This window comes from Apium graveolens, chromosome 5 (genome assembly GCF_009905375.1).
Source record: "Apium graveolens cultivar Ventura chromosome 5, ASM990537v1, whole genome shotgun sequence".
Classification (NCBI taxonomy): domain Eukaryota; kingdom Viridiplantae; phylum Streptophyta; class Magnoliopsida; order Apiales; family Apiaceae; genus Apium; species Apium graveolens.
The window spans coordinates 7562081-7634169 of NC_133651.1; the positions used below are offsets into that span (position 1 = coordinate 7562081).

The 72089-nt window shown below is 32.8% G+C and overlaps 2 protein-coding genes across 8 annotated transcripts; one reads left to right on the top strand and one right to left on the bottom strand.

Annotated features, from left to right (window-relative positions):
• Positions 1-4606: 4606 nt before the first annotated feature.
• On the bottom strand, positions 4607-5269 carry LOC141659730 (secreted RxLR effector protein 161-like). The gene has a single exon (XM_074466658.1). It carries the CDS (start codon positions 5267-5269, stop codon positions 4607-4609), a length of 663 nt encoding a protein of 220 aa, XP_074322759.1.
• A 19343-nt stretch (positions 5270-24612) lies between these two features.
• On the top strand, positions 24613-27710 carry LOC141723852 (glycerophosphodiester phosphodiesterase GDPDL3-like). Of its 7 annotated transcripts, none has more exons than XM_074525782.1 (9): positions 24613-24993; positions 25240-25316; positions 25407-25565; positions 25644-25934; positions 26075-26208; positions 26346-26405; positions 26583-26635; positions 26745-26810; positions 27452-27710. In XM_074525782.1, the coding sequence occupies exons 3-9, from the start codon at positions 25514-25516 to the stop codon at positions 27510-27512; spliced, it is 717 nt and encodes a 238-aa protein (XP_074381883.1). In that variant the 5' UTR covers positions 24613-24993; positions 25240-25316; positions 25407-25513; the 3' UTR covers positions 27513-27710. The 7 variants fall into 7 exon arrangements, with proteins under 7 accessions (XP_074381883.1, XP_074381884.1, XP_074381882.1 ...); XM_074525783.1 differs by having other exon boundaries at positions 25656-25934; XM_074525781.1 differs by having other exon boundaries at positions 24614-24993; positions 25084-25316; positions 25641-25934.
• Positions 27711-72089: the final 44379 nt, after the last annotated feature.

Consider the following 72089-nt stretch of genomic DNA (forward strand, 5'->3'; position numbering starts at 1 on the left):
TTATTATGAAATTAGAACAATTCATTATGCAAAACTAAAATTCATATTTAACTTACGTGAGGGCAGGTGTTGCCAAGCGTATTTTCCGTTCTTGTTTTAATGGATGAAACACATATATAGCACTTTCCTTGAGAGAAAACAGGAGCAACATCCAATGGTTGCTACAATGATACAAACATATGTAATAAATATTTTGGATTACACTAGTAATAAAATTAGTGATAGAGACTTATTGTGTTCGTACTCTTGGATGTATTAGTGATAGAGACTTGTTTTCTACCAAAACATTTGTCATGTAATCAGCTGCTTCCCGTTGACGTTGATAGTCATGATTATGTGTTATGGCTAATCTAGATGGCATCATGAATCCAAATGTATCCTTGCACAAAGTGCTAATGTACCTACAAAAATTACTTATCACAATAAGCATGTTTGTTGATAGATTTTAAAGTAATTAAGGAAGAAAAAACTTGGTCTTACTTTAGAAATATTTCCAAAATGGATATGTTTAACCAACTCATTTTCAAAAATTGATCAACATCTTCAGGCGTGATGTATATTGGATCCTCTCCATTTTCTTTATACTTAAAGACCTCACTTTTTTTAGTGAGAGGCCTCTTATTAAGCAAGAAACGTAGAGATCGACAATGCTCACTTGAGTGTATGTCATCATCAAACAATGGTGGGGTTTTTTTTATAGGAGTCACTGAACCTTTAATTTCAACTTTTTTGGGCACCTGAACATTTTTCTTCAGGCTAGTCTCACTCTACTTCTTCTCCAAGAATATCGGCTCCTATAGTCAAAGACAATTACAAACATGAAAAACTGCAAATAATTGAGAGAAAAAAAAACTTGAATAAACTTTCACCTCACAAAAAATATACCTCCCCTAATGTCACAAGATCCTTTGACCATTGAACAAAGCTACACACTTCATTTCCTACCGTCTCATGTTCATCACATGGCACAGGAAGTGGGGTTAGTTGATATTCAGCTACAAGATCATCAACTGATACTTTGACATTGTGAGGCACAATCGGGCTATTATGAATCATATTAACCCCCACTATTTAATGAAAAAATAGTCCCCCTTGCTGCAATAACTCTCCCTTTCTCCAGATATATCACCCAAAGACAGCAAAGTGTTGGAGCCTAGAATGCATAAATTAGCACAGATACCAAATAAAAATTATCAAACATCTAGAATCCTCTTTGTAAATTAAGAATTAACATTTAAGCTTGGAGTTTAGATATTACAAATAGAAAGGTTTATTTATTACCTTGAGATTTGTGAAATGATCTTCTCTATGTACCGACTCATGTACCGACTGACAACTGCTTCAAGCAATTTCATTTTTTGGTGTACCAAAATTATTCATAAACTGATCACCTGAAATTGACACACCCATCTGCTTTAATTGATTAAATATACCTTCAAGCTTTGAATTCATCATTTCATTCATCTTCTCCTCAAACTCCTTGTGAACTTTCTTAGTAATTTCATGTGTAATTGTGGCCAACTCATCCACCGAGACAAGACCACTATGTTTAGTTTTCCCTGATCCAAATACATCTTTAATTTTGGTTCCTCCACCAATCCCTCTAACACGTCATCCATGCTCCTTATGACCAAGTGCACGTGATAAAATGTCATCGTGGCCTTCTGGAGTCCATGACCCATCTGAAACCTGCCTTTGCAACTCTCCCTGTTCACAATATTCATTAGAAAGTGAAGCAACATTATCCTTCAGTACTATAAGTTATTTAACACAAAAATAGTTTAGTAATTTATCATTTTGTCAAACACTTCCTTCGTCTTATCATTTGGAAAGTAATAACCTCCGCCCTCCTGAGGTTTTGTACGTGCTCTAATCCAATCATAGCTACGTTCGGTAAGCTCACTCGATAAAGTTGAGAAATTAGTGGATTCATAACCAGTCAAAGAAGCTATGGGGTCATCAACACACCACTTTGTCCTCTTTGCCGCGTATCCACTAGGTCCAAGATAATGTACATGTTCATTATGTCATTGACTTAATTTTGCTTTTTCATTTATTTCCTGTTTAACACAAAAAAAGAGGCGCGAGTTAACTAGCAAATGTACTCTACATATGTGTAATCTTTGAGGATGCCTGCTGCTAGATATTACCAGTTTCGTTAAATGATTATTTAGTAATCAATCATGCTATAGTCACTACCATTTACTATAACATAGTTCAATCTGTGCATGATTAGTTTTAATTATCAATGTTGGATGATACGTAAAGGCAGAAAATAAGATAGGGGATAAACTTTCAAAAATAAACAAGACACGTGAGAATTTTGGGGGCATTATTTTACCTTAAACTCCTCTGTTTCGCGTCTTTTTTTTAAATATTTCCCACATCTCCAAACTCATGAAATTGTATTTTTCACATGGATCATTCCCTTTGCGCAAGTAATTTTTGGTCAACTTACTCTTGAAATCTCTCCACTGCTTCCCTCCTCTTTCTAACACGTTCTTTTTACGCGAATCATCCAGTTTCCAACGACTGTGAACATTAAGATAAAATTACAAATTTAATCTAATATGCAGACATGAAATGTGTGTGTGAACAAGTACATATCTTACAAAGAAAAAAAATCGAGTGATAGCAAATAGTAACTATGCATAAAATATTACGTACAAAGTATATAAATATTAAACATAGTCTATATCTAAACTATGATCAGAGCTTCTTCATAATTCTTTATTATTTTTATTATAAATTTATAATTATTATATATTTATATAAATATTAGATTAATATATGATGAGATAAAAAAATACAAATTAGATACTTCTTTAGAAGGATACACAAACAAACTCACTTTTCTAACCGTAAATGTATGAAAAAATAGAATGTTTGTTATTTATTTTCAGAAATGATCCACTGCAAATTATATACTTACGAGCTAAAATATAGTAAGACTTAAACTCGGTGACTCTTATTACAAAGAGAACAAGGATACCCTACAGGGTAAAACCAATCGACACACTATTTTTGTGCAGAAAAGCTTCATCTGCGATCCCAGAAACCATATTATGTAGGAGTGTTTTTGAGAAACTAAAAGCTACATCATATTTTATTTTGTTACCTTGGTACGCCTAATGAAGAACACAATCAGTTTCAAAATTTAAAATTAAGCTATTTACAAATAGAATCGAGCTAACCAAGTTTACTATCTATGATTCAGCTAGTGCGCAATTAAATACTCATAAGTAGTTCAAGGTTCATAAATCATGATAAGGTTCATTATTATGCTAATAATGGCATCATTGTACTCGTACCAAATAATTAAATGACAAATGAGTAATCTTTTTAAAAGTTTCACTGGGAAATCACACATCCTATTTAGAGTAGTTTGTACCTTAATATCATCCCACATGGCATCTTTCAGTCCTTGATCAACTTGATCCCAACTCTCGATATTAATATCGACTTGTACTCTGGCCACTGATCCTATATAACTCCTAAAATCTTTAAGCATGTCCTCGATTGGGTCACCATATTCATCGAAAGAAATGCTATACTCCAAGTTCTGATTTACCATCCTTCTTTTAAGTTTTGTGCACAACGTCGGACCTCTGGTCCTTTTCTTGGATACTCCTTCAGAATTCTGCTCCTCATTATCTTTATCTTGATCCATGTAAAACACTTAAAATATAATAAAGGAGATTGAAGTGTGCAAAAGAGAAATAATATTTTCAACTGATAAGTCACACCTAAAAACAATGCAAGTTCATAACATTACAAAACAAATCACAAAATAAACCTTAATGGTATAATCAATATCATTTTTTATTTATTATTTTCTTCTGTATCAAGCTTACTCTAAATCCTAATGTTATTATTTTGTCCTGCACATGTCTACTCTCAATCCTAATGTTCTACTCTGCAGCAGACACCATAACTGTAACCATTAGTGATGGACATACCATTGTGTCCGTAGGAGGAGAGTTTGAAATGGGATTTTTCAGCCCCCAAGGCAATCCCAAGAATCGACAATTCACTAGCAATTCACCTAGCAATTCATTGGCTTTTATTCTCCTTTATAAGGCAACATAATATCACAATTCACTTTTACGGGGCAAGGTGTTCATAGTGATAATGTACCCATGAAAAATACATTAAAATATGACAAAAATCTCAAGGAGTACTCCTAGTACCTTAAAAAAAACTAAAAGTTCACATCAAAAGTGGTGAACACGAAGTAAACATGTAAATTTAATAATCCTATGATTAAGGAGTACTCCTAGTACATTTATAGTGATACTAATACTATAAGTGTAGATATAGTAATATAGACTCACAATAAGCAAACGTGCTTGACTAATATTTCTGAATGGATAATAATTGAAGAGATGACTAAAATGAATACATGCTGAATGTTTAAAATAAGAGAAACTAACAACTATAAACCAGGAACTAAATACCGTATTTATCTCCATTACTCTCCTAGATAGACTCAACTACTAAGACCTATTCTAACTGCATACAACCACGTATACATAGCTGATTTATTATTAAAACAGAATTAATCATATTTAGATTAAATTAATATTCCAACAAACTCCCCCTTAATCTAAAATTGATTAAGGTCCTTCACTCCCAGCAGCTGGCGCATCCTTTCAAACTTAACAATTGACATAGGCTTTGTAAGAATATCTGCTCGCTGTGCTTCTGTGTTCACATGTCTGATAACTATGGAACCTTTCTCTACACATTTTCGGATGAAGTGGTAGCGCACATCTATGTGTTTACTATGTCCGTGGAACACTGGATTTTTAGCAAGGTCTATAGCAGACCTATTATCAATGTAAAGCACAACTGGTCCAGCTTTGATGTTCATAATCTGACTTAACAAACTGTGTAACCAAATCCCTTGACAGGCCGCAGCCGTGGCTGCCATAAACTCAGTTTCACATGATGACAACGCCACACATCGTTGTTTTTGAGATACCCATGTGATCAATGATTCATCAAGATAAAAAGCCATACCTCCTGTTGATTTCCTATCCACAATGTCGCCTGCAAGATCACTATCCGAGAAGCCAGAAAGCATATAGTCACCACGACCTCGAGCATACACCAGTCCATAGTTTAACGTCCCTTTCACGTACCTCATAATTCTTTTTACAGCATTTAGATACAACACAGTAGGTCTCTCCATGAATCTACTCACCAAGCCTACTGCATACGCAATGTCAGGGCGCGTATGCACCAAGTACCTCAAACCACCCACCATACTCTTAAAATCCGTAGAATTTACAGCTTCACCTTTCTCATCCTTGTGTAGTTGAATCTTTGGTTCCATCGGGTATTGGCTGAGTTGCACTCTGTTAAGCCAGCCTTCTCCAACACTTTTCTAGCGTACGCCGTCTGTTTTAACTCGATATGCCCTGCTCCTTGTTTTACTTCAATGCCAAGATAATAACTCAGTTGTCCAAGATCTAACATCTCGAATTCTTTACTCATCTGTGCCTTGAACTGAACAATATTGGTTATATTCGTGCCCGTGATGATCAAGTCATCTACATATATACCTATAATCAAAGTTTCATCATCCTCCTTTTTAGTATACACAGCATGTTCCAACGGGCATTTGATAAACCCAAGTTTTTCCAGACACTTATTCAGTTGATTGTACCAAGCTCGAGGAGCTTGTCGAAGCCCGTACAGTGCTTTAAACAACCTGTAGACCTTTTGCTCTTCCCCTTGCTTCTCATAACCTTCTGGTTGCTGGACATATACCTCCTCATATAGTTGACCATTTAAGAACGCTGATTTAACGTCCAAATGATGAACTTCCCAAGAATTTTGGGCTGCCAATGCTAGAAGTAATCGTACTGTTTCCATCCTTGTTACTGGGGCAAAAGCTTGTTCAAAATCAATACCACATTTCTGTACATATCCCTTGGCGACGAGTCTTGCCTTATGCTTCAAAATCTTCCCATCGGTGTCTTTTTTTACTTTGTAAACCCACTTCAAAGCAATCGACTTGTGACCAGGTGACAAGTTTATCAATTCCCAGGTTCTGTTTCTCTCTATAGCTTCAATTTCACAGTCCATGGCCTGTCTCCAGCAACTTTCTTTTACTGCTTCTGCGAAATGTACTGGTTCATCAATCCCAGCTAACAACAACTCGTCAGCTAAGTCATCGTCCCGTTCCTGCTGCTCAGTTTCGTTGTATATGTCCTGAAGTAGCCTGTAACGATGAGGTGACTCACTACCATCATAGGCATCTTCATTTAGAGTTTCTGTGGTGCTGTAACGAGACTGAGAAGTCTGTAAGGTATGTGACTGAGGTGACTCTGCTTCACCTGATTCAAAAGAATGATTGTTTGACCAGTTTTCATCTCCCATATTTTCCACTCGAGGAGTGCCTTGATCACTTGATATTTCTTCGTCCTGAGTTTCTTCACCGAATACCCCTGCCACAGTGAACGATGTCGATACCTGTGTATCATCTTTAGTTGCATTGTTCCAATTCCATCCCTTTGCTTCATCGAACACGACGTCCCGACTAATGTGCACACGCCCAGTGTCGGGATTGAACAAACGGTAAGCATTTGTACCTGCTTCTCGTCCAAGATGAACAACATGAACACTTCTGTCATCCAATTTAGTTGTATGCACACTTGGTACTTTCATATAAGCAATGCAGCCAAAGACCTTGAGAAATTCCACCTGTGGCTTTTTCTTTGACCATGACTCATAAGGCGTTGCACCTTCAACTGCTCGAGTTGGCACTCGGTTTAACAAATAAACGGCGTGCCTTATTGCTTCTCCCCACATATACATAGGCATGTTTCTTTCTTTGAGTAGACTCCTCCCCATGGCAACCACAGTTCTGTTACGTCGCTCCACAACTCCTTTCTGTTGTAGAGTGTATGGAGCTGTAAAGTGGCGAGCAATACCCATATCGTTACAAAAACTTGCAAAGGCCTTCGAGCAGAATTCTCCTCCTCTATCAATGCGAAGAACTTTAATAGTCTGGTTTGATTCCTTTTCCACTAATACTTTAAATGTCTTAAAATATGTCAGTGCTTCATCTTTTGTCCTGAGCATATAAACCCACATTGCACGACTAAAATCGTCAACAAACAATAGAAAATACTTGTTACCAGCTGATGTTGATGGAGAGATAGGGCCACAGATGTCTCCATGGATGAGTTCCAGCCGTTCCTTGGCACTAAAGACAGACTGTGTGGGAAATGGGCGTCTCTCCTGTTTAGACATCAAGCATCCCTTACACACTTCCTTTGGGTGTGTAAAAGTGGGCAAACCATGTACCATTCGATTCTTGGACATCAGATTCATAGAGTTAAAATTCACATGACCAAGCCGTGCATGCCAAAGCAAGGTTAAATCATCTGCTTTTGTTAACAAACACATTCCACTAGTATCTTTTGTTAAAACCTTGTATAATCTATTTGATGCACGCTTCACTTTCATTATCATGGTATTTTTCTCATTATAAATCCACAAAAATTCTCCCTTAATAATCACTTTACTACCACCTTTAGACAATTGGCCCAATGAAATTATATTATTGCATAGACTTGGAATAAAGTATACCTCTTTGAGAGTACATTCCTTGCCATCCTGAGTTGTAAGATTGATTGATCCTTTCCCATGTATTTCAACTGTGGATCCATCTCCAAACTTGACTCTACCTCTCAATCCTTCATCCAGTTTAGTGAACTTGTGACGGTAACCGGTCATGTGGTTACTAGCCCCATTATCGAGATACCACACACTTGTGTCCCTTTGTCCTTCGAATCCAGCTTTGTTCAATTTTGGACTTACTCCTCCTTCATGGAGCAAAATCATCTCATCCTTGACACCATGACATTCTGCCAGCAAAAGAGTGGGTTCATCATCATTTACATAGGCCAAATTTGCCTCATGAGTTTGCTCCTTTTCTCTCCTGGGTTTACGACACTCCGCAGCATAGTGTCCGTAAGCACTGCAATTAAAACAGCCTATGTTGTTTCTGTCACGACCACCTCTAGAGAAGTCTCTTCCCTTTGTTACATCTCTTCCCCGTGAGCTACCTCTGTTCGCTCGCTTCACCCACTCATCCCGAGTGAGTAATAGTTGGCCTTCCTTATTCTCCCTTTTCACCCATTCTTCTTCGGTGAGAAGTAGCTGTTGATCACTGCTCTCATTTTTCCCACGTACTCTTTCTTCATGGGCCTTAAGAGAGCCCACTGTCTCCTCAACAGACATTTGCTCCAGGTTCCCGAACTGCTCAATAGCTGAAGCTATCTGTAAGAATCTGGTGGGTACAGCTCGCAGAATTTTCTTGACCACGTATTCTTCTTCAATCTCCTCTCCCAACGTACGTATATTGGCTACTAAGCCGTTCAGCCTCATACAGAAATCGTCAAGTTGCTCAGTGTCCTTCATAGTGAGGGCTTCAAACTCTGATTTAAGAGTCTGAACCTTCGCTTTTTTTACTTTATCTGTACCCAGATGTACTGTCTTGATGGCATCCCACGCCTCCTTTGAGGTTTTCTTGTCTGCAATTGACAACAACAGGTCCTCAGCAATTCCCTGGTAGATTATGGCCATTGCACGTTTATCTACCTTATCCTCGACAGCTGCTGTAGCTTTTTTAGGTTCTATAGCATCCCACACGCCGTGGGCTTGCATGAAAACCTTCATTTTTAGTGACCATGCTGTGTAGTTCATTTTGTTGAGCATCGGAAAACTTAAACCAAATGAGCCCTCCTTTCCCCTGTTCGTTTCCATGAGTGTACAGACAGATTGTATGTATCAAGCTCTGATACCAGATATAAGTGTAGATATAGTAATATAGACTCACAATAAGCAAACGTGCTTGACTAATATTTCTGAATGGATAATAATTGAAGAGATGACTAAAATGAATACATGCTGAATGTTTAAAATAAGATAAACTAACAACTATAAACCAGGAACTAAATACCTGATTTATCTCCATTACTCTCCTAGATAGACATAACTACTAAGACCTATTCTAACTGCATACAACCACATATACACAGCTGATTTATTATTAAAACAGAATTAATCATATTTAGATTAAATTAATATTCCAACAAATACTACCAAACCCAGAATAAATAAACAATTTCTACCCTTCCAAGATACCAATCAAATTCAAACCCCAAGAGGAAAGGACGCGGAACAACACAAACAACTATAAATACTAGTGGTATAAACAAAACAAAGTAGGCAACCGGGGACAATATGTCGACAGCAGATTAAGAAAGGCATGTGATGTTATTAAGCAACAACAAAAAAAACGAAAAAGAAAGACATGTGATGTTGAAACAGGGTGGCAAGAGAACATAAGCAACTGTTAGTTTATAGAGCTACAAACTGCTGGCACAAACAACATAAACACTTAGAAACAATAACAGGATTTGCACTGCACATGGATCTCTAACACTAATAGAGTAAGTGTACATAGTCCACCGTTTGTAAGCATCATGTACCAATCATGAACTAGTATGTATAATTGGGAATTAGTTAGCAAAGCAATGTTAAACTAAACAATTTTCAATTCTATTCTTTATGAACACTATTATCACCAGTTGGAGTTCCAAAATATATAGAAATAACCAGTAGCAGTAGTGGTGGAGGCTGACAATGAACTTGGTTTTTTTTCTTGTTTCACTTCACGTACAATGTCTTAATTTGTTTTTTATTGTTATCATGTACGAAGACCAATTTTACTTCTTTTTTTTAACTTATAAACCACACCTGGTTCTCTGCTATTTTTATTTCAATCTCATCAATTAAGGCCACTTTCACTAATTTTAATCTAGTGAAAGGGGTTTAAACCATTTTAATAAAATACTAGGAGAAAAATTACAGCTGGGAGAAGAATCAGTTAATAAATATTCATCCTCTATAACAATTTCACATGATTCATTATTAAAAAAAAATACATAAAACCTCTTATATAGTTCAGAGTTCAGATGACCACATTCATGTTTTACTTTATATCTAACAAGTAGCAACTTCATCCCTTGCACAGACAGTTGACAAATGACCTCAGCTCAGTACGTACTATCATACACTTAACTTGGTGGAAGCAGGATAGTATTTCCTCCTGGGTTATTACCGCCACAGTTATCACGGTTATTGAAACTAGACCCCATATCAATGCTAAGTTCTTGAACAAATAAAGTGTTTGTATGTAAAACTGAGAGAACAAAACAATATGCTCAAAGGCGTAATTTTATTAATGACCAAACAAACTGATATATAAGGAAAAACTACAGAAATCAAATGCTAAGAAATAGGGATTAAATGTAACAACTTTCCTACCACTACTCGCACCACATATTATTCTCCTAAACTCCTAGAATCACGCCACAACTTGAAGACCAAGCCTCCTGGCAATGCAAGACACACCAACGGACTAGATAATAATAAAACAGATGTAAATAATTCCAAGTTTAGATAAAAAAAAACCAACAAAACTCCCCCTTAATCTAAACTTGCTTTAAGTCCTGAACACCCAGCAACTTTCTCATTGTCTCGAATTTGGCAGTAGTGAGAGCCTTTGTTAATGAATCTGCATACTGATGCTCTGAGCTTATGTGCTTCACTATGATCTCCCCCTTTTCAATGCATTCGCGTATAAAATGGTACCTTATGTCTATATGCTTACTTCGCCCATGGAAAACAGGATTCTTGGCTAAGTCTATGGCAGACTTGTTATCGATATACAGAGTCACCGGACCAATTTCACTACCTTTTACAACTGACAGCAACTTTCGAACCCATATAGCTTGACACGCAGCTCCAGAAGCCGCCATGAATTCTGCCTCACAAGATGAGAGAGCTACGCACCTTTGTTTTTGCGAGACCCAAGTTATCAAACTATCATTCAAGTAAAATACCATACCTGCAGTACTTTTCCTGTCCTCAGTGTATCCTCCCAAATCGCTATCCGAGAATCCTGTCAGCATATTGTTCTTACTGTCTCTGGTGTATATAAGACCAAAATCGACTGTGCCTTTAATGTACCTCATGATCCGTTTTGCTGCATTTTGATGCAGAACAGTGGGACGTTCCATGAACCTACTAATCATCCCGACTGAGAAAGTAATATCTGGTCTTGTGTGGACCAGGTATCGAAGACCACCAACTATACTTTTGAACTTCGTAGAATCAACAGCTTCCCCATGCTCATCTTTAGTAAGAATCTCCTTGGGATCCATCGGGTACTTGACACGATTACATTCCGCCATACCGGCCTTTTCTAATATCTTCCTTGCGTACGCAGCCTGTTTAATCTCGATGAACCCCACACCTTGTTTAACCTCCATTCCCTAGTAATATGACAATTTTCCCAAATCTGTCATCTCGAATTGCATATTCATCTGGTTCTTAAACTTACTTATTTCTTCGATGCTTGTTCCCGTAACCAGCAAATCGTCAACGTACACACTCACTATCAGAATTCCACCATCAGCTCTTCGAACGTACACTGCATGTTCATACGGGCAGCGAACAAAGTCTAACGCCTCGAGGCACTTGTTCAGCTTTGCGTACCATGCCCGTGGTGCTTGTCGAAGCCCGTATAATGCCTTAATTAGCTTGTACACCATATTTTCTTTTCCCTTTTTAACAAACCCTTCAGGTTGGATCACATACACTTCCTCTTGTATTTCTCCATTAAGAAACGCCGTCTTTACATCGAGGTGATGAACCTCCCAATTGTTTTTCGCAGCAAGAGCAAGTAGCAAACGCACGATCTCTAGACGAGTCACTGGTGCAAAAATTTCCTTGAAGTCAACCCCCTTTTTCTACACATATCCCTTTGCCACAATGCGTGCTTTCTGCTTTATGATTTTACCATCAGTGTTCCGTTTGATTTTATAAATCCATTTCAATCCAATGGCTTTATGTCCAGGAGGCAACTCCGTGAGTTTCCACGTCTTATTTTTCTCAACTGCCTCGATTTCTTTTCGCATAGCTTCTCTCCAATTTTCATCTTTGGCAGCACACTTGTAGTTAACAGGCTCATCTACTCCCATGAGATACAACTCTTCATCAGCAATTTCAATTTCTTCTGTATTGGCATAAATTTCAACAAGTGGTCTGTAGCGTTTTACCTCACTGCTTGTATCAGATTCTTCACCTTGCGTAACAGACCCTGTTTCCGAGCTATCTGTCTCACTTTCTGAAATCGAGTTTTGTTGGGGAGTCCCTGGTTCTGCAAATTCTGCTTCCTCATTGACATCTGATGTATTTGTAACCATCCCAGTCACAACAAAAGATTCCCTTTGAAGAGTTTCATCCTTTTCATACTTCTGACAAGGCCAGGACTTATTTTCTTCAAAAACCACATCCCTACTAACATGTAAAGACTTATTCTCCGGGTCATATAACATGTAGGCTTTCGTACCAGGCTCCTTTCCAAGGTGTATCACCATCTTACTTCTATCATCTAATTTTTTTAAATGTACACTGGGAACCCTCATGTGAGCAACACAACCAAAAACACGTGCATGCTCGAGATGGGGCTTTTCTCCTGACCACGCCTCAAACGGTGTAACACCAGAAATGGAATGAGTTGGCAGCCTGTTAAGTAGATAAACCGAATGCCTTATAGCTTCGCCCCAGAGATTATTCGGTAACTTCATTCCCTTTAATAAGCTTCTCGCCATCTCAATCATGGTGCGGTTCCTTCGCTCGACCACACCATTCTGTTGTGGCGAGTAGGGAGCAGTGAAATTCCTATATATGCCAGCATCTTCGCAATACTTATTGACTTCCAATGAGCAAAATTCTCCACCCCGATCCGTCCTAAATGTTTGCACCTTATTGTCACCATTCTCTACTTGTGCTCTGAATTTTTTAAAAGCTCCCAGTGCTTCATCCTTGGTTTTCAAGAGATATGCCCACATAACACGACTGAAATCGTCGACCAGCAAGAATACATATTTGTTTCCCGCTGGTGTACACGGTGAGATGGGTCCGCATAAGTCCCCATGTACAAGTTCCAGTGTCTTCTTTGCACAGAAATTCGACTTTGAGGGAAAAGCTTTCCGAGTTTGCTTCGCCATTAAACACCCAGTACAGGGTTCCTTAGGATGACTCAAGCTTGGTAGTCCATGCACCATATTAGTTGATGACATCAACATCATGGCATTAAAATTTACATGCCCAAGACGCGAATGCCACAACCAGGTGTGATCCTCAACCTTTGACAGCATACAACTCGACACACTTGGCTCCAAAATAATTTTATACAGCATATTCATGGACCTTTTAACTTTCATAACCAATATGCCATTTTTATCACGCACCCAAAGAAAATTACCCTTAAGCACAACTAAATTTCCCTCTTCCGAAAACTGACCAAGACTAATGATATTATTGCAAAGCGAAGGAATGTAATATACCTCACGTAAAAACCGTTCCTTTCCATCCTTGCACATGATTCCCACAGAACCTTTCCCATTAATGTTCACCATAGGCCCATCACCAAATTTGACCTGCCCTGTTATGTTCTCATTCAGCGTCTTAAATTTTGATCGAATTTCGGTCATGTGGTTGCTAGCGCCATTGTCCAAATACCATAGATTAGACTCAAATTCGTTTTCATCCCTGTTCATCTTTAACTTAGGCATAATCTTTTCTTTATTCACCAACATAACACTGCCATCTTCAATTTTACACTCTGTCAATAACAAGGCTGGTTCCTCGTCTGGTATTTGCGAAATATTTACCTCATCTTTAGTCTCCTTATCATGCTTGTTACTCTTGTAGTCTATGGCAAAATGCCCAAAACCGTGACAGTTGAAGCATCTGAGTTTGGTTTTATCACGAAACCCCCTAACCCCTTCTCTTCCTCGGAATCTTTGAGACGACGAGTCCGAGCTTGTCTTGTTGTTACGCTTCATCCACTCATCTCTTGTAAGTAGTAACTTATGCTCTTCTTTTTCTCTCTTCTGCCATTCCTCTTCAGTGAGAAGTAATTCGCTCGATCCACTTTCCATCTTTCCCTTTAACCTTTCTTCATGCGCTTTCAAGGACCCCACCGTTTCTTCGATTGTCATCTTCTCCAAATCGCCAAATTGCTCAATCGTGGAAGCAATCTGCAAAAATTTTTGGGGAACAGCTCGCAAGAGTTTTTTAACCACGTATGTTTCAGCCACCTCCTCGCCCAGTGCTCTTATATTCGTCACCAAACCACTCATCTTCATACAAAATTCATCAAGCGAATCTGAATCTCTCATGGTGAGTGACTCGAATTCGGTTCTCAGAGTTTGTATTTTGGCCTGTTTGACACGATCTGCACCCTGACATAGAACCTTGATAGCATCCCAAGCTTCCTTCGCGGTATCTTTGTCAGCAATCGAAAGGAGAATGTCTTCAGGAATACCCTGGTAAATCGCCGCCAGGGCCTGTTTATCGATCTTATCTTCAACCACAGCCTTTGGGTCCTTTGGTGACATGGCCTCCCAGACGCCATGGGCCTGCAAGTTCATCTTTACTTTCAAAGCCCATGCTGTATAATTCGCTCTATTCAGCATAGGATAACTCAAACTCAAGGCATTGTCTTTGTTCTTTCCCGTCTCCATCGAAACACCCTTTGGCATATATTTGGGCATCCACCACGTAACACAAGCTCTGATACCAGATTATTGAAACTAGACCCCAGATCAATGCTAAGTTCTTGATCAAATAAAGTGTTTATATGTAAAACTGAGAGAACAAAACAATATGCTCAAAGGCGTAATTTTATTAATGACCAAACAAACTGATATATAAGGAAAAACTACAGAAATCAAATGCTAAGAAATAGGGATTAAACGTAACAACTGTTGGACAAACTTAGTATTTTAGACTAAGTTGTGAATCATTTTGAGACTCTATATGAGTGAGACACATTATGTGTTAGTGGTGTGTATTTATTGGAACGTATTCTTCTCTTCGAGGGAATTCCAACGCATATTAACACGCTCAAAATGAGTAAAAGGTGAATGAGAACTGATATTCCAAAGTTTTACCTTTTAATATGAAAAGTGGTTTTGTACCACATCGAGAGTAGCACAAACCTATTCCTTAGTTTTTCTTATAAATACCATGTACCACATCAAAAAAAAAACAAGTCCTTTCAAGCCTCTCTTTATAAATAGAGTCTTAGGGCACCAGTTTTATTAAGTCAAGGAAATAAGAGTCATCTCTTTCATTCTTGGTCTCTTTAGTCTTAAATTTTTCCAATATTCCGGTGATAGTTCTCGGGCTCAGTTCAAGTTCGCTGAGAGTATATTCGATCTATCGATTATACTAGTATCTCGTTTTATCTTGGGAAGCAGGTCGCTAAAAACGGATGGTGCGGGGCGAAACTGCTTTAAGGATATAGTTTTCTGGACTCGAGATTAAATCCAATCTCTGTTTGTTTTCTCAAACCCTTCTCCTAATTTAATTGTTAATTCTTATATGCTTATGTGATTTAAGAATTAGCAATGTTCTTATGAATTAGTTATATATTCAATATATATATATAATAATGTCTTTATCGTACAAGATTGATAACAATCTTAAAGCAGTTTTCTTCAATTTTCATACTTTCTTGTGAGTAGACGCAAAGGTCAATTTGATTGTTTAAATTGGATTTATTTATGGGTATATGAGTGGCCATTATTTGCCTCATTAATTAAATTAAATTTAGTGCGTTAATTTCTTTGATCTCTTGTTGCCATGTGCTTGAAATTAATATAAATTTGATTTTAAGTGGTGCTTTGTTTAAGCATAACAGGTACGAGGCAAAAGTAAGCACAAAGTTGTTGGATAATTGGTTTCTTATAAGGCTATTGATGCTTTAATGGTTATTGATTTATGATCAACTTATATTCAAGTGGACATATTTGGTGACATCTCTCTCGGGTTGATCATTACAAATTGGTAGATTAAACCCAAATTTATAATTCGTCCATGTTTTCGCTATTAATGGATAGCTTATTATGTTTTGTTAACATGGTGATTGATTTCTTAATTCTGAATTGATTTTGGAATTATTAGTACACTGATACAAGAATCGTATATGCTATAGTTTACATGCGTGTTTGCAAGTTCATAACATGATATTGCTATGCAATTAAATGATATGGCTACATAAATGTGACCCTTCATGATGGAACTTGATTATTTGGTGATTAATTTTTTAATCATTGTTGAGTGATGATAAGGCATCAATTATTATTATTTAATCTTTAATAATGGAGTTATATCACAAATTTGTAATACTGGATAGAATGCAGTAACATGTTTGTTGTTAAATAATGTGACGAGGTGGGCAGCTGAAGTGAACCAGATTTACAATTGCTCAGGATTCTCCACATTAAAAAACCTAATGGGCCTGGAGTACAGGTTATGGGTCGGCACATAAATTATATTTTTTTGGTTGGATTTTTCCTCCAGTTAAATAGTAATTTCACGTGTTGGTGTCGGTCTGCTGCGGCAGTGACACACGAGCCTATTATAGTGATCCATATGATATTTAATACGGCGAATATTGATCTCAGTAGTTACGCTGAACTTCGGAGAGAATCCGAAAAGTTGTTAACCCTAACGCATCAGTTGATCAAGGATCACTGAATGTGGGGTTATTGAAGATTTATATTCTTCCTTGGGCCTTTTATGGTTGTACCTGTAGGTGAGCCAGAAATGTAGGTTCGTGTGAACCATATAAATATTTTAGAGAAATTCGGTAATTGAATTTTTAATGATAAGAACCACAGGAAGTTCTTTAAACATGATATTAGAATCTTATGGGTTTTAATGAATGACGTAAAACCTGCTCAGATGAGAGGTAGTGACACGATACGTGTTTACTGTCTGGTTTGATAGTAAAATATTTATCACTCGTACTCGTAGTCGAGTCAATATTGAAGCTAAATAGAGAGATGTGTGCTCTATAAACTCAAGGGCAAATCCAACTTAATACAGATAATTAAGATGGTAGTGAATAAATTTGATGATGAATAATCACCGGGAAAATTCTGTTTGCAACGTGAATATTCATGAGGTCGTTGCACCTTACTCGCATTAAATAAATGGAGTAGATGCAGGCTTGAGTTGCGCTCTGAGAGAGATGCAAAACGATTGTGATCAGCTCAGACTATCACTGAATTTGAGGATATTAGTTACGAAGGGCTAATCGTTCCTTAAACATGATACCATAGAAGGAAATAATTAAATTTCCTATTAGTTTTGGAATATTTTCTGACATTCTGTAAAATATTAAAATTGTGGGGTATCTAAAATAGAAAATTATTGAATTTTCTATGAATAGTGGAATGTAATGAAACATTCTTGAAAATAATTGAAATGTGGGGGTATCTCGAAACTTGATACCAATACCTCTGTTGGTAGCATGAGATCCAAAATCAATTGAGATATTTTGGATGGATACATAGACAATGGTTGAGTCTAATAATATCCGATATATGAATCTAATTTTTGAGATTCGTAAGAATACTATTACAGAGTTTAGGAATGCTTATGCGATAAGCTAGTAGATCCTAGTAGATCTGTAATTAAAAGTCATCTAAATGAACTTACGAGTTATTGGATGAATGTGATGATGAACCTGCAGAGAGCAAAAGACTTGGATAATTGCTAGTCCCGATTGTCTTGATAATTTGCTTGAAGGTGAACTCGTAAATTTAATAGAAGCAATGCGCTTCTCGTATAATTTCTTGATAAGTGAATATATCAATAGAAAATTTGACTATTACTAAGAGTCAATAAATCAAGATTTTCTAGCACGTGTACTAGAAAATGGATTGTGCATGTTCTCTCTATGTCCTTTGTGGGGGAAAGGATGTTAAGAAATAGAGAGAGTGGTTCTGTTTGACAGAATCTTGTTTAAAAAATATATAGATCTTCTTACGAGATAGAAGCATTAGGACCCAAATGAATTTTTAAATTGGAAAAATATATCTGGGTCTGAAGGAAGTATAAGGTCAGACTGATACAAAAATATTACAGTCGAAAGTGATGACCTTATATAATTTATGAAATATTCTCGAGTTTTGAGAATAATGTTCATTAAGATGATACTAAAATTATCGTATTGTGAAATTTAAAAGTGCATCAATGAACATTGAGATGATCTTTCTAAATAGATATTTGGAGAAATATCTATTTACGTGAACCCGAGAGTTGCTCTAGATAAAGCAAGAGTTGAAAATCTGTATTTTCGGTGATCATGTTGAGTGAAACAACATTGACACGAAATAATGGCATATTAAATTTGATATTGCTATGATAAGCAATGGCTTCAAATAAATGACATGGTTGCCATTTTGAGGACGCTCAAAATTGGTTGCTATGTGAATAAGGATTGCCAGTTTAAGGACGCTTAAACTCGTTAATGATGCAAACTGAAATTGCTGGTTTTTGGGACGCTAAAAGCTGGTAATATCAATAACAAGTGAAGCCTTAAGTAATAACTAGTAAAGTTATTTCATAAATATGAAATATGTCAATATGAGATGTCAAACTAATTCAAAATCAGAGAATTGACAAGCATGCATGTGTTATTTACATATGATATGCAAGTCATAATTGGTTGCATGTGAGTGATCTGATCATTACGAGAAGTAATGACAAGAGGATCATCTCTGAAAATCTTGATGAGATTGAAAAGTTTTATTTAAAGATTACAATCTTCGTGACTTTAAAAGTTTTAGATGATACATGTCACATGTTGGTGATGTGAATTTTGAAGAGATCAACGAAGCTAAAGTTGTCATAGCTGGAATGGATTTATATTTATCCAAGCGTAGATGAACAAGGATCTCTCAAGAAGGATTACAAGTCTGTTGTACTTTTTAAAATTGTACAAAATTAGACATAGGCTATACAGTTGGTAAACTGGGTAGATGCACGAGTACAATGGAAATTGGTCACTTGGAAGTGATTGCAATGAGATTTAAGGTGTATGATATGTGCTCGTGAGCTTGGACTGCAATATGAAAGATATCTAATTATACTATGTGAATATAGTATGTAAATTAGATATTTGACTTTAAGAACTTAAAAGTCATTCGAGAATACATTTCACACTTAGCAGTCGTGTCATGGAAATCCTAAACTTAGCTCGATTCATGATGGAATACGAGTCTGGTGCATAAAATAAATACAGTTAAAAGGCTGAGTAGCCACTTTGTAAGGATATTCCTAAATGACAAGGAAAATGTGTCTTCAATATGCATATATCGTGTAATCAATATGCAAATTGGGAGATCACATTATTGTGTATGAAATGGTATGTCTCACATCTATGATGAGGACATAATACCATTAAACAACTATTCTCAACGAGAATTATCATGATTGACTATGTAAAGTCAAATGATAATGTTTGGATCCACTGACCAGATGGTTAAACTGAGTGAATCTGTTTAAGACAAGGGAATCTAGTTAGACCGAGAGATAGTTGTCAAATCATCGAGAGGAATGAGCCTTGCCTATTGCTTAAAGGCGTCATGGTGGACACCCAACCTTGCTGACTGGAGATGCCAAGAACTTGGTTCAATGGGACAACTAAATCATGATGACTAAATCACTGTGGGGGTAACCCCTGGCCTATTTCTATGATGATGAAACAGTGAGACCCGTAAGGTACGAGGTTAAGCTTTATGCTTTTAATGATCTTTGACGAATACAAGGATTTCAAGTTTGAATACATAATATTCGGTTGAGTAAACGTGGGTTACTCTATAAGATAAAGATCACCTATATAAGAGAGAAGTATGGCCGCTCCAAAGGAGAATTGCGAGGCACAATTCTTTAGAAACTCTTGCAGAACCAGGACGATGTTCCAGGGCCAAAATGGACATAATCATGAGAACTGAATGAGTCAGGAAAGATATAGTGATGAGTATGTCATCGTTTACACAAACGGTCGAACAGTTCAAGAACATCGCGTCATACTGTCTACCAGTAAAGTCGATATACTTATTCGAGCGAAGGTTCAAGGAGCATTCTCTACCTATCGTATGCTATATCTGACCGCCGAAACTATCACCAAGTCAAGCTCCGCATCTGTCTGTCTATGTGGTGTCTATGTGGTGCGTGCTACTGGACTATCAATCTCATTTGTGGGGGATTGTTGGATAAACTTAGTATTTTAGACTAAGTTGTGAATCATTTTGAGACTCTATATGAGTGAGACACATTATGTGTTAGTGGTGTGTATTTATTGGAACGTATTCTTCTCTTCGAGGGGATTCCAACGCATATTAACACGCTCAAAATGAGTAAAAGGTGAATGATAACTGATATTCCAAAGTTTTACCTTTTAATATGAAAAGTGGTTTTGTACCACATCGAGAGTAGCACAAACCTATTCCTTAGTTTTTCTTATAAATACCATGTACCATATCGAAAAAAAAAAACAAGTCCTTTCAAGCCTCTCTTTATAAATAGAGTCTTAGGACACCAGTTTTATTAAGTCAAGGAAATAAGAGTCATCTCTTTCATTCTTGGTCTCTTTAGTCTTAAATTTTTCCAATATTCCGGTGATAGTTCTCGGGCTCAGTTCAAGTTCGCTGAGAGTATATTCGATCTATCGATTATACTAGTATCTCATTTTATCCTGGGAAGCAGGTCGCTAAACACGGATGGTGCGGGGCGAAACTGCTTTAAGGAGACAGTTTTCTGGACTCGAGATTAAATCCAATCTCTGTTTGTTTTCTCAAACCCTTCTCCTAATTTAATTGTTAATTCTTATATGCTTATGTGATTTAAGAATTAGCAATGTTCTTATGAATTAGTTATATATTCAATATATATATATAATAATGTCTTTATCGTACAAGATTGATAACAACAACTTTCCTACCACTACTCGCACCACATAATTATTCTCCTAAACTCCTAGAATCACGCCACAACTTAAAGACCAAGCCTCCTGGCAATGCAAGACACACCAACGGACTAGATAATAATAAAACAGATGTAAATAATTCCAAGTTTAGATTAAAAAAAACCAACAACGGTTAGCATAATCAGGACATGACTGGAACTGGTAGTTTAGAAGTTGAGGGTCCGCTATCTTCCTAATGCATACTGTTACCTCTCGGAGATAATACAGTGAGGGACTAATCACCTTGCAACTGAGATAAACATTCAAACCCCTCCCGATTTTTGTTTGAATAGCCTGCTTAATCTGATTTTTACAGTATCTGGCTACCTTTGATGCTACAACACCCACTACAAGAAATTTGCAATCACACAACACCTATGAAACAACGGTCGACCAAAAAACCGTTGCCCCAAATTAGGAGACGACGGGGAATTTTTTTTCCGCGAATAACTGTTGTTAGACAACATGTAGAACAACGGTTATAGCAGTTTTTCGAAAGACTTGTCTCTGTGGCATCCTCTTATCGAGGTAGACAACAGTTCTTAAATTGCACTATTGTCATAGATCTTTAACATAACAGTCCAAAACCGTTGTTAATAAGCTAACCTATTGTAAACTCAGACAATGGTTTTGGACTAATTTGAAAAAACAGTTGTTACAAAATATACATATAAACAACGGTTTACGGAGTCTGTTGTATAAAGGAGTCAACAGAGAAGCATCATACAATGGTTTTACAATTTTGACAGAATAACTGTCGTCTGTTTACAAGAATCATGGCACCACCTGATTAGTGGAAAATATTTCACTTGGATCGCTGAGTTGGCGAAATGAGAGTCGTTGATTGATTTTACTTGGATTGCTTAGTTGGAAGAATGAGAACCGTCGATTGTGAGAATTTATCACACAACGGTATTTTGCAGAAACCGTTGTCTAAAATCTAAAATTCAGATTGATTGATAATTAGCGAAATAATCTTTTCAAATGATTTTTTAGACGATCAAACCTTACGGATGTTAACATATATTGATTTTAGCCATGTAAAAAAATAATAATAAATTTCAAAATTTAACTTGCTTGACTTTATAAGGAAAATGAGGTAAAAGTACAACTTCCTAAAACAAGATTCGTTGCCGATTAACGAAATAAATTTTTCAAATGATTTTTTGGGCGATCCAACCGTACGAATCTTAACATATATTGATTTTAGCCACGTAAAAAAATAAAATAAAAATAAAATTTATCTTGCTTGAGTTTTTAAGGAAAATGAGGTAAAAGTACAACTCCCTAAAACAAGATTCGTTGCTGATTAACGAAATAATTTTTGAAATAATTTTTTGGACGATCCAACCGTACGGATGTTAAAATATATTAATTTTAGCCATATAAAAAAATTATAAAATTTTTTAAAATTTATCTTGCTTGGCTTTATAAGAAAAATAAGGTAAAAGTACAACTTCGTGAAATAAGATTCATTGCTGATCAAGGACATATTTTTTCAAAATATTTTTTGGACGATCCAACCATACGGATGTTAAAATATATTTATTTTAGCCATGTAAAAAAATAATAAAAAATTTCAAAATTTATCTTCCTTGAGTTTTAAAGGAAAATGAGGTAAAAGTACAACTCCCTAAAATAAGATTCGTTGCCGATTAACGAAATAATTTTTTGAAATGATTTTTTCGACGATCAAACCGTACGGATATTAACATGTATTGATTTTAGCCATGTAAAAAAATAATAAAAAAATTTAAAATTTATCTTGTTTATGTTTTTAAGGAAAATGAGGTAAAAGTACTACTCCCTAAAACAAGATTCGATGCCGATTAACAAAATAAATTTTTTGAATGATTTTTTGGACGATCCAACCGTACGGATGTTAAAATATATTAATTTTAGCCATGTAAAAAAATAATAAAAAATTTCAAAATTTATCTTCCTTGAGCTCTAAAGGAAAATAAGGTAAAAGTACAACTCCCTAAAACAAGATTCGTTGCCGATTAACGAAATGATTTTTTGAAATAATTTTTTCGACGATCAAACCGTACGGATGTTAACATATATTGATTTTAGCCATGTAAAAAAATAATAAAAAAATTTAAAATTTATCTTGTTTGTGTTTTTAAGGAAAATGAGGTAAGAGTACTACTCCCTAAAATAAGATTCGATGCAGATTAACGAAATAAATTTTTTGAATGATTTTTTGGACGATCCAACCGTACGGATGTTAAAATATATTGATTTTATCCATGTAAAAAAATAATAAAAAATTTCAAAATTTATCTTGCTTGACTTTATAAGAAAAATGAGGTAAAGGTACAACTCCATGAAACAAGATTCAATGCTGATTAACAACATATTTTTTTAAATGATTTTTTGGACGATCCAACCGTACGGATGTTAAAATATATTGATTTTAACCATGTAAAAAAATAATAAAAAATTTTAAAATTAATCTTGTTTGAGTTTTTAAGGAAAATGAGGTAAAAGTACAACTCCCAAAAACAAAATTCGTTGCCGATTAACGAAATAAATTTTTCAAATGATTTTTTCGACGATCCAACTGTACGGATGTTGAGATATATCAATTTTAGTCATAAGAAAAAATTATTAAAAAATTTTAAATCCATCTTGCATGTGAGGATTAGAAAATCCGGTAAAAGTACCCCTCCCGACAAGAAGACTCGTTCCCAATTTACAAGATTAATTTTTAAAATGATTTTTTAGACGATCCAACCGTACGGATGTTAAGATATATCAATTTTATTCATTAGAAAAAATTATTAAAAAATTTGAAATCCATCTTGCATGTCAGGATTAGAAAATTCCGGTAAAAGTACCCCTCCCGACAACGAGACTGGTTCCCGATTTACTAGATTAATTTTTAAAATGATTTTTTTGACGATCCAACCATACGGATGTTAAGATATATCAATTTTATTCATTAAAAAAAAATATTAAAAAATTTGAAATCCATCTTGCACGTCAGGATTATTAATTCATTTTTTCAATGATCCAACCATACAGATACGAAGATATATTGATTTTAATCATACGAAAAAATTATTAAAAAATTCAAAATAATCTTTTATGTGAGGAAATACTGTATTGAGATATATTGATTGTAATCATAAAAAGAATTATTCATAAAATTTTAAATTTATCTTGTATGATTTTTTGTTGAAAATCGAATAGAAGTGCAACTCAAAAAAATAAGACTATTTCTTGATTAATTAATTAATTTCTTAAAAAATGCTTTTAGGGTCATCTTGCAAAATGTTAATATATATTAATTTTTGTTATGTAGAAAAATAATTTAAAATTTTCAAATTTGTTTCAAATAATTTTGTATAAAAAATTATGTGAAATTATTTAAAATAAAAATTATTCTATTAATATAAAGTAAAATACAAATAAGTATTTAATTATAATATATAAATAAAAAAATATTTTATGATTTTTTTCATTTTCACACAATTTTTGGTTTCCCCCTTTAATTTTGATTTCCCACTTCCTTCTAATTTTCATTTCCCCCTACTTCTCCCCTTCCCCTTTCTTAGATATGACCCCTCTTCTTCTCCTCTTCTCCTCTTCTTCTCGTGCTTGTCTCTACTCTTCCATCTCCCTTAACCATCTCCCTCACCCAATCTTGTTTCTCTTTAACAAAATTGCATATGAATTGCATATAAGTTGTTTATCATTTGCAAGCTTAGGTTCTATGATTGTTGTGCTTAATTTACTCCATGGGAACAGCTTCTATTCCCAACTTGCAGATTAATAATTGAATTAAAATCAAAGAGAAAGGCATTCGGGGGAATGAATATGAGTAGTTGTTGTTCCACCACTTATCTGACCACCCCCTTCCTCGTTTTGTTACTTCCTCTCTTTCCAACAAAATCACCATCTCAGTAGCTGAAGTTGAAAATGATGATGTTTTTCACGATTTTATGAAGGATAGAGAGAATGAAGATTTTGTTACTAAGATTATCGATAGTCTCTGGCTCAGGGATGTCAAACACATTGTCAATGTCAAAACTCAACTGCGCTCTCACTCGTCACAACTGTACCAGGAGGTCTGAAACTTGTTACCCTCTTTTTTCTTTTTTATTATTATTGTTGAGTTATAATTTCCAGCTTATCTTGTAATTGCTGATTGATTCTAGTTTTATAGTCCGTAGATGACGAAAGTGAGGGCGGGTTCTTAAAACTGAAAACAACCAGTGAATGGGTTCTTTATGTTAATTGTTGGATTTTTGATATACCCTTTTGAATTCTTGATGAATCTTGCTGACCCCTATTTGTGATTTGTGTGGTTTCAGAAAGGTAGTTGTGGTATTGGAGGAATTGGTATTGGCCATACAGTAAAAAATGAATTTTGTTCTTCTTGTTCTTACAAGTATGTTTCGTCCCCCTTTAATTTTTTAATGCCAATATATATGGGATCATGTTTATGTACTAATCAGGTGAATTGGATTTGTGTTTTTAGGGAATTTTGTTTTTGTTTTAGTGAATGTTTAGGGAATCACATTGCAACTCTTATAGCCTCCAGGGTTCTCTTTTACATTGCAACTCCCACTGCTTCTTTGCTTGTACATGCTTATTACTCATGCTGCTAACACTAGCACTGTGTGGAAAACTTTCAGTGGTACTATTTCTACCCTTCTTTTGGTAGTACAAGTTGCCCTGTGCCTGTCAATTTAGATTTATAATTCTTTGACAGGAGATGCCCCTGTAGCCATCGCACGTGGTGGCTTTTCTGGGATATTTCCTGATTCCAGTATGATCGCGTACAAGTGGGCATTGTTGAAAGGTTTGCCCAATATGATTCTGTGGTGTGACGTGCAACTCACAAGCGATGGAGTGGGGATCTGTTTTCGGGAACTTACTCTTGACAGTGATTCTGACATCTCAAATGTTTTCAACAACAGCAAGAAATCATACATTGTGAATGGTGTCAGTACAACAGGATGGTTTTCAGTGGATTTCACCCTGAGTGCTCTCAGCAATATATCATGTAAGTCAATTTTTTAATTAGTCTTGTTGGAGATTTCATAAGACTTAATCATGGGAAAAAAAGAGTTGCCAATAGTCTTTATTAAAATGATGACAATGATTTTTCTGGATGGTAACAATCTTCCTTGTAAACTTGGACAGTAAGCCAGGGAGTTCCCTTTCGGCCACATGAGTTTGATTCCAGCTCTTTTCAAGTAGTTACTGTTGGAGATTTGGCTGGGCAATTGAATTTGGCTGGGCAGTTGAAGCCACCGGGATTATGGTTAAATATTCAGGTAACCACTAAACTCCCCATCATATTTGATATCAGATTATAAGAGAATACTATCAGATTATATGAGAATACTAAGAATATATTTGTTTTAGGGAATCACATTGCAACTCTTATAGCCTCCAGGGTTCTCTTTTACAGGATGATGGTGGGAAAAAGATCGAGCTTAAGCCTGGGTTTTATATGGAGCATGATGAGAATGTTAGTTATTGCTTTGAATACATGCTGCTACTATAAGTTTATCTGGAATTTACTAATTGCCTCAAAGAAAAATGAATTACATGTTCCTCATTACATGTTAAAAATAGTTCTAGCTTATTTAAAAAGTTATATACTCCCACTGCTTCCCTCCTCAAACTAATTCTTTATGCTGTACAGGTCGGGGCCGTTGTCGTTGGATTCGATCGTTATTTTAACTATTACAAAGTCCAGTAAGTTTTCCCCCAGTTTACATTTCTAGTAAAAAGTAATTTTTGCATCTTATTTTATGCCTACAGAGTTCCATTGAAGGGAAGTTATGACAGAAAATTATGTTTTTAGCACAAATACTGCATTTGCCTTACCTGGATCATATGACAAGGGTGACGCTCATCTATTAAAATTTAGGTAGTCTTAGGCTCCATTTGTTTTCGGAAAATACTTGTCCGCAAAATGCTTTTTCTGTGTTTGTTTGACTTTCAGAAAGAAAACTTCAATATTTTCCTGTGTTTGTTTGGTCTTTTGGAAATTAAATATTTTTCAAGAGAGCAAAATTCGTTCAAGAAAAGTGATAAATTTGTGAAAAATGACTTCCCCTTTTCATGACGGGAAAACATGTTCCAAAATGAACATTATCTCAACGTTTTTGATAATTTTTTCGGTAACAGCGAAATAACGGAACATTTTTCCCGAGATTTTTCATATTTCTCAGCCTCTCTTTTAGTTGAAAATAATTAATTATACACAAGAACACACAAACTCTTAGGGTTAGCCATATATTAAAAATATCAAAAATTAATATTCTTTTATTAAGTGAATGTTTCTATATTTATTATAAATTTGTATATTAGATACCCTCCTGGCCATGATATTGCTTGTAGTGGTTGATGTTTATTATCTCTGTAATGCTACTGGCTGTATCTACAAATTGGGTGAAGGCATAATATTGTTAATTATAGGTTTTACTCTTTAATTTTATTTTTTTCTGCCTTCTTTTTAACTGTTCTTGATGTTCTATATATTCTTCTCACATTTAATTCTTGATGCAGAAAACCTTCATGTATATATGATACTTGGAACAAGAACTTGGTGGGCAAGAACAAGAACTAAGACTTGGTGTGCTAATTGGAATGATCATTCCCTTGCTTGTTTGGAAAAATAGACTAAATACCTATGCAAACTATTTATTGTGTACATTAATAAGCATGTTTAGAAATAAATTTTTTAAATTATAGTTGTAATTCTTGTAGAGAACCTTTGTATTGTTGATTTAATTTCAATTGTGAAATAACAATTGGATTACCATAATACCATTTTATTTTAAAATTGGTTTATTTTAAATAATGAGATTAATTTTCTAAAGATTTGTGCACATATTTTAAAATAAAAATAAAAAAACTGTTGTTTAAAAAAGTTCCAACAATGGTTAATATAGAATACCAGTTGTGCCTTATTGATTTTAACAAGTATTGAAAAATGCTGAATAGACTAAGAAAAATCTATCTTTCAGACAACGGTGCAAAATTGTTGTGTGTTTATAAATTTCTTGTAGTGATAGCTAAAACACAATACCCAAAAAACAAAAAACCGTTGCCTAAAGTATCTCATACATTTGTTTCTTAATAAAAACCATTGTGTAACTAGATGAAATAAATACATAAACTGTTGTAGAAGTCAATTCTCATAACACTATTTTTAACTATTGTGCCGGTAAATTGTTACAACGGCTAAAAAACTGTTGTTTGTAGAATATTATAAAGGGTCATATGCGTTGTGTGAATAAAAAGAGACAGAGGCTTTATATTCAGTTGTGTGATGTATTTGTTACAATGGTGTGTAACCATTGTATGAGTTCCAAACACACCGCCCCCGGATAGACAACGAAAAATTCATCTTTTAGACAACGGTGGAAAATCATTGTCTGATTCAATATTTCTTGTAGTGACCATTATTTTACAAAATCTTGGTCATATTGTTGTTGCCCCTAAATAGGGTCGCAAATGATATGAACTGCAACCCATTCCAGCCCTGCAGACATGAAGCATGCCTAGAATACTCGTGTCCCCAAAATGCAAATGGGCTTCCCTAGATCTCATCGATGACCTATACATATACTTAAAATAAGGTACAAAGAAGTAAGGTATAAGGTAAGTTGGCGTTTTGTGTGTGTCCTTTTTGGACTTGCCATGTCAAGGGCCAGTTTGTTTTAGTAATAGCAAGTAGCAACTTATGTAAGTCCAGATTTTGCAATATTTGCCTTGAATATTCTTAAATTTGGTTTAATCAACACAAAAGCAGCATTATCCCCAACAGAACATATGTAGTTACAATGACTTCTTTATTTTTGGATAACTTAAAAGTGAGAAATTATTAAGTAGGTAATAGTTTATAAATTATCAAAACTTGTAAAGAATAAACGAGACCATTCCCCAAGTGTATTGCACAACCCTCTGGTTCATAAGTGCATTGCACAGACCTCTGGCCAGCCAAATAGCCTGGAAGGTTGGTTTGTCGGTAGTGGTTTGCCTTCTGGTGGATTAAGGTTTGCTTTTACTGGCTTAAGTTTTGCTTTTACCTTGGGTTTAACATGAAGATCAAGCATTCTGGTAATAAGCTGGGGTTTTACTGTGGTTTAACTAGTGCTTTATGGTGTTAATTTTACCAAATTGCTTAGCTGTTCACGCGGAAATTGTTGTTTTTTGTTGTGTATAGTTCAGTTTTTTTAATGGAACGTGTTTTGTACAATGCACACAATTGAATTGTACACTCTTGAATATATATTGTCAAGCACTCCTAAGAAAGATTTTAGCAGGAAAAATACATAAAAATATGACAAAAATCTTACTTGCCTACAGATTACCACTGGGATTAAGAATCAGATTGAAATTATTGTCCGTTAATATCACACAAATGCTGCAATTAAGCATCACAATATGTTTTTTTTTCAAATATAGAGAGCTCTTTACGAAATAGGCCAAGAGATATATAAACTCCTAATATAAATACATCAAACCAAGTACAGATAAATTCCAACAGAAGTAAGGTGATGGCATGAAAACCAAACAAAAGGACTCCTATGTACAAAGCATGATACAAAATCATAATTTCCTGCATATATAGGACGTTCTCTACTGTCATGAATTATTTCAAAATAAATCTCTGCAACATATTAAACGGTGATTTTGGGTTTTGTGCCACATTACTAGGTCTGTTGTGGTTCAAATGTCCAAGAAAATGATGAATTTGGTTCACTTGCTCTCTGCTACACAAATAGACATGAATACACTTGCTCTCAACTTTATATTTTCTTATTAATTACATCATTGTTAAGAAAAAGTGGTTGAGAAACTGCTTACTTGACAAATAAAACCAAAATAAAACAGTGTGTCTTGATTCAGATTAGAAATGTTTTTCCTGCAAAAAAACACAATTCACATAACAACATTTATCTCTAGAGTATTATAGAATTTAAGTAGCAGTCAATTTGTACAGAAAGAATCCAATTATGAGCATGCAAGTGTAGCAGCAGTAACATGCCAGCAGATGGCTATGTTGACAACCATTTCTACTTACTGGTCAACTTCTCTAGATTAGACGTTTATTTTTTACACTAAAATTTTAACCATCCATAATTTTAATCATCTATTCCAAGCATCTAATATTATAATGCAAGAATGAAATAACTATGAAGCTGCATCAGATACAGATAAAAATAGCAATCTATATATTCATTCATAACCAAGTAATTCTAATATTATAATGCAAGATTCAGGGGTTAGTCCTAATTTATAATCTAACAGTTTGTTAATCCGGAATCTAAAAGTTTCATTAAATACATTCTTTTCATTTTTTAATTAGAGACCAACATTCCATAATAATTACCTTCTTCACACAAAGTTATTTCAACTTATAATTGACCATCAATCCATTGACCTTCATCATGATCGTTACGTGCATAATTTGTATCTGCATTGTCTTCCCTAAGTGTGGTAGGTATTCCAATTGAGAAAGGGGGATTCTCGTGAAATTGATTATATTCTTCCTCATCTTCAACATTATCAATACCAACAATACGCCGCTTACTTTGAAGAATAATCGACCACCTATGATCAGCGGGATCTCTTACATAGAAAACCTGCTTAACTTGTGTAGCAAATATGAACGGATCATCTTCATGACCAAATCTATCAAAGTTTACCAAAGTGAAGCCCGACTCATCCACCCGAACACCACGACGAATATCGAACCATTTATACCTAAAGAGAGCAATTTTGAAATCTTTGTAGTCAAGCTCCCAAATTTCTTCAATCACCCCGTAGTATGACTTCTTTATATCTCGCGATGTGATAGAATTTCTCCTTTCAAATTCTGTTGATGAAGCTTCTACAGAGACCCCGCTATTCTGCACAGTGCTCTTGTCATCTTGACATTTTGTGTAGAAAATATACCCATTAACATCAAATGCTTGGTAAGATCTCACGGGTATGTCAGGGCCATATGCTAACCATTTTAGCGTACTGGAAATGATGGAATGATTTTCTGAATATTGAGACATCACTCGATTTTTAAACCATTTACGAAACGATCGGTTGTGTTCACTTATAACCCATTTTCCACTCTTAGAAGGATGCATTTGTCGAATCTCGACTATGTGCTCTTGTAAGTAAGGATTAACTTCTGTCATGTGTTGCAATACAAAGAGATGGGCTCTATCAAGCATTTCGGCACTGGGAGAGATCATTTTGTGGCCCAATGTCCCCTGTCCTTAAAGTCTTCCTTCGTGACAAGATCTTGGAATTCCAACTGAATCAGTAGATGCTAAATAGTCTGTGCAAAATTCAATGGTCTCTTCAACCGAATATCCTTCTACTATGCTGGCTTCAGGTAGATATCGATTTTTCACATATGCTTTGAAGATACACAAGAATCTCTCAAAAGGATACATTTGACGCAAATTTTAATCTCCCTCACAAGATGCATAACTAAATGGACCATAATGTCAAATAATGAGTGTAGGAAATACATTTCAAATTCACAAAGTGTGACAATAATATCAGCTTGCAACTTATCCAATGTCATGGGATCAATGACCTTACTGTTTATAGCATTAAAAAAGTAACACAGTTTCGTGATAACCACTCTCACATGCTTTGGTAATATGCCTCGAATTGCAATCGGTAGTAGATGTTGCATTAATACATGACAATCATGTGACTTCATACCGACCAGCTTCAAATCTTTCATTGAGACAAATTTTTTAGGGTTTGAGGAATATCCAGATGGAACTTTCACACCAGATAAACACTCACAAAATCTAATTTTCTCTTTCGTTGACAAAATATAACACGCTGGAGGTAGATATGCACGTTTACCAGATTGCTGTGGTGCTAACTCTGTTCGTACACCCATCTCTTGCAGGTCTAATCTGGCTTTCACCCCATCCTTTGTCTTACAAGGTATATTCAAAAGTGTTCCGGTAATGCTTTCACAGACATTTTTTTTGATATGTATAAAATCAAGACAGTGTCTAACTTGCAAGTGCTCCCAATATGGTAGATCCCAAAATATAGATCTTTTCTTCTAAATGCTACTGGTGGTTGGCTTTTTATACATCGTCCCAAGTACAACATCAATATTTTTTACTCTTTCAAACACCTCCTTCCCGGTTAAAGGCAATCGAGCCACTCGAGTCTCGATAGTCCTATCAAAAGACCTTTTCCTCTTGCGATAAGGGTGAGCAAGGGGAAGAAATGTACGATGACCCATGTATATATTTTTTTTGCAATTTTTTAGACGAATGTCAATCGTAGCATCTTCACAAATCGGACATGCATTAGCTCCTTTAATACTGTACCGTGAAAGGTTTCCATAGACAGGAAAATCACTTATGGTGCAAAAAGTCATGGCACGCATGGTAAAATTTTCTTGGTTGTATGCATCATACACCCTCTCTCCTTGATCCCACAATAACTTCAGATCTTTAATAAGTGGCCGCAGATATACATCTATGATTCTTTCCGGCTTCTTTAGGATCGGGGATTAGCAATGTCAACTTGATATACTTGCGTTTCATGCATAACCAAGGAGGCAAGTTATAAATCGTTAGAAGAACTGGCCAAGTGCTATTTTGAGAGCTTAGAGTGCGATATGGGTTCATGCCATCTGCACAAAGTCCAAGTCAAAGATTTCTAGCTTCTTGACCAAATTCCGGGAACTTTCCATCAACGGTTCTCCACTGTGGAGAGTTAGCAGGGTGTCGGAGCATCCCATCTAATTTTCTTCCTTCCATGTGCCACCTCATAAGCTTTGCATCGTTCACATTTGCAAACATGTGTTTAAATCGTTCCACAATGGGAAAATACCGTAAAACCTTCACAGGAGGCCTCTTTTTGTGACTAGTAGAAGAATTACTTCCCTCCCGCTTGTACCTAGAGGCTCCGCATTTTGGACATGTGTGCAGATGTTCATGGTTATTTTGAAATAACACACAATCATTAGGACATTCATGTATCTTTTTTACATTCATACCCATCGGACACAATATCTTTTTTGCCTCATAGGTGGAAGTGGGAAGCTCGTTATTTGGTGGAAGCATTTCTGATAGAAGTTTTAGCATTACCGTGACACTCTTATTACTCCACCCGTTCTTTTACTTTGAGCTTACACAACCTCAAGGTTGTTGATAACCTAGTAAACCGATCAGTGCACCCTGGATGGAGAAGTTTTTGGAATCATCAACCAAGTTCTCAAGAACTTTCGGTTGGTGCATTAAAAGATCTTCAACATCGTGGATCATTTCATCAACCATATCATTTTTCTCATCATCTTCTTTATTGATAGGAATACTATCTCTATTACTTCCATAATCATCATCAGGTTTATTTGTATTTTCAGAATGTATTCCTTCGCCATGCCAAATCCACTTAGTATAATCATTCATGAAACCACGACGAAATAGATGATCACGCACTGTCATAAAACTAGGATACTTTTTTAAATTAAAACAATCATGACATGGACAGGTGATCATGTCTTCTTTTCCTAATTCCATTTTTTTTTCTTTACATTTAGCTCCGTACATTCAATGAACTTGTCAATTCCATCAATATACTCTTGTGATATACGTGGTATTTTGTACATCCATATATGACGATCCATTTTAGATTTCTAAAAAATATACAAAAGACAAGTCAACATTTATTAATATATCTTTTTTGTTAGACTAATTAATTTAGACTTTATGCTTGAATTTATATTATTAGAATAGGTAGTTGGTTGGCATACGACGATGGCATAGCACATACACTAAGGCAGACAATCAGATACACTATACAAACAAGAAAAATTCAGATTATAAATATACAAGATTCACCAAATAATACATACAAGCATAGTAGATGACATATTTCCCACCAGATGCCTAATATTTGGAATGGGTAATAAGGTATAAAATCATACTTTTAAGAAATAAACTCAAACAAAATAAATAGAATAAAAATATGATTACCAAGAATACAAAATCTTATACTTTTAATTGGATGCTACCAAATTAAGAATACAAACCAGTTAATGTCGACCATTTATATATACATACAAACCCCTTAAATATACACAAAAAACTCAATTAAAAAATCAAAACTTAATTGAACTCCATATACATACCTGCAATAGATGTGTACCGAGTATAACCCAACTAGCAGACCCCCAAAAGAACTGATGTCAGAGTACAACCCAACTACCAGATTCTCTATCTACAAGAAGAATTTCGTAATTAAGTTAAACAACTAATCCAACATCAAAAGTTCAGAACCCTAGATTATACATACATATACATACAAACATAAGTGTGTGTATTAGAGTAATATGTTTACAGAAACACGGGGATTAAACAGAGTAGAATTAGAATCAGTAATCTCATAGAAGACTTCTGTCTCACTTTATCTCTCTCTCAACTAAGTCCGAGAGATAGAGATTAACTGCGGGAAGAAGAACAGAGGGGAGTCTGTTCTTCTTTGGTAATAAAAACAAATTTTTTTAAAATATTTAAAATATTTATAGACTTACTTTAAAACAATACTTGTTTGTGCTAATTATGTACCAATATTCTTGAAAAAATTAATTATATTTTTCATTTATTTATTAAAGATATCAAATAACTGCTAACATTTAAAATTATTAAATTACATAACTACTAATTATATTTCTAAAAATATCATAATCTATATTTTAAAACCCGACAATAACTATAGATAAATAAATATACCCGTAACATACATATATATATGATAATGCTTTTATAAATATTATTTATTAGTTTCTTTGTAATAAGTTAGTAATTTTCAATTTTTTTTTCAAAAATTGTTTTAAAAAATACTCCCTTGGAGATTACTTAATCCCATAATACTTGTACATATCTATTTTCTACACAATTATATGATTAATTTTCATTAGAATATATAATATAATTAATATAGCTAAATATGAAAATTATGACTTATGTTTAAAAAAAATTATAGAAGATTTTTTCAAAAAAGACATGTATTATGAACACAGTTGGGGGAGTAATTGCATTAAGTACATTATCCACTGATTGTTAACACCTATGTATTTATTTATATAAAATTAAAATTTCAATTAACATTTAAATTAATTAGTTAATTTATTGTTTTTGGTGAAATATCAATTCTTTTGTAACTATTAAATTAATTTATTTAATTTCTTTTATATTTTAAAAGAATTTAGAGTTTAGTATATCATAGATATTTAATTTTTTACTATTTTTAATGATTTTAATAATTTCCCATCCATAATTTATGAATTTTATTTCATATTTTATAACTATACTTAAAATTTTTATTACTTCAATTTTTTCTTTGAATTATTTAAAAAAAAATCACAACCTATAGCATCGACATTAAGAAGACGACGCTTTAAACCAAATCTACAGCGTCGGTAATTAAACGCCGACGCTCAAACCAAATTTGTAGCGTCGGCAATTACAAGCCGACGCTTTAAACCAAACCTACAGCGTCGGCATTTTAAATGACGATGTTGTACGTAGAAGCTATAGCATCGGCATTATAAAGACCGACGCTATATAGGATTTTTTGCATCGGCGTTTTAAAGTCCGACGCTACAGATGATCAAAAGCGGCGGTTGTATCAAAGACCGACGCAACAGATCATGAACAAATACCCTAAGGCATCGGTTAAAGTAACAACCGATGCTTGAAGTGTGTTTAAGCGTCAGATCTATATTTAACCGATGCAAAAAGTGTGACGCAGAAGGACCTTTCTGTACTAGTGATTAAGAAATTGATTTTTGATGAGGAGCCGAAGAGATACAAACGTCCATCACATCTCGAACCATAAATCGATGAAGCTACCAATCCACTTCGAACACGTTCATTTAATACAAACAGAAACATCCTCAGACTACACATGTTCAATTCCATGTTCACAATTCAAATTTATACATGTAAATGGTGACATACTAATATTACATATTATTAAAGTCTTAAATGAAACCCATCAATTTCGTATTCTTCTTTATATCAAATTTTCACATCCAGACTCGCTAGAAAATACAGACATAATTCAAAGCAGAAAGGAACATAGGCGAAAACAGAAAGGAATATACGGGAGGCTGTTAAACAAAGTGAAGAATCTATAAACATAATGTTATATAATTTATGCATTCAGTCACATATATTTGCTTCTTTGATGTTTCAACCAATTTTTTAGAGAATATTTTATTATGTCCAGAATAAAATATAGATAACTATGGTATTTTTCGGGTAATTTTTGGACTGTTAAATATGATTTTATAATGATTTATGAATTTATTAATTATTTTATGAATAATTACAAAACTATTTTATAAAGCCCGGAATCGTCCAACTTCAACCGTTTTTACGTTTTTACAACCCGAAACTCTTCGAAAAACTTCTTCCTAACCCAATCTGATAATTCCGGACATTTTCCGTGATTTGACTTTATCGTTCAGATTACGGTTTGACCCGTGCGTGTCCCGGCACAAATTTTTTGATATGATAACCATTTCGATAACATTATCTTCAGATAAAGTGTTTTATAAGAAGCCCGGTCTTGATAATTATCCAAAAGTTTTAATAGTTATCCAAAAGTTTTGATAAGTATCCAAAACAGGTTGATAGTTATCCAAAACATTGTCCAATCGGATCGTTTTTGCAGTTACTTAGCGGCAAAGTAACTTATTTTTTATCCATTATGATCCAACACATATTAATATTCCATAAATATAAATATCCTATTTATTATTTCATTTTATTCATATAATCATAATCGATCAGTAAAAACATAGAAAATACAGAGAAAACCCTGTAAAATCGTCACGTTCTTGAGAATCAAACTTAAATTTGAAAGCGTTATCGAACTCGGAATAAAGCGTGCCATATACCGGATCAAAGCTCTCAAAAAGTTCTTTCATAATCAATCATCCATTTCAGTACAGAAATCAAGGTGATTTTCTTATTTAATTATTTTAATTCGAATTAATTAATGATTAAAATATGAATTTTTGATGTTGATGTTGTTTATATAATTGATGATTGTATCTTGTAGATAATATTATCCTTTTCATTTTGGTATATTATATGTCAAATTTGGAGTTCATTAACATGTAGAAAAGTTGGTTTAATCTTCGAGTTTGAATGTTTTTGGTGTTCTTGAATAAATTAATCGGAAAATTCATGTTTTGGTCGAATTTTTAATCCCGTTAAATCTGGGCATGTTTGGAGACTGTAGAGATGTAGATCGTCTCACCAGCAATCAAACCATGCTAAAATTTTGTCTGTTGGATGTCGATTACAAGTCATCGGAAAATCTAATATCACCGGTGACGTGAACTTCCAGTCGGTTTTCCGGCCGACTGGGGTATCGTTTATGACCTAAGAAACCACGATGATGTTCCTGCTGTCCGCTGCTTTTAATCTGCATCTTTTGAGGGAATTCTGGACAGATTTTCGAGCTTGAGGTCAGCCGGCAATGGCTGCCGCAGGCGACCGAGGAAGAAGGTGGCAAATTTTTATAAACCCTGTTTTAAAAACTTATAAAAAATGGATTTCTATTTATAAAAATTACAAAAATGATATTCTGTTTATATTTATCTTCAGAAAATTATTTTTAATAATTTAAAAATTCCAAAAATCATTATTTTAATTATGAAAATTATTTTTAATTCAAAAACAAATCTGAATTAATTAAATAATTAATTTTAGTGGATAATTAATTAGTTAATTGATCAATTAATTCAAAAATTAATTGATTTAGTTAATTATTAATTAATTTTAATTGATTTTTAAATAGATTTATTTATTTATTTTGATTTAGAAATTTTGAAAAATAGTTTCGAGTTTTAAAATATTATTTTAAATTATTTTCAAGGCTCGACAACTACACTTGGAACACGTTCATTTAATACAAATAGAAACATCCACACACTACAGATGTCCAATTCCCTGCTCACAATTCAAATTATTATACATGTAAATGATCACATACCATTATTACATATTTGTAAAGTCTTAAATGAAACCCATCAATTTCTTATTCTTTTTTATTATTAAATTTCATATCCAGACTCGCTAGAAAATGCAGACATAATTCAAAGGAGAAAGGAACATAGGAAAAAACAGAAAGGAATATACAGGATGTTGTTAAACAAAGTGAAGAATCTATAAACATAATGTTATACAATTTATGCAGTCGGTCATATATATGTGCTTTTTTGATGTTACAACCATTTTTAGAGAATATTGTACACTGACCATAAGTATAAATTGATCTTGGTCGCTTCCATGGATTACCCTAAAGGCTAGAGTAAGAGTGAACCCCTGTAGTTTATGTAGACTGCTTCTCCATTAGTTCCATCACAACACTTGTTATCACTACAAGAAAAAAGTCCATAGACATCGCGTTTTGGCCGATGTCTATGCTGTTTCCGAGCCGATGTTGATGTCGGTGATGTCTATTCTAGACATCGGTGAATACGCGGTGTCTATACTCGATTAGACATCGATTTTAGTTAAAAAAACAGATGTCTATTTGTTGATTATTTACATAAAATGCTATAAATAAATCATTTAATTACTAAATTACAGCTAATTAAGCATGTTAAACATATCATGAGCTATTTTTTTTATCACAAAAACATCGATTTTAGTGAAAAACACTGATGTCAATGTGATGATTTTTTATAAAAAATACTATAACAAAATTATTTAATAACTAAATTACACCTATTAAAACATATTAAACATATATTGAGTTATGTTTTTTGTCACAAAAACATTGATAATTTTGACAGTGGTGATGTAAAATGATATATTAAACATTTGTTTCTTCAATGAAAGGTGATGTCTAATTTAGCGTATAGACATCAGTATTTTCTAGAATGAAGTGATGTCTATGTATCATTAAAACTTGAACATGTTAGTCTTCAACATCAGTTATTTGTCTGAAACTGATGTACATTGTGTTTTTTGACATCAGTTTTGTTTTGTTAAAAATGATGTTTATAATGTTACTTGACATCAGTTTTATCTTAAACAAAGTGATTTTTATGTTTCATTTAGACTGGAACCTGATTTCTTTGACATTAGTTTTTTACCTTAAAGTGATGTAGATTATCTTTTTTGACATCAGCTTTTCTTAATTGAAAGTGATGTATAAGAAGTTTATAGACCAAATTGTGTAGAGTTTTAAAAAATAGTAAAACATATGATCTGAAATTTAAACTATTACATTCTCCAGAAAAGACATTCACTCTAATGAAAATTGTAAGATAGTTTTTTCACTATCCTGTTTTGAACACTCTTCAAAATATGAGACACAAATCCTCTCTACACAAGACAACAAAGGCCCATATAAGTTCCCATTATTTAGATATCTCAACAACTGGAAAGGATAAGATGAGCAAGCCGCTTTATCCCAAGAAAGCAAGTACGATCCCCCACTTACTGGACATATGCCATATGCACGATCAAATCAGCCACACGGGTGCTGCATTAACAACCCAAAATGACATATGTAAAAGAATTTAACAGTCAACTTTGCTCATAAGAGAAACAACTGAACCGCAAATCACAATTAGATGAAAACGACTGTTTACCTGTATCCCCAATCATTGTCATACCACGAAACAAGCTTTCCAAAGTTATCATTTAGAGCGATTCCTGCTTTGGCATCAAAGATGCTTGACCTGAAAAAAATTTAAATTCGACCAGAAATAACAATTATTATATAACAATTATTCCTAAAATTCAACCCCAACAGTTCATCAGAACATATTTGAGAATCAAGAAGCTGTTATATAATTATGTTCAACAAATTATATATTTACATGTCTAGCTCAAATTTAAACACCGCCATACATATATAAGGTTGTTAACATCTCAGTTGTATTTATTTGACACTGGATTATTTATAGATAGCTCAATAAAAATTCTTTCCAGGTTTATGAATATATATATACATTTTTCCCACTTTCCATTACTAAAAGCCAACACCTTTGCTCAGTGTTACAACTAACAAGCTAACAACTCTGTTTAACATCAGGTCATACCTACAGTCACGTTTTCAACTATCTGAACTTTGTAACTTTATATTAACATTTATGTCTATTAGTACTTGGCTGACAACAGCTTCAAGAACTAAGAATATACAAGCAAACAAAACAAACAGTGTTTGATGTGATCTCAATATTGGCCAATGATGATATCATTCTCATGCTACAATTCTAGTTAGTACCAGACCTACAACATTTGTACTTGGCCTAGACCACATTAGATTAAGAACTTTAAATAACATACACTGATGTGTTCCGGAGACCCTTAACATGCACTGATATATAGCTAAAGCAATGGTGCATACCTCATTGTAATTAAAATTCAAACTTATATCCAGAGTTTACAATAATGTGTCAATTACATCATTTAAAAGGGTGAGAAAACACATAATTATCTTAGCGGAAATGGTTAAAGTATGGGAAGACTAACCAGATTGTGAGGCAGCTGAGGTGACGGCAACATTACTAAGTCTATTAATTTTCTTGATAAATTGCTCCATTTCAATGTGGTCATTTGTTAGAGGCTGAATCACAGTTTCCATCTGGATGCATGAAAGTGCTTTTTCACTTGCCTGCCAATGTAATAATCAAAGTAGAGGCTATTATTCAGTTACACAAACTTGCATACTAAAGAAGCCATATGAAGTTAAACAAGTGATGTGCAATGCAGCAAAATGTATCCCATAAATAAGCTAACTGAAGAAGAAAATAAAATTAATACTAAGATTTTGTCATACCAGCAGAGGCAAAATGCTAAACTTAATGTGAAATAAAATCCAATAATATGTTTTAGAATCCAATTCAGAGTATTCTTCATATATAGTCTGCGGGAGGTTGTCATTGGGCATTAAGAAAAGCGAAAATTATTTAGCTAGAGCTAGACTGATTGATCATTTTAGACAAACATGACTCTCATTTACTTTGTATATGGTACTCCTGAACTAATTCTCCTTAGAACAGAACAGATAAGACAATGAGAAAGATACCGAGTTGTTTTACAATAAACTCAAATCTCTATCAATTATTAGTTTCTAGGTTTTTTGACAAGCACACATTTTTTAGGGGAAAAAAATATCCTGAACTATAACATATAACACTGGATTACACAGTCTGGATTGCGAATTTGGCTGTAGTAGATAAACTATATGATGGCGAATTTTAATTTCAGCAAGGCCACTAAAACATTGGTTTTAACCTTTAAATATTTTACTATAGGACTATATTAAATCTTTAGCAATTAAAATTTAAATGTCATGCCGTCTCATTTATTCTAGAACCTGGTTATCTCAATTTTATAACATTTTACCTTAATAACAATTGTATAAAACCTGTTATCCAGACAATGCTATGTAAAGGTGAACCACTCTCCGTATGAAACATGTAGCCATGGGTTACTACTTGATTTCATCTCCCTCTGGACCAAGTCCTCGTATCGCAGAGCCAAACAACTCTATCAGAATAGCAGCAAATATAAAATTCATCAGTATTTAACCACTCAAGTAGCATCATCACTCATATATTCGTAACAGTTACACACAAATAAATAAAAATTTCACAAATAATAGAACTATCCACCTGATTCAGTAGCTCAATCGATAATCATCTGTACAACAATATAAACCACTTCACATCCAGAAACGGCCTCATAAAATTACTAACATCAATCTAGACCACTAAACAACTAGACTCACTAACGGAAAAAGAATTGCTCAATCAGATTTTAATCAACTATAAACATATTAAACAGATGAAAAGCATACCTAACACATGGATCGTCTAAGATGTTCTAACAACTAAAACATGCTTCAACTTCACCATAACAAGCAATAGCACGAATGAGAGATATTAACTTATCGTTATGATGCTGCTTCGTAAATTGCCCAACTTCTCAAACTAAATTATCGAAATTACCTAACTTATCAAACTACATTATCAAACCACCACATAAAATTTAATAGATAATTTGCTCGAATCAATCATAGATCAATAGAGACATATCTATTATCTAACAAACAAAATACGCAATAGAAGGACAAATTAAACATGGATCAGTTATGTTGTTGGATCGAGTAAAACCTAACTCTCTTATCTATCTATATACTATAAATGTACATATGTGCGATTGCGTCAATGTTGTTCAATACTATACTTCAATATCATATTTTGCACACGGTTGTAGAAATATTAAGCCATCCATGTTACCATTTATAAAACTCGAGTATTTTTACAAAATAAATACTGATCCAAGAGTCCGGCCATTATCTATAAGGAAATCAACAAAATAAGACTGAAGCTTAACAATTGTACTATACTTCTACGAAAAACGAGTGATTTTACGACATCTTCTCTTTAAGAGTGTCATTGTGAGTGCTGTTCCACAATTGTGCTGAAGCACTCAAGTAATATCCTATATCATTAAAGATAAACGCTCGACGTAAGATTACACGTATACAGTATTATGTAACTCATCTTTAGAAGTGCAGGCAATTAAAAATAATAATGGTAAGAACAAGAAGATAAAGCCATGTGACAACTTACAATAACTCTATAGTAACATTGTCATGAGCCTCTCGTACCCGGGTAGAGCGCATATATAAACAACTTAATTTCGATAACTTGTCTATAAAATTAAGAAGATAAATCTATAACAAGCACCAAGCACCAAATCAAAACATTTAAAACCAAATCGTATCCGTAATAAAATAATAGATCAGCATTTATAACGAGCAAAATTAGATAAACAACACTAAATCAAATCACAAATCACAACTAAAGCAAAAAAAAAGACCATGTAATTAGTAGAGATGAAAGGATCGTTAACTTTACATAATTTTTAAAAAAAACAAAAACAAACAAAAATACAAATGAACAACTAAAAACACCCAAATTACCTAAAGCTTTAAATCTTTTTCTCGGATTAGGTCCTGTATACAACAAGAAGAAAAGTATTAGAAACAAGTTTAAACACTAAATTAATAAAAAAATAAGGGTTTCAAATTAGAAAAAACCCCAATTTACAAAATTAGGGTTTTGAATTCAGAAATCCTCAACTTTTAAAACTGGTCTTCTCTGCCAGTTCGATTCAAGTAGATACAACACTTACCGAAGTAGAAAGGTTAACTGAAAGAGGCTTAACAGAGAGATTGAGAGCGGAGAGAGGTTCAGAGAGAGAGGGGTTCCATAGACAGGTTCGAGAGAGAGGTTCGAGAGAGAGAGGTTCGAGAGATTGTGATGGTGAGATGATGGCTGCAGTTTAGAGAGATTGTGAGGGGAGAGAGGCTCGATCGAGAGAGAGAGAGAGAGAACAGATTTCTGTTTTTTAGTTTTTAGTTTTGATTTTTTAGTTTTTAGTTTTTGTTTTGATTTTGTGCTGAAGATTGATTTGGGGGGAACCAAAATTTGGTTAAGGGGGGAAAATTTTGGGATTGGGGGGATTTAGAATTAAAACTGAATGAAAATTTGACTAAGGGGGAAAGAAAAGGTGGGCGCGATTTTTTTTTTTTGGTCAATTTTAGAGATTGGTTTAATTATAACTGATGTCTACAAAGAACAAAGACATCACAAAAACACGGGGTGATGTCAATATTTCTTTTAACATCAGTGGCAAAGTTAACTATGTCTAATGTGTGATGTCGATTGACATTATTCTTGTAGTGTATGACCATCACATCCCAGTTATTTCATTAAACTCTAACAAGTTTGATTGAACTGTATTCACTTATTCACAACAATTTTTGTTATAGGAAAGACACATTTTTTATTAAAAATATGCAATTTTAATTGATGAGAGGTATTTATATATTTAAAAATAAATTATTTGAATACAATGCACAATGCACAATATACTTATTTTTTTAATGTTATGTACAATGTAACTTAACAACAATATAAAACAAATATTTTTAAATATTAAGTATATCCAAAAATAAATTATTTTAGTAGTAAGGGGCACATTTTTTTTAGAAATAGGATAAAGTCAAATATTAGATAAGTAGTAATATATGAATATGTATATTTATTGATAATATATTTTTAAAATGAAACGATGGTTTTAGATTATTAAGATATATGCATACTCATGATTTGTTGGTAGTTTACCAAAATGACATATGGGCTTTTTTTAAACTGGACTACAAGTGTCCCTAATGGAAGGGTAAATAACTAATTGTTAATTGGCTCAATACAATATTATTTTGATCTCTTTAGAAATAAATTGAATAGTCCTCTAAGTTTGCAAAGTTGTTTAATTAAAACTTGAATATCTTTTAATTCTCAATAAATTATGATTTGAATGTTATTTCATCTTATATTTATGAGGGTGAAGCCACAAAATTTAGCTGCATAAGTCACGAATGCCAATTTTTTTTACACAAGCTGTAGACACATGCCTTGAATATATGGATGCTCTCTAACATTTTGAAGGCTGATCAATCAATGATATTATAACTATTTACTTGTCAAGCTTCTTTAGCTTCTTTACAAGCTATATTAACGTTTGACAATAATATGAATGACACATTTTTTATTAAATAATATGCAATTTTAATTGATGAGAGGTATTTATATATTTAAAAATAAATTAATTGAATACAATGCACAATGCACAATATACTTATTTTTTTAATATTATGTACAATATAACTTAACAACAATATAAAAGAAACATTTTTAAATATTATGCAATTTTGGATAGTAAGAGATAGTATATCCAAAAATAAATTATTTTAGTAGTAAGGGGAACATTTTTTTTACAAAAACGATAAGGACAAAATATTCAATAAGTAGTAATATATGAGTATGGGTATTTATCGATAATATATTTTTAAAGTGAAACATTGATTTTTAGGTTATTAAGATATATGCATACTCATGATTTGTTGGTGGTTCACCAAATGGACATATGAGCTTTTTTGAACCTCGGTAATGGAAGGGTAAATGACTAATTGTTAATTGGCTCAATATAATATTATTTTAATCTCTTTAGAAATAAATTGAATAGTCCTCTAAGTTTGCAAAGTTGTTTAACTAAAACTTGAATATCTTTTTTTCACAAAAAAAATGAAGAATTCATTAAAACATTGAACCCCAGCCGTGACAAACCCCCGAACTGTCAACTACAACGTGATTATGAAACAAAAAACGAGATAACCAAATAGCTGTTTTGTTTTCAGATTGTTTAACGCATAGAATATTCAAATTCTTTAATCTAAAAAGTATTATAATGACATCCCGGCCTACATCAATTCTGAAATTAGTAGTAAGAGTTGACCTTCACATAAGCATTATCCTTACCCTAATATTCTGAACTATCAATTGATATTAGAGCAACAAAAGCCCCTAAAATATGAACACTTTTTTTGTTGTGAAAGGTGAGCTTTTGCGATATCCACCATTGTCTCAGATCTGATACAAGCCTTACGCATCTCAAAAAGTATCATATAAATCCTTTTTAGAGCGGCCGAAACCAGAAACAAAAGACAAAATAACATCATAACATAAAACACCAACATCCCAAAAAGATGGGCACGACTAACAACCTTGATAACAAGGTACTCGACAAGATCTCACCCGAAAAGAATTAGATCTTTGTTTTATTGAGAAAATGATAGATAAATAAAGAGGAGATGGGCGAGCGAAGGGGGCTTGATCGATTGATGGATGAAGGTTGAAGAATGGAGAAGTGGTGGCTAGGACTCTAGTTTCGGGGGTCGACTTTCAAAACCATAATCTTATTTTGCGTAAAAGTAATATGTGTGTAAACTTGAATATCTTTTCATTCTCAATAAATTAAGATTTGAATATTATTTAATCATATATGTATGAGCGTAAAGCCACAAAATTTAGCCGCATCAAGTCACTAATGCCAAATTTTTCACAGAAGTTGTAGACATATGCCTCGAATAAATGGTTGCTCTCTAACATTTTGAAGGCTTAATCAATCAATTATATTATAACTATTTACTTGTCAAGCTTCTTTAGCCTCTTTACAAGCTATATTTTAGTAATCATTGGCAATTTGTCATTATTTACTTTAAAGATTACCCTGATGAAGCCGTTCATTATTTCTTCTAATAGCTTTTTTATATAATTTAACACATAATTAGAAAGTAAAATAAATATATCTGGATATTATTGGCCAAGTCTTCTAATGGTCATATATACACGGAAATGGTGATAATTTATGTAATATTTTATGATGGCATTGTTGTTTAATCATAGAAACTTTCTTGTGATTGTCCAGAGAATACACAAATCAGTAATGATATACCTCTAGTCTTCCAAACATGTTGGATGCATCTATCATCGAAATCAAAGAATACAATCTTTTGATGTTTATATGTACATTTGGAGCATGCTAATGAGTACTTATAAGCGTCCTTGCAAGCACGAGTTTTGTTGGATGTGCCTAAGACCATGGAATGCACATGATCCTAAGGCGTGTAATGGTTATTAGGAGACTGTGAGGAGAGGAGAATGTGAAGTTGTTAGGCTTAGAGCATCGGCTCACGAATACATCAAGAGATATGCTCATTATTATGAAAGGTTGGTTGTAAATGAAAAGTCAAGAGAGAAAGCATTAGTAGATCTAAGCGAGATATAGAATAAGAAACTGCAGAAACTCGAGAAAAAATATTGTCAGCGAGAACACCTAAGCTTCTTTATGGAAGCTTGGGATCAGATTTTTGAATGAAGGCGAGTGTTAAAATGGACTTATATTTATGGATATTCTATGCCACCAGAAGCTTATACGAAAGAAAAATAATTTGATTAACCACAAGGTGAGTCTGAGGTGGCTTTAGAAAAGCTCTATGATTACGCAGAGAATAAGCTGGCTTTAGAAAAGCTCTATGATTACGCAGAGAATAAGCTGCAAAAATACTTTAGGGATGAAGCTAGCTCAGAAGAATTTAATAAAAAAAATCGTAACGAGCTTATAAATTTAACTAAGGTAACTGGAAGATATTTTTCAAACTTTCTCAAAAGATTAGAAAATGGGTATCAGAAGTTGATGTTACTCTAGTGAAAGAAAAACATGTCCAATTGACAGATACCTGGCAATGTCAATACTATACTATCCTAAATGATTGTGACCATAACATGTGCTAAGGTTGCTTGGTGCGTAAAGGGGGTTAAAATAGAGACACTATTCAAAAACTTTGAGGTAAGAGTTTCTTTAAGGTAGCGAGATAAAAAAAAAATTCTTATTTTTCAAGTCAGCTTAATTTAAGGGATTTAGTAAGTAGTTGCTACTCCTTTGTTTCCAAGTGAACTGATTTTGTTTTTACCTTAAATTTTCATATTATTTAGATTTTGCTTTACTTTTGTTAGACAATTCCTATATTTGGATGTTTGTTTGATTGGAATATTAATGTAGTAGAATTTCTATGAAGTAATTTTAAGTCTCCTACATCTCATATGAAAGTGGAAAACTACTTATAGGCTTATAATATTATGTGATAAGCTGGGCAATAAAAAAATTAAACTAGTCATGAAAATGGGGAATTCTGAGAATTAAACTCGGAATATCTCACTCCCTAAGCGAGAATCATACAACTAGACCAAATGCCATCATGGGTGCAAACCAAAAAATAGTTTAGAACATCTCTATCACCCCCAAAAGCGGAACAAGTAACACAAAAAGATTTGAAGCATCCCATTGTCTGGTATTTATCTTTAATGGAAAGAGTGTATGTCAGAGAGCATTATTTTGTAGCAAACAACATTAATTTGGCAGCAATTATTTTTCTAGCTGGCTTTCCTTTTTAGACGATTATTGGACAAACTATTTCGAAGTATTCATTATGGTTTCTCTTGTTATTAAATATAACTGTACTTACATCATACCACTTTGTTTCTGACCGTTGGCTATGGCCCGGGGGTCAAGCGTATTAGGATCTAAAATTTTATTGTAAATTATAATTCAATATAGACATTAAGAAATTGATTTTTGACGAGGAGGGGAAGAGCTGCAAACGTCCATCACAGCTCGAACCACAAATGGATTAAGGTACCAATCCACTTCAAACACGTTCATTTAATACAAACAGAAACATTCTCACATTACAGATATCCAATTCCCTGCTCACAATTCAAATTATTATACATGTAAATGATGACATACCATTATTATATATTTGTAAAGTCTTAAATGAAATACATCAATTTCGTATTTAATTTTATTATTAAATTTCATATCCAGACTCGTTAGAAAATGCAGACATAATTCAAAGCAAAATGGAACATAGGAAAAACAGAAAGGAATATGCGGGATGCTGTTAAACAAAGTGAAGAATCTATAAACATAATGTTATACAATTTATGCATTTAGTCACATATATGTGCTTCGCTTCCATGGATTACACTAAAGGTTAGAGCAAGAGTGAACCCATGTAGTTTATGCAGACTGCTTCTCCATTAGTTCCATCACAACACTTGAAAATCAATCCCAATTTCCCTTTGAGTTACCTCCTGTATTCATCGTATCATTATTCATTTTACCAAGAGAGGACCATCAAATAAATTTAATTAAACTGAATTTCTAAATTACAAGTCATTATATTTATCGAGTTTACTTACAATATCACCATCATGAAATAGAAACTTCAATCCCCGGCATCTCCCAGTGTTATTTATTTAGTATTAGACAACCGAGTTCATTCTAATATGTTAGACAGGTGGATAATTGATTTGATAAATTCTCATTTGATATGTAGTCATAATAAACTAGCATTTTCAAATAGTAGTTTGTAACACTCCTATACCACATTTGAATGTTGTCAAGTTATATTTTTTAGTATCATAAGTAAAACTCATTACCCCTAGTCCACGATTACATATCAAATGAAAATTTATAAAACCCCTAACACACACATTAGGGGATTAGAATGGAATTAGGATGTGAGATACCACATAGCATATAGGCAACAAGGAGATTAGATGATTTTCCAAAGACCTCTTCATCAAATGAAAAATGGATTAAAACAAAAGTACTTAATAGCTACATTAACAAAATTAGGTAATTATTTTTCTACCATTGATACACATTTATATTAGAAACTAAAGTATGATAAATCATCACTTAAATATTTGAATTTTTGTTGGAAAAACTTAGAGAAAAAAAAGACACTTACAGTTTGCAAAGAACTTGTACTGCTATTTTTATTTATTGTAAAACTCAAGGTAAACTAGCCATTATATAGGCTTTACAAACATATTAAAACTAACTACTACCAAAACTAACCACTAATAATTAATGGGTAAATTACATGTCCATAATTTACTCCACAACTCCACTACCCCACTACTAAACAATTCTAAAATAATATTTTTCTCTAATAATTAATCTATTGCTAAATATCTAAAACATCTAATAATTAAATATAATTAACTAGACAATATTTGAAGCATAAATCTTACAATTTTGATATAATGATGTATCACCTGTACCCCACTATTATATTCATCAATGAATATACACAGTTAAAATTGATAAATAGAAAAATAAAAATTATGGTAAAAAGACTTTGCAATCCCATCTCCCATATGGTTAAGGATCAGATTAGCTCAACTTTCCAAATTATTGAAACAACTCATTGCATTCACAAATCCTCAATAATATAACTAACCAATAATATAAAAGAAAATTGTATCACTAATTTTCTTCAATTAATATGCATTTCTATTTCTCTAAAACACAAAATCTATATAATCTAAGGATTGTTCATGAAACATCATCATCTTAAAAAAATTAATTTCAATATAATGATGTACCTTGAACATCCTCAAATTATATGTATTTGATAAACTATAACACATTTTTGTTAACAAATTTAAATATTTTTACACTATCATTATATGAGAGGTCTTCTTACTATCATTCTATACAAGAATACATAAAAAAGGACACTCTATGATTTGGAGGAACATAGATTGTGTACATATTTATAGTAGAATAGAGGGATATGAAAAAAATAAGTCAATAACATTACCACTGATTTCAAAGTATAAGTATGTTTACAACATGATAACATCTCGTAAATACAAATTTCATAAATACTCATTTAATTTGTGAAATCTGTATACAGCTGGAAAAATAAAGGACAATATTTTACATATATTTATGTATAATATAGTTGGACTTTTTTGTTAAGACAATAATATGAAAGACACATTTTCTATTAAATAATATGCAATTTTAATTGATGAGAGGTATTTATATATTTAAAAATAAATTATTTGAATACAATGCACAATGCACAATATACTTATTTTTTGGATGTTTGGTACAATGTAACTTAACAACAATATAAAACAAACATTTTTAAATATTATGCAATTTTGGATAGTAAGAGATAGTATTTCGAAAAATAAATTATTTTATTAGTAAGGGGCACATTTTTTTTTACAAAAATGATAAGGACAGATATTAAATAAGTAGTAATATATGAATATTTATCGATAATACATTTTTAAAATGAAACGATGATTTTTAGATTATTAAGATATATGCATACTCATGATTTGGTGGTTCACCAAGGACATATGGACTTTTTTGAAACTAGACTATACAAGTGTCCCTAATGGAAGGGTAAATGACTAATTGTTAATTGGCTTAATACAATATTATTTTGATCTCTTTAGAAATAAATTAAATAGTCCTCTAAGTTTGCAAAGTTGTTTATTTAAAACTTGAATATCTTTTAATTCTAAATAAATAAAGATTTTAATGTTATTTAATCTTATATTTATGAGCGTGAAGAAACAAAATTTAGCTGCATCAAGTCACCAATGCCAAATTTTTCACACAAGTTGTAGACATATGCCTTCAATAAATGGATGCTCTATAACCTTTAGAAGGCCGATCAATCAATGATATTATAACTATTTACTTGTCAAGCTTCTTTAGCTTCTTTACGAGCTATATTAAGGTTTGATCAATCAATGATATTATAACTATTTACTTGTCAAGCTTCTTTAGCTTCTTTACCAACTAGATTTTAGTAATCATTGCCAATTTGCTAATATTGACAACATATTCTACACAATTCTTGATGATATTTCGTGCATGGGTTGAGAATGGTCGAAATGAAAGGATAAAGATTTTCAGGACAGACAGAGGAGGAAAATTTACGTCAAATGAATTCAGGTCTTATTGTGAGGAAAATGGAATCACAAGGCATCTTACCACTCCGTCTTACCACTCCGTACACGCCCCAACAAAATGGCGTGGTTGAAAGGAGGAATAGGACTGTTGTTGAGATGGCAAGAAGCTACTTAAAACAAATGAAACTCCCATTTATGTTGTGGGCAGAGGCTATACGTCACTCGGTGTATATTCTCAATAGGCTGCCTACAAGGTCTCTTACAGACTATACACCATTTGAAGCTTGGACAGGATCAAAGCCTGACATCGGACATGTAAGAATCTTCCGATGTGTAGCTCATATGAAGACCCCAGGGAATCAAGTGAAGAATTTGGATGATCGAAGCATTCAGGTGATTAATTTGGGCAAGGAATTTCGAACTAAAGGATATAATCTATACAATCCCAACAACAAGCAATTGTATGTCAGCAAAGATGTTGTATTCGATGAAACAAAGTGTTGGAATTGGGATACAAAGGAAGGAAATGTGACAAAGCAATTAGATTCATTTGTTGTGTTTGAAACTATCTCTATAGAGACAGGAGAACCGAATTCTTATGAAGGTGATATGAATGATTTAGAGATATCAACTCCCATGTCACAAACAAGAAACGCAAGTGTGGACGCTGATATGTATGATGACAGTACCACGCCCAAAAGGTTCAGACCACTTGCTGACATTTACAACGAAATAGAAGAAATAGAAATTAAAGATGAGTTGATGTTGATGGGTATAGATGAGCCAAACTACTTCAAAGTTGCAGAAAAGGATCCAGCTTGGAAACAGGCCATGAAATCAGAATTGGAGTCAATAGAACAAAACGGAAATTGGAAACTCACTGCATTGCCACCTGGACGTAAAGTGATAGGTCCGAAATGGGTCTACAAGCTCAAGAGAGATGCAAAAGGTAACATATTCAAGCATAAAGCTCGACTAGTTGCAAAGGGGTATGTGCAAGAACAGGGAGTAGATTTCGATGAAGTTTGCGCCCCTGTCACCAGACTTGAGACTGTGAGGCTACTGTTGGCCTTAGCAGCAAAAAATTCATGGGAAGTCCATCATTTGGACGTAAAAATGGCATTTCTGAATGGTGACATAAAGGAGGAGGTGTACGTGATGCAACCGGAGGGCTTTGTGAAAGAGGGGCGTGGGAATATGGTATACAAACTACTCAAGGCATTGTGCGGTTTAAAACAGGCTCCTCGAGCCTGGTATGCCAAGTTAAGTGGTTGTCTTGAAAGTCTTGGTTTCGTGAAATGCCCATACAAACCTGTTGTTTACACTAAACGCATGGGAGGAGAATCTCTGGTCGTGGGTGTGTATGTAGATGATCTATTAGTTACTGGAACTAATGTGGAGATTATCAATAATTTCAAGGAACAGATGAACAGCAAGTTTGGCATGAGTGACATGGGAAAGTTATCGTATTATTTGGGAATTGAGGTAAAACAAGAGGCAAATTATATTGAACTCAAAAAAGCTGGATATGCTCGTAAAGTGTTGGAGAAAGCAGGTATGGCTCATTGCAACCCTTCGAAGTTCCCAATGGATCCTAAAGTACATATTACAAAAGATGAAAGAGGAATTCTAGTGAACCCAACACAGTTTAAAAGTATGACAGGTGGGCTGAGGTATCTTGTTCACACAAGGCCTGATGTGGCCTTTGCTGTAGGAATTATTAGCCGATTTATGGAACGACCAACTCAGTTACATCTAAATGCTGTAAAAAGGATATTGCGGTATATTAAGGGAACGCTGGAGTATGGTCTTGTGTATGCAAAGGACAGTGGTAATAATGTTCTTACTGGCTATTCAGACAGCGACCACACAGGTTATATCGAGGACAGGAAGAGCACCGGGAGAATGGTGTTTTATCTAAATGAAAGTTTAATTATGTGGGTATCTCAGAAACAACGCTGTGTAGCCTTATCATCAAGCGAAGCTGAATTTATGGTTGCCACAGCTGTAGCTTGTAAAGCTATCTGGTTACGGAAGGTTCTTAGACAAATTATAGGATAAATGATTGAGCCAGTTGTGATCTACATTGATAACAAGTCTGCAATTGACTTGTCTAAGAATCCAACATTTCATGGTCGCAGCAAGCACATCGATGTGCGTTACCATTTCATAAGAGAGTGTGTTGAACGGGGTGAGATCGTGGTGTTGAACGGGGTGAGATCGTGGTGTTGAATGGGGTGAGATCATGGTTAAATACGTAGATGGTGAAAATCAAAGAGCTGATTCACTGACTAAGGCGCTGTTTGCAGCTAAATTTGATCGAATGAGAAGACTGCTGGGGATGAAAATTCTTAACAGACAAGTTTGAGATTATGGTGGAGAATGTTGGATATAATCTAAAACTTATTTAGTGTCTTTGCAGCTGTTGAATTGGTCATAGTATTAGCATGTGTTTAGGAGTATTTTAAATAAATCAGTCATGGAGACTTTATAGGGTGAAAGAGTTAGTCCATGAACTTATTCCTAGTTTCTAGCCATTTCATTTGCTTGTAAGTTCTTTAAGCACGTTGTAATCATTATTCAGAGGTTTTAATAAACACAGGAGTGTTGCAGGACATACAACTAGTTTTAAACTCTGATTGTGGGAACTAATCTCAATTAACATATATATACATTTGTTTCTAATATTTGAATGTTGTCAAGTTATATTTTTTAGTATCAAAAGTAAAACTCATTACGTGTAGTCCACGATTACATGTCAAATGAAAATTTATAAAACCCCTTACACACACATTAGCAGATTAGAATGGAATTACCGGTGTGAGATACCACATAGCATATAGGCAACAAGGAGATTAGATGATTTTTCAAAGATCTCTTCATCAAATAGATTGTAACAAAAGTACTTAATAGCTACATTAACAAAATTAGCTAATTATTTTTCTACCATCGATACATATTTATATTAGAAATTAAAGTATGATAAATCATCACTTAAATATTTGAATTTGATATAGTGATGTATCACCCGTACCCCACTATTATATTCACCAATGAATATAAACATACATGATTAAAATTGATAAACAGACAAATAAAAATTTTGGTAAAAAGACTTTGGAATCCCATCTCACATATGGTTAAGAATCAGATCAACTCAAGTTTCCAAATTATTGAAACAACTCATTGCATTCAAAAATACTCAATAATATAACTAACCAATAATATAAAAGAAAATTGTATCACTAATTTTTTCAATTAATATTCATTTCTATTTCTGTGAATACAACGGTTAAAAAACAAAATCTATATAATCTAAGGATTGTTCATGAAACATCATCATCTTAAAAAAATTAATTTCAATATAATGATGTACCATGAACATCCTCAAATTATATGGATTTGATAAACTATTACATATTTTTGTTAACAAATTTAAATATTTTTACACTATCATTATATGAGAGGTCTTCTTACTATCATTCTATAGAAGAATACATAAAATAAGTACACTCTATGATTTGTAATTTGTGTATCAGGAACATAGATTGTGTATATATTTATAGTAAAATATACGGATATGAAAAAAATAAGTCAATAACATTACCATTGATTTCAAAGTGTAACGTATATTTAGAGCTGGATAACATAGAGGAAATACAAATTTAATAAATACTCATTTAATTTGTGAAATCTGTATAGAGCTCGAAAAAATAAAGTACAATTTTTTACATATATTTATATATAATATAGTTCGACTTTTTTGTTATGACAATAATATGAAAGACACATTTTTTATTAAATAATATGCAATTTTAATTGATGAGATGTATTTATATATTTAAAAATAAACTATTTGAATATAATGCACAATGCACAATATACTTATTTTTTTAATGTTATGTACAATGTAACTTAACAACAATATAAAACAAACATTTTTAAATATTATGCAATTTTGGATAGTAAGAGATAATTTATCTGAAAAAAAAAAATATTTTAGTAGTAAGGGGCACATTTTTTTACAAAAATGATAAGGACAAAATATTAAATAAGTAGTAATATATGAATATGTATATTTATCGATAATATATTTTTAAAGTGAAACAATGATTTTTAGATTATTAAGATATATGCATACTCTTGATTTGTTGGTGGTTCACCAAAAGGATATATGGGCTTTTTTGAAACTGGATGTCCTAAATGGAAGGGTAAATGACTAATTGTTAATTGGCTCAATACAATATTATTTTAATCTCTTTAGAAATAAATTGAATAGTCAACTAAGTTTGCAAAGTTGTTTAATTAAAACTTGAATATCTTTTTTTTCATGAACAAAATGAAGAATTCATTATAATATTAAACCCCGGCCGTGACAAACCCCTCGAGCTGTCAACTATAAGCTGATTGTGAAACAAAAAACAAGCTAACCAAATAGTGTTTTGTTTTCAGATTGTTTAACGCATAGAATATTCAAATTCATTAAATTAAAAAGTATTATAATGACATCTCGAGTAATCCAATCTACATCAATTCTTGAGTATTATAGTAACACAGTTGACCTTCACATAAGTATTATCTGTAGCCCAATGTTCTGAACTATGAATTGATATTCGAGCAACAAAAGCCCCTAAAATATGAACACTTTTTTGTTGTGAAAGGTGAGCTTTTGAGATATCCACCACCGTCTCAGATCTGATACAAACCTTACGGATCTCAAAAAATAACATATAAATCCTTTTCAGAGCGGCCGAAACCAGCAACAAAAGACAAAATAACATCATAACATAAAACACTAACATCCCAAAAAGATGGGCACTACTAACACCCTTGATAACAAGGTACTCGACAAGATCTCACCCGAAAACAATTAGATCTTTGTTTTATTGAGAAAATGGTAGATAAATAAAGAGGAGATGGGAGAGCGAAGGGGGGCTTGATCGATTGATGGACGAAGGTTGAAGAATGGAGAAGTGGTGGCTAGAACTCTAGTTTCGGGGGTCGACTCTCAAAACCCTAATCTTATTTTGCGTAAAAGTATTATGTGTGTAAACTTGAATATCTTTTAATTCTCAATAAATTAAGATTTGAATGTTATTTAATCTTATATTTATGAGCTTGAAGCCACAAAATTTAGCTACATCAAGTCACTAATGCCAAATTTTTTACAGAAGCTGTAGACACATGCCTTGAATAAATGGATGCTCTAACATTTTGAAGGCCGATCAATCAATGTATTATAAATATTTATTTTTCAAGTTTCTTTAGCTTCTTTACGAGCTATATTAAGGTTTGATCAATCAATGATATTATAACTATTTACTTATCAAGCTTCTTTAGCTTCTTTACGAGCTAGATTTCAGTAATCATTGCCAATTTGATATTATTTACTTTAAAGATTACCCTGATAAAGCCTTTCATTATTTCTTCTAATAGTTTTTTTATAAAACTTAACATATAATTAATATAATATATATTTTACTAATTAGAAAATCAAATAAATATATCTGAGTATTAAAGTATGGCCATATTTTTTAATGGTCATATATACAGGAAAATGGTGATAACTTATGTAAGATTTTATGATGGCATTATTGTTTAATCATAGAAACTTTCTTGTGATTGTCCAGAGAATACAGATATCAATAATGATACACGTGTAGTCTTCAAAACATATTGGATGCATCTATCATCTAAATTAGAGAACACGAACTTTCAATGTTTGTACGTACTATTGGAGCACGCTATTGAGTACTTGTAAGCATCCTTGCAAGCATGAGTTTTGTTGGATATGCCTAGGATCATGGAATGCACATGATCCTAAGGCGTGTAAAGGTTATTAGGAGACTGTGAGGAGAGAAGTTGTTAGACTTGGAGCATCGGCTCAGGAATACATCAAGAGATATGCTCAATATTATGAAAGGTCGGCTCAGGAATACATCAAGAGATATGCTCAATATTATGAAAGGTGGGCTGTAAATGAAAAGTCAAGAGAGAAAGCATTAGCAGATCTAAGCGAGATAAAAAATAAGAAACTTCAGAAACTCGAAACTCGAGAAAAAACATTGTTAGCAAGAACACCAAAGCTTTTTACGGAAGCTTGGTAGCAGATTTTTGAATAAAGACGAGTATTAAAATGGACTTATATTTATGGATATTCTATGCCACGAGAAGCATATACGAAAATAAAGGTATTTGAGTAACCACAAGGTGAGGCTGAGGTGGCTTTAGAAAGGCTCCATGATTACGCAGAGAATAAGCAGCAAAAATACTTTAGGGATGAGGCTAGCTCAGAAGAATTTAATAAAAAAAAATCGTAAGGAGATTATAAATTTAACTAAGGTAACTGGAAGATATTTTTCAAACTTTATTAAAGGATTAGAATTGGGCCATCTGAAGTTGATGTTACTCAAGTGAAAGAAAAGCATATCCAATTGACAGATGCCTGGAAGTGTCAATACTGTACTGCCATAAATGATTGTGACCATGAAATGTGCTAAAGGTGCTTGGTGCATAAAGTGGGCTAAAACAGAGACACCATTCAAGAATTTCAAGGTAAGAGCTTCTTTAAGGCAGCGAAATAAAAAAAATTCATATTTTTCAACTCAAATTAATTTAAGAGATTTAGAAAAAAATTCATATTTTTCAACTCAAATTAATTTAAGAGATTTAGTAAGTAGTTGCTACTGCTTTTTTTGGAAGTGAACTGGTTTTGTTTTTACCTTAAATTTTCATAATACTTAGATTTTGTTTTCCTTATGTTAGACAATTCCTATATTTTAATGTTTGTTTGATTGGAATGTGAGGGAAAATGGGGAATTCTGAGAATTGAAGTATTCATTATGGTTTCTCTGGTAATTCATTAGAACTACACTTACCTCATACCTTTTTGTTTCTAACCGTTCGCTTTGGACTGGGGTTAAGGGTATTAGGATGTAAAATATTATTGTAAATTATAATTGAATATAGACATTTAGAAATTAATTTTTAATCAGGAGCCGAAGAGCTACAAACGTCCATCACATCTCGAACCACAAATATATTAAGCTACCAATCCACTTCGAACACGTTCATTTAATACAAACAGAAATATCCTCAGACAACACATGTCCAATTCCCTGCTCACAATTCAAATTATTATACATGTAAATGGCCACATACCATTATTACATATTTGTAAAGTCTTAAATGAAACCCATCAATTTCGTATTTTTTTATTATTAAATTTCATATCCAGACTCGTTAGAAAATGCAGACGTAATTCAAAGCAGAAAGGAATAGAGGAAAAAACAGAAAGGAATATACGAGATGCTGTTAAAGAATGTGAAGAATCTATAAACATGATGTTATACAATTTATGCATCCGGTGACATATATATGCTTTTTTGCTGTTTCAACCAATTTTTTTAGAGAATATTGAACACGGACCATAAGTATAAATTGATCTTGGTCCTTTTCATGGAATACACTAAAGGCTAGAACAAGAGTGAACATGTGTAGTTTATGCAAACTGCTTCTCCATTAGTTCCATCACAACACTTGCAAATCAATCCCAGTTTTCCTTTGTGTTACCTCCTCTATTCATCGTATCATTATTCATTTTACTACAAGAGGACCATCAAATGAATTTAATTAAACTGAATTTCTAAATTACAAGTCATTATATTTATGGGGTTTATTTAGAGGCATATCACCATCATGAAGTAGAAACTTCAATCCCCTGCACCTCCGTGTGTTATTTAGTATGAGACACCCGAGTTCATTCTAATATGTTAGATGTGTGGATATTTGATTTGAGAATTTCTCATTTGACATGTAGTCACATTAAACTAGCATTTTCAAATAGTAGTTTGTAACACTGCTATACCACATTTGAATGTTGTCAAGTTATATTTTTTAGTATCAAAAGTAAAACTCATTACTTGTTGTCCACGATTCCATGTCAAATGAAAATTTATAAAACCCCTTACACACACATTAGCAGATTAGAATGGAATTACCGGTGTGAGATACCACATAGTATATACGCAACAAGGAGATTAGATTATTTTCCAAAGACCTCTTCATCAAATCTATTGTAACAAAAGTACTTAATAGCTACATTAACAAAATTAGCTAATTCTTTTTCAACCATTGATACATATTTATATTAGAAACTAAAGTATGATAAATAGTCATTTAATATATGAATTTGATATAATGATATATCACCCGTACCCCACTATTATATTCACCAATGAATATAAATATACATGATTAAAATTGATAAACAGACAAATAAAAATTATGGTAAAAAAACTTTGCAACCCATCTCGCATATGGTTAAGAATCAGATCAGCTCAAGTTTCCAAATTATTGAAATAACTCATTACATTCACAAATCCTCAATAATATAACTAACCAATAATATAGAAGAAAATTTTCTTCAATTAATAGGCATTTCTATTTCTCTCAATACAACGGTTAAAAAACAAAATCTATATAATCTAAGGATTGTTCATGAAACATCATCATCTTAAAAAAATTAATTTCAATATAATGATGTACCATGAACATCCTCAAATTATATGGATTTGATAAACTATAACATATTTTTGTTAACAAATTTAAATATTTTTACACTATCATTATATGAGAGGTCTTCTTAGTATCTTTCTATACAAGAATACATAAAAAAAGGACACTCTATGATTTGTAATTTGTGTATGAGGAACATAGATTGTGTACGTATTTATAGTAGAATAGAGGAATATTAAAAAAATAACCATTGATTCAAAATACAAATTTCATAAATACTCATTTAATTTGTGAAATCTTTATACAGCTCGAAAAAATAAAGTACAATTTTTTTTACATATATTTATATATAATATAGTTGAACTTTTTTGTTATGACAATAATATGAAAGATACATTTTTTATTAAATAATATGCAATTTTAATTGATGAGAGGTATTTAATATTTAAAAATAAACTATTTCAATAAAATGCACAATGCACAATATACTTATTTTTTTAATTTTATGTATAATGTAACTTAACAACAATATAAAACAAATATTTTTAAATATTATGCAATTTTGGATAGTAAGAGATAGTATATCCAAAAATAAATTATTTTAGTAGTAAGATGCACATTTTTTTTACAAAAACGATAAGGACAAAATATTAAGTAAGTAGTAATATATGAATATGTATATTTATCGATAACATATTTTTAAAGTGAAACAATGATTTTTAGATTATTAAGATCTATGCGTACTCATGATTTGTTGGTGGTTCACGAAAAGGACATATGGGCTTTTTTGAAACTCGGTAATGGAAGGTTAAATGACTAATTATTAATTGGCTCAATACAATATTATTTTAATCTCTTTAAAAATAAATTGAATAGTCCTCTAAGTTTACAAAGTTGTTTAATTAAAACTTGAATATCATTTTTTTCACAAACAAAATGAAGAATTCATTAAAACATTGAACCCCAGCCGTGACAAATCCCCCAACTATGAAGTACAGCCTGATTGTCAAACAGAAAATGAGCTATTGTTTAACTCATAGAATATTCAAATTCTTTAATCTAAAAAGTATTAGAATGACATGTCGAGTAATGCAACCTACATCAATTATGAAATTAGTAGTAACATTTGACCTTCACATAAGCATTTTCTGTCGCCCAATATTCTGAACTATCAATTGATATTAGAGCAACAAAAGCCCCTAAAATACAAACACTTTTTTGTTGTGAAAGGTGAGCTTTTGTGATATCCACCACCATCTCTCTTTTGATACAAGCCTTACGGATCTCAAAATGTATCATATAAATCCTTTTTAGAGTGGCCAAAACCAACAACAAAAGATAAACTAACATCATAACATAAAACACTAACATCCCAAAAAGATGGGAACCACTAACAACCTTGATAACAAGGTACTCGACAAGATCTCACCCGAAAAAAATTAGATCTTTGTTTTATTGAGAAAATGATAGATAAATAAAGAGGAGATGGGCGAGCGAAGGGGGGCTTGATCGATTGATGGATGAAGGTTGAAGAATGAAGAAGTGGTGGCTAGAACTCTAGTTTCGGGGGTCGACTCTCAAAACCCTAATCTTTTTTTGCGTAAAAGTATTATGTGTGTAAACTTGAATATCTTTTCATTCTCAATAAATTAAGATTTGAATGTTATTTAATCATATATTTATGAGCGTGAAGCAAAAAAATTTACCCGCATCAAGTCACTAATGCCAAATTTTTCGCCGAAGTTGTAGACATATGCCTCGAATAAATGGATGATCTCCAACATTTTGAAGGCTTAATCAATCAATTATATTATAACTATTTACTTGTAAAGCTTCTTTACCTTCTTTACAAGCTATATTTTAGTATTCGTTACCAATTTGTCATTATCTACTTTAAAGATTACCCTGATAAAGCCTTTCATTATTTCTTCTAATAGCTTTTTTATACTTAACACATAATTAATATAATATATATTTTACTAATTAGAAAATAAAATAAATATATCTTGGTATTATTGTATGGCCAAGTCTTGTAATGGTCATTTATACAGGGAAATGGTGATAACTTATGTAAGATTTTATGATGGCATTGTTTTTTAATCATAGAAACTTTCTTGTGATTGTCTAGAGAATACACAAATGAATAATGATACACCTCTAGTCTTCAAAACATGTTGGATGCATCTATCATCAAAATCAAAGAACATGATCTTTTTGATGTTTATATGTACCATTGGAGCATGCTAATGAGTACTTATAAGCGTCCTTGCAAGCACGAGTTTTGTTGGATGTGCAGAGGACCAATGAATGCACATGATCCTAAGGCGTGTAATGGGTTATTAGGAGACTGTGAGGAGAGGAGAATATGAAGTTGTTAGGCTTAGAGCATCTGCTCACGAATACATCAAGAGATATGTTTATTATTATGAAAGGTCGGTTGTAAATGAAAAGTCAAGAGAGAAAGCATTAGCAGATCTAAGCGAGATATAAAATAAGAAACTTCAGAAACTCGAGAAAAAATATTGTCAGCGAGAACACCTAAGCTTCTTTATGGAAGCTTGGAAGAAATTTTTTGAATAAAGGCGAGTGTTAAAATGGACTTATATTTATGGATATTCTATGCGACCAAAAGCATATAAGAAAACAAAACTATTTGAGTAACCACAAGGTGACGCTGAGGTGGCTTTAGAAAGGCTCCATGATTACGCAGAGAATAAGCTGCAAAAATACTTTAGGGATGAGGCTAGCTCAGAAATTTAATTAAAAAAACGTAAGGAGCTTATAAATTTAACTAAGGTAGCTGGAAGATATTTTTCAAACTTTCTCAAAAGATTAGAAAATTGGCTATCTGAAGTTGATGTTACTCTAGTGAAAGAAAAGCATGTCGAATTGATAGATGCCTGGCAATGTCAATAATGTACTACCCTAAATGGTCGTGACCATAACATGTGCTAAGGGTGCTTGGTGCGTAAAGGGGGTTAAAACAGAGACACCATTCAAAAACTTTGAGGTAAGAGTTTCTTTAAGGCAACGAGATAAAAAAATTCTTATTTTTCAAGTCAGCTTAATTTAAGTGATTTAGTAAGTAGTTGCTAGTGCTTTGTTTCCAAGTGAACTGGTTTTGTTTTTACCTTAAATTTTCATATTACTTAGATTTTGCTTTATTTATGTTAGACAATTCCTATATTTTGATGTTTGTTTGACTGGAATATGAATGGAGTAGAATTTCTATGAAGTAATTTTAAGTCTGCTACATCTCATATGAAAGTAAAAAACTACTTATAGACTTATAGTATTATGTGATAAGCTGGGCAATAAAAAACAAATTAAAATAGTCATGAAAATGGGGAATTCTGAGAATTGAACTCAGAACCTCTCACTCCCTAAGCGAGAATCATACAACTAGACCAAATGCCATCATGGGTGCAAACCAAAAAATAGTTTAGAACATCTCTTTCACCCCCAAAAGCGGAACAAGTAACACAAAAATATTTGAAGCATCCCATTGTCTGATTTTTGTCTTTAATGGAAAGAGTTTATGTTGGAGAGCATTAATTTTGTAGCAAACAACATTAATTTGGCAGCAAATATTTTTCTAGTTGTCTTTCCTTTTTAGACGATTATTGGACAAATTATTTTGAAGTATTCATTATGGTTTCTCTTGTAATTAAATAGAACTGTACTTACATCATACCACTTTATTTGTAACCGTTGGCTGAGGCCCGGGGGTCAAGCGTGTTAGGATCTAAAATATTATTGTAAATTACAATTGAATATAGAAAATAAGAAATTCATTTTTGATGCGGAGCTGAAGAGCTACAAACGTCCATCACATCTCGAACCACAAATGGATTAAGCTACCAATTCACTTCGAACACGTTCATTTAATTCAAACAGAAACATCCTCAGACTACAGGTGTCCAATTCCCTGCTCACAATTCAAATTATTATACATGTCAATGACGACATACCATTATTACATATTTGTAAAGTCTTTAATGAAATCCATCAATTTCGTATTCGTTTTTATTATTAAATTTCATATCCAGACTCGTTAGAAAACGCAGACATAATTTATGAAAATTTATGAAACCCCTTACACACATATTAGCGGATTAGAATGGAATTAACGTTGTGAGATACCACATAGCATATAGGCAACAAGGAGATTAGATGATTTTCCAAAGACACTACAACAAAAATGTCAATAGATATCACACATTAGACATCGGTTACGTTTGCCACTGATGTTAAAAGATTTTATAACAGCATCCCGTGTTCTTATGATGTCATTGCCATTCGAAGACATCAGTTATTTTAAAAATGATGTCTAAAGTTACCTAAAAAAATTCAATTCGTGCCCACCTTAATATTTTCCCCCTTAGTCAAAATTTCCCCCCTTATCCCAAAAATTCACCACGCTCATTAGCCAATATTTTGGTTCCTCCATTATTTTCTCTCGACTAAACACTCATCTCCCCCCCGCTCACTGTCACCTCGACAACTCACCTCACCATCTCAATTCCACTCTTCTCACCTCTTCTCACCATCTCACATCCCCTCCCCATCTCACCTTCTCTATGTGTTCATCATCTCAACTCAACTAAAGCTCTGTTTTTAAGCTTTGTAAGCTTATCTCATCTCTATTCATAAATCGAAATGGTCTTCTCTACCTGATAACAAAATTTGTAAATTGGGGTTTCTTTAAATCAAAACCCTAATTTGTTAAATTGGGGTTTTTCCAAATTGAAACCCTAATTTCCTTATATGCCTTGTGTATGGTGCTTTCATTTAATTCAATATATTTTGGAGTTATTAATTCTTTTCAATTTCATGTTATATACAGGACCTTTTTTGCATACGGTTGTGGATTTAATATCTAGGTATTCATTTGTTTAAAGTTTAATTGAAAGTTGGGTTGTGTTACTCATTGGTTTATGCTTTTATGTTTGTATTTTATATGATTTAGTTTTTATGTTACGTTGTGTTTGTGACTATGTAACTTTTTGGTTATCGCATAGAACCGTCTAAAAGGTTCTTTAATTATGCCCAAAGATATAGAACTCCGTTACTTCTATCCGTGGACTGCTATAATTGAATTTACTCTTCATCGTATTATTGTTAGACACAAAGCATGTAAATGATTTGGAGTTTATGTTTGATCTATATATTTAGGGTACATTTAGATGTGATTGTTTAATATATGTGAGAATGTGAAGCTAATTAAAAATAAACCCGGATAACATCATTTTCCCATATTATTTCCATTAAAAATTTATGTTTTCTTGAAGTTCCACTTGTTTACATATGAACAAAATTGTTTCTTTTATCTAATAACAGTACTTGTTTTAAACATATTGCGGCATTTAGAAACAATATATTTTCAGGATTAAGCATGTTGTTTGATTCATTTTCTTATAATTTCTCCCCCTGGTTCTTGCTATTAGAGTAGATAAAGTCCGAAGCCTTTGAGCAACTTTTTTCTCAAGGTACCTTAGAACTTAGATTTTTTCGTTATACCACGTGTAAAGGTTAATAATTAAAAGATAGAGAAAATAGTAAAATATAAATATATTTTTAAACTAGTTATGTATTTAACATGTTTTTTCTGCTTTTCCAGCCTTTCATCTTCTGTCATTTCTAAGTATATGCTTTTATTTTGTTTGGTTTGAAAGACCAAGATTGTGTCCAATTATATTTTCACCTTGATATATTTAAGCAGCCACAAAGGTGAAGTATTAGCTGAAGCTATGTAGATAATGCTATGTGATGATAGAGTACATGACATGCAAAGAGTTGCACCATTTATTAAACGTTTGACCACATTTTCATTGTGCTTCGGTGTTGCTGAATCAATGGCTGGTATATTGCAGTTAACTCGCAGCTCTTTATCATTATTATACGAGTAATTCTTTTTTATGATATGCAAAATTATGAAAAAATATTACACCCCTGGTTACTCTGAAGCATCTTCTTTAAAAGAATGTAAAATATTGCAGCTCTCGACTTTTACTCTTAGTCACCTAATGGTTTACTCCGGAAAAGTGATAAAAATCAAATATACTTCTCCAAATAATATTTCTTTCATTATATTTTCTCCAAATATAATGATAATGAAAAAAATGATGAATATTTATGGTGATTTTTTGGGAAGATATAATACTGTTGTATGCACTTGTATATGAGTAACTTGGTTTTTTAAATTAGTTGTAATGACTGGCCAACTGTCGGGACATAATTTAGAATATATCAGCCTTCTTGTGTATGGTTAAGTTGTCAACTAAATGTCTCTATATCATGCTGATGTCTTGTCAGCATCATTTGTTGATGCCTTATTAACATTATTTACAGATTTATCACCCTTATTCTTCAGACCCAAATCTCAATATATTTCCAAGATTAAGCAGGTTGTATGTATACGGCTTCAGCCAATCACTGATTCTTTGTAGGCATCAACTATTGGGCTTGCTGGCCCGAAGGTTGTTGTAGCTTATAATCAACAGATGAATGATATTACCTTTGTGGTCAATGTTATTTCTATGAAAAGTGTCTTTAACTTGTGTTACAATCCAAGGTACATTGTTGAAGGCATTTTATTACTATCAATGACCTGCTCTGTACTTTTTCTTTTAAAACGACCTGCTCTACTATTTCTAGTATTTTGCCACCAACACAATATTTAGTTTATCGCTAAATGATCTGAATAGAGTTTTTTTCACTAGCAATACAACGCACGACACCATGATAAATATAAATTATAATGTCAAAAATTATAAACCAAATAGGAGTATTCAAGCTTTGTTGAATTGTTTTATATATATGTTACATGTTGTAATGTACTAATCCCTTCTCTAATTAAAATTGTTTATAATTGGTTGATAACATACTTGGTCAATTAACATTATTTTTAATTATTCTCTTTTATCCCTGATGTGGCCACCTTCCACACCTATAAACTAGAATTCTTGCTCAATCTGATTTTGTTCTTGATCAAGTATACTATGGTTTTCTCAAGTTTATCTAATGGAGTTGGTGTACAATAGTTTTGTAGGTTTTAATCGAAGGACAAGAAGAAGAGATTCTAATACATTCTTTTGTATTGTAATCTCATTTGTCATTCTCATTCATGTTTCCATTATCCCAAAGGTCCCTATTTTTTATAACTACTAACAGAAAATATGTATTTTATTTATCCTACTAAAAAGAATTAATAGTACTGGCCATGATTGTTCTTCCTAAAAAGGGGCATAAGCTATCGTATATTTAAGTGCTAGTTTAGAAGACTAAGTTCATATATTCATGACCTTAGCTTGTAAATATTCGAAGATTTTACCTAGTAAAGAAACTTTTGGAATTCAAATATACCTACATTATTTCTTTTAATGTTCTCAGAGTGTTTTGTACAGGGTTCAATTGACTTGTTACATATCGACTTTTTTTTGCAAGACTTGTCACAAATCTACTTTAAATGTAATAAGCATAAGTTTTTTCGATTGTTGACTACATTGTGTTTTCCCACCTTTTCTGTGAACTGGCTTTAGATTATGGCTTCTTGAGTATTGTGCTACTGATGAAGCTCTAAGCGGCATGCATCCTGGACAGGTTTGATTCCCTTCTTTAACAGTTTAACTTGTTCAATTGTTTGCACACTATTTCGGAGCACTTGTGCTTTTAAATTCTTCACCTTGACAGCATTATTAATTTTTAATTTGTTGTTGCAGATGCAATGCTCACTCGGTTCAATAGTTAAACCATAAGATGTTATTTTGCAATATATTAGTGCAAATGCTTTGTTTCAAATTAGTGCAACCATAATTGGTCCACTGTTGATTGAAATATTTATGGTGCGAAGCTGCAGGACTAGAAGATGCGTTGTGTAAACGAGTAATGATCACTCCTAAAGAAGTTATAAAACGAAGTCTTGGTCCTCTTAGTGCACCTGTTAGCAGGGATGAGTTAGCTAAGATACTATATTCTCGATATTTATGTTATCAGGGATGGCTTAGCAAGCATATAACAATAGTTTGATTTTGAACGATTCTGTAATAAAACTAGATACTTGATATTTATGTTGTTGAATATAAGTGTTTAGTTAGTTCATTATTTAATTACTTTCAATGAATAAATACTGATGTCAAAAAAATAATTGCACATCACTTTTAATGAATAAATACTGATGTCAAAAAAACAATTGTACATCACTTTTAATATATAAATACTGATATCTCAAAGGCAATTGTACATCATTTTTAGTGAAGAAAAAAGGATGTCAAAATGGTTGATATACATAGATTTTTCCTAAAAAACTGATGTCAAAGACTAACATTTTCAAGTCCAAAATGAACATAGACATCACTTCGTTTGGGATAAAACTATGTCTAAGTGATAACATAGACATCACCTTTTACTAAATAAATCGATGTTTAATAACTGATTTTACATCACCTAAATGAAAATATTCGATGTCTATGTGGAAAAAAACATAGCTCATTATATGTTTAATTTATTGTAATAGGTGTAATTTATTTATTAAATTATTTATTTCTCATTTTTTTTGTAAACAAACAATGCATGGATATCTGTTTTTTTGCCAGAAACGATGTCTAAGCAAGTAAGGACATCGGGTTATGGCCGATGTCTAGAATAGACATCACCGACATCAACGTCGGTTGCCAAACAGCATAGACATCGGCCAAAAACCGATGTCTATGGACATTTTTCTTGTAGTGAGCCTCTTCATCAAATCGATTGTAACAAAAGTACGTAATAACTATATTAAAAAAATTAGCTAATTATTTTTTACCATTGATACATATTTATATTAGAAACTAAAGTATGATAAATCATCACTTAAATATTTGAATTTGATATAGTGATGTATCACCGGTACCCCACTATTATATTCACCAATCAATATAAACATACATGATTAAAATTGATAAACACACAAATAAAAATTATGGTAAAACGACTTTGCCATCCCGTCTCACATATGGTTAAGAATCAGATTTGCAAACGTCCATCACATCTTGAACCACAAATAGATTAAGCTACCAATCCACTTCGAACACGTTCATTTAATACAAACAGAAACATCCTCAGACTACACATGTCCAATTCCCTGCTTACAATTCAAATTATTATACATGTAAATGACGACATACCATTATTACATATTTCTTAAATGAAACCCATCAATTTGGTATTCTTTTTTATTATTAAATTTCATATCCAGACTCGTTAGAAAATGTAGACATAATTCAAAGTAGAAAGGAACATTGGAAAAACAGAAAGGAATATAGGGGATGCTGTTAAATAAAATGAAGAATCTATAAACATATTATTATACAATTTATGCATTTAGTCACATATATGTGCTTCTTTGATGTTTCAACCAAATTTTTAAGAAAATATTGTACACAGACCATAAGTATAAATTGATCTTGGTCGCTTCCATAGATTACACTAAAGGTTAGAGCAAGAGTGAACCCGTATAGTTTATCCAGACTGCTTATCCATTAGTTCCATCACAAAACTTGAAAATCAATCCCAGTTTTCCTTTGAGTTACCTCCTCTATTCATCGTATCATTATTCATTTTACTAATAGAGGACCATCAAATGAATTTAATTAAACTGAATTTCTAAATTACAAGTCATTATATTTATCGAGTTTACTTACATGCATATCACCATAATGAAATAGAAACTTCAATCCGCGGCAGCTCCCAGTGTTATTTAGTATTAGACACCCGAGTTCATTCTAATATGTTAGACTGGTGGATATTTGATTTGAGAAATTCTCAATTGACATGTAGTCATAATAAACTAGCATTTTCAAATAGTAGTTTGTAACACTCCTATACCACATTTGAATGTTGTCAAGTTATATTTTTTAGTATCATAAGTAAAACTCATTACCCGTAGTCCAAGATTACATATCAAATGAAAATTTATAAAACCCCTTACACACACATTAGCGGATTAGGATGAAATTACTGGTGTGAGATACCATATAGCTTATAGGCAACAAGGAGATTATATGATTTTCCAAAGACCTCTTCATCAAATGAAAAATTGATTATAACAAAAGTACTTAATAGCTACATTAACAAAATTAGGTAATTATTTTTCTACCATTGATACACATTTCTATTAGAAACCAAAGTATGATAAATCATCACTTAAATATTTGAATTTTGATATAGTGATGTATCACCTGTAACGCACTATTATATTCACCAATGAATATAAACATATCCAATTAAAATTTATAAACACAAAAATAAAAAATATGGTAAAAAGACTTTGCAATCACATCTCTCATATGGTTAAGGATCACATTAGCTCCAGTTTCCAAATTAATGAAATAACTCATTGCATTCACAAATCCTCAACAATATAACTAACCAATAATATAAAAGAAAACTGTATCACTAATTTTTTCAATTAATATGCATTTTTATTTCTCTAAAAAACAAAATCTATATAATCTAATGATTGTTCATGAAACATCATCATCCTAAAAAAATTAATTTCAATATAATGATATACCGTGAACATCCTCAAATTACATGGATTTGATAAACTATAACAAATTTTTGTTAAGAAATTTAAATATTTTTACACCATCATTATATGAGAGGTCTTCTTACTATCATTCTATACAAGAATACATAAAAAATGGAAACTCTATGATTTGTAATTTGTATATCAGGAACATAGATTGTGTGCGTATTTATAGTAGAATAGAGGGATATGAAAAAACTATTGGAAGGGTAAATGACTAATTGTTAATTCGCTCAATACAATATTATTTTGATCTCCTTAGAAATAAATTCAATAGTCCTCTAAGTTTGCAAAGTTTTTTAATTAAAACTTCTATATCTTTTAATTCTAAATAAATTAAGATTTGAATGTTATTAAATCTTATATTTATGAGCATGAAGACACAAAATTTACCTGCATCAAGTCACCAATGCCAAATTTTTCACAGAAGTTGTAGACATATGCCTTGAATAACTGGATGCTCAATAACATTTAGAAGGCTGATCAATCAATGATATTATAACTATTTACTTGTAAAGCTGCTTTAGCTTCTTTACCAGCAATATTAAGGTTTGATCAATCAATGATATTATAACTATTTACTTGTCAAGCTTCTTTAGCTTCTTTACGAGCTAGATTTTAGTAATCATTGCCAATTTGCTATTATTTACTTTAAAGATTACCGTGATAAAGCCTTTCATTATTTCTTCTAATAGCTTTTTTATACAACTTAATACATTATTAATATAATATATATTTTACTAATTAGAAAATCAAATAAATATATCTAGGTATTAAAGTATGGCCATGTCTTTTAATGGTCATATATACAGGGAAATGGTGATAACTTATGTAAGATTTTATGATGGTATTGTTGTTTAATCATAGAAACTTTCTTGCGATTGTCCATAGAATATAAAAATCGATAATGATACATGTGTAGTCTTCAAAACATGTTTGATGCATCTATTATCTAAATCACAAAACACGAACCTTCGATGTTTGTACGTACAGTTGGAGCATGCTACTAAGTACTTGCAAGCGTCCTTTCAAGCACGAGTTTTGTTGGATATGCCTCGGATCATGGAATGCACATGATCCTAAAGCGTGTAACGGTTATTACGAGACTGTGAGGAGAGCATAATGTGAAGCTGTTAGACTTAGAGCATCGGCTCATGAATACATCAAGAGATATACACAATATTATGAAAGGTGGGCTGTAAATGAAAAGTTAAGATAGAAATCATTATCATATCTAAGCAAGATAAAAAATAAGAAACTTCAGAAAGTCGAAACTGGAGAAAAAACATTGTTAGCGAGAACACCTAAGCCTTTTAACGGAAGCTTGGTAGCAGATTTTTTAATAAAGACGAGTATTAAAATGGACTTATATTTAAGGATATTCTATGCACGAGAAGCATATACGAAAACAAAGGTATTAGAGTAACCACAAGGTGAGGCTGAGGTGGCTTTAGAAAGGCTCCATGATTATGCAGAGAATAAGCTGCATAAATACTTTAGGGATGAAGCTAGCTCAGAAGAATTTAATAAAAAAAATTCGTAAGGAGATTATAAATTTAACTAAGGTAGCTGGAAGATATTTTTCGAACTTTCTCAAAGGATTAGAAAATGGGCTATCAGAAGTTGATGTTACTCCCGTGAAAGAAAAGCATGTCCAATTGACAGATGCCTGGAAGTGTCAATACTGTACTGCCCTAAATGATTGTGACCATAACATGTGCTAAAGGTGCTTGGTGCGTAAAGGGGGCTAAAACAGAGACACTATTCAAGAATTTCGAGGTAAGAGCCTCTTTAAAGCAGCGAGATAAATTTTTTTCATATTTTTCAACTCAGCGTAATTTAAGAGATTTAGTAAGTAGTTTCTATTGTTTGTTTGCAAGTGAACTGGTTTTGTA

Excerpts from the sequence above, each read along its gene's own strand:
- LOC141659730 (XM_074466658.1), bottom strand. The coding sequence starts at position 5,269 with ATGGTGGGTGGTTTGAGGTACTTGGTGCATACGCGCCCTGACATTGCG.
- LOC141723852 (XM_074525779.1), top strand. The coding sequence starts at position 25,514 with ATGCTTATTACTCATGCTGCTAACACTAGCACTGTGTGGAAAACTTTC. Across the intron at positions 25,566-25,640 it reads TGTGTGGAAAACTTTCAGTG|GAGATGCCCCTGTAGCCATC; the intron begins GTACTATTTCTA and ends ATTCTTTGACAG. Across the intron at positions 26,209-26,345 it reads GATTATGGTTAAATATTCAG|GATGATGGTGGGAAAAAGAT; the intron begins GTAACCACTAAA and ends TCTCTTTTACAG.